The sequence below is a fragment of the Erpetoichthys calabaricus genome, chromosome 4 (assembly GCF_900747795.2).
Source record: "Erpetoichthys calabaricus chromosome 4, fErpCal1.3, whole genome shotgun sequence".
Classification (NCBI taxonomy): Eukaryota; Metazoa; Chordata; class Cladistia; order Polypteriformes; family Polypteridae; genus Erpetoichthys; species Erpetoichthys calabaricus.
The window spans coordinates 181791664-181863752 of NC_041397.2; the positions used below are offsets into that span (position 1 = coordinate 181791664).

The 72089-nt window shown below is 37.4% G+C and overlaps 1 protein-coding gene across 1 annotated transcript; it reads left to right on the forward strand.

Moving 5' to 3' along the window:
• The first annotated feature begins 11861 nt into the window (after positions 1 to 11861).
• On the forward strand, positions 11862 to 59413 carry tubgcp5 (tubulin, gamma complex associated protein 5). Its single transcript, XM_051927050.1, is given in 26 exon segments — positions 11862 to 12352; positions 12649 to 12702; positions 12820 to 12928; positions 16264 to 16360; positions 18686 to 18765; positions 18985 to 19120; positions 19835 to 19952; positions 21295 to 21384; positions 21614 to 21707; positions 22436 to 22682; positions 23890 to 24092; positions 26230 to 26345; positions 32065 to 32339; positions 34339 to 34537; positions 40995 to 41183; positions 44106 to 44288; positions 47773 to 47857; positions 50144 to 50264; positions 53603 to 53754; positions 55292 to 55417; positions 57894 to 57930; positions 57933 to 57955; positions 57958 to 57988; positions 58401 to 58477; positions 58479 to 58497; positions 58898 to 59413. Coding segments are annotated over 26 exon segments (3042 nt in total). The 5' UTR covers positions 11862 to 12218; the 3' UTR covers positions 58945 to 59413.
• The last annotated feature ends 12676 nt before the right edge of the window (positions 59414 to 72089 follow it).

Below are 72089 nucleotides of genomic sequence, written 5' to 3' on the forward strand. Positions count from 1 at the left end.
TATTATTTGACTGCTAAATAAGCAAAAAAGAAATATTGATTTAAGACAAATTAAGACAAAAGACGCTTATTAGCAGCAAAAGAAGTCACTAAGAATAAACAGAATGAAAACCAGCAGCCACTGTAGCCTTCCACGATCGGAATTGGACATCCCAGACACAGAGAATCACAGAAAAATGGAATAAATTTGCATTTATTTTGTAGAGAGTAGGACTTTAAGTATCTTTAAAACGCAACTTGATTTTATTCTTTAGAAATTAGGTGAACAAGATTGGTGAGCTTTGCTGGGCTAAATGGGCTGCTCTTGTCAAAATTGTTCTAATGTTTATATGGCATTAGTTGTGAACTTTTCCTTATGTTTCAACTCAGGATCACAACACTATTTATTATGTCAACTTAGAAGGCTCAAATGGTTTTGTAATTAGTTGATACTGTTTCTTTTATGACAACTCCCCTTTCACTGCCTTCTTGTGCTCTGTTGATTTGTTTTTGAACTTCTTTTCATTACTTGTATATGATTTTTAGAAAATATGTCGAAACAAAAAAGTTCTTGAGTTTAACAAATCCTGACATTTTATTACTGATTCATTTGACAGTTTTAAAACTGTTGTACATTTTAATGTACAGTACATTCTTTAAACCTGCTACAACATTGACATAAAGCCAATGTGATGTTGGAAAAATGCAGCAAACCATCACAGGCCAAAAACACACTGTGGGTGGAATTAGGATTTCTGATTTAATATAGCTTTCAAAATGAATAGCAATGACAGCTATGTGTGCAATTTTGTCTTACTGTTGTAGCAGTTGAGGTATTTATCCACCTCTTGAACCCTCAGGTACCACTCCAAACACCAGGTAAAACTCCAAGACTTCTTTATTTTTAAATAATTACGTGCACAAAGCACACTCCACTCCACACTATTCATATACTCAATAAACACTATCACAAATACCAATCCTCCTCTCCCAGACACTTCGCCACCCTACCTCCCAGCTCAGCTCAATGTCTGGGCTTTCCCAGAGTCCTTTATACTCCCTGACCCGGAGGTGTTCCTGCCCAACAGTCCACAAGTCCTTATTCCTTCCGGGTCAGGGTAAACAGTCCTTATCTTCACCCCAGAAGCACGTCGTTTCTTCCTGTCCCGGGATTATGACGCACTTCCGGGTTATAGGGCATATATGAGTCCACGGGCCTCCCGACAGCAACTCCCAGTGGTCCCCAGGGTATCCAGCAGGGCTGTGTATAAAAACTACATAGTCCATGAGGCCCTGCTGGAATTCGGGGCCCGTCCATGCTGTCGGGAGAGCTCCTCCTGGCAGCCTGGGGGTGAGGGCCGGAATATGAAGCCGGCCATCCTTCACACTGTATATAGATTTTTGTTTTGCCTGAGGGGTTTCAGTTCATATTGCACAATTAAACAAAAATGAAGTGCATGTTTACTTGCTTCAAAGTAAAACAAAAGATTTTACAGTAACTGAACCTCAGCATTATCAGTGTTTTTATCGCTTCCTCAAAATTGAAATACAAGAATAAATGGTGAACAGATTCTCATTTTCAGTATTGTCTTTTCTCAAAAGTACTGTTGAAATAATTAGCATGTTTTGTTTATGATAGTTGCACTGATGAATACAGTTTTGTCTTTTGACAAACTAAGCTTGAACCCTCTCAACCCCCCATAAAAACTGTGCAAGTTTGTTTTCTTCTCCTCTTATTGTTGTTATGATCTGCCTGTTCCGAAAATTCTAAAAAAGATGATGGCCTCAAAAAATCAAAGCAAGATGTGCAATCCCAAACAGGCCCAAACCAAAATAGGAGGCTTCACAACTCTGAAGCAGCCTAGCCCCAAACTGAAAAGGCAGGCTGTACAATGACGGAAAGAAGCCATACTGATGATTGTTTTAATAAATGCTCAAACTCATTTTACTGAACTAAAGATGCAATGCAAACTTTAGCAAATTTAAAAATACTGATTAACACTGATAGCTTTTACACTATGATTTTTATGTCTCAGCCAGGGTTCCTTCTCTGACTGAGGTTCAAATTCATGTACATTTTTTATTCTTTTCCATCCATCCATTATCCAACCCGCTATATCCTAACTACAGGGTCACGGGGGTCTGCTGGAGCCAATCCCAGCCAAACACAGGGCGCAAGGCAGGAAACAAGCCCTGGGCAGGGCACCAGCCCACCGCAGGGCGCACACACACACACACCAAGCACACACTAGGGACAATTTAGGATTGCCAATGCACCTAACCTGCATGTCTTTGGACTGTGGGAGGAAACCGGAGTACACAGTGGAAACCCACGCAGACACGGGGAGAACATGAAACTCGAAGCAGGGAGGTCCCAGGAAGCTACCACTGCGCCATTGTGCCGCCCTATTCTTTTGTATGTGTTAATTTTTTTTGCTTGTGTTTATGTTTTAATGCCTCAGTGTATGGTGTGTTTTGTGGGTGGTGCCCAAGGAGTGGGGCCACCTGCCAATCACCATCAGGAACCGCCCTCTACCCTGTTGAGTCTCCCAATGGTGGTTTATTGTAAATGTGCTCTGGGAGTCTGTGCTTTTTGTGAGTTATAGGGATTTTGACTTTTATGCTTTCTCTTTGATTATGTTTCTAGATTAATGTATTGGGACTTTGTTTTCTTTGGATTACATTGTGTGGTAACTCCATTTTGCTTTTGTGCTCTTCGGAATTTCTGTGTAATTGGAATACTAATTTGTGAAGAATAAATCTTTTGTTTCATAATGATTCTACAAGGCCCTTTTTTGTGTATAGCCAGGGATTTTGATGGTGCCACAGAGTGGACAATATTGGAAGTGCTTTTGGAACATTTGGGACTTATGTACTTTGAGACTCCTAGATCATGACAGAAAGAAGTTCTCAAACAAGACATATTTGAACTGTTGACTAATTAAATAGCTGCAATCAAGATAAGCTACACTGTTTATTTGATTTAAACATTGAATCTTTATTGATCTAAATTTATATTTTTTACTTAATTTCTTTGAAGCATCCAAGAACAACTTTATTTACTAACATCAGCCTGGGAAAAAAACACAATTTTTCAATGTAAATATGACAGTAGTTTTAAAATTATATTCATTCATGTAGTCATTGTTAAATCCATGTAAAGAAAGGCCTATATGTTTGGGATAGATTCATAGATAGATAGATAGATAGACAGACAGACAGACAGACAGACAGACAGACAGACAGACAGACAGACAGACAGACAGACAGACAGACAGATAGATAGATAGATAGATAGATAGATAGATAGATAGATAGATAGAATGAACAAATGAACTAACAAACAAACAAATGAACAAACTTTATTTGTCTCCTAGGGGAAATATATATATATATAAAACTCTATGGTCTGAAAACACACCATGCATGCTGCACAATAAGAGAAAAGGTCTTCACCATCGCCCATACAAGATTTCTGTATTCCCACTGAAACTGACTGGGACTGGAATGCCAAAGCTTTTAAGCAGCTATGCACCTAGGTTTAAAGAGACACATCATCATCATCATTATCATCATCTATAATCATCTAATTATTGCTACTAATGGCTTTTAGTTTAGTAGCAAAAAACCAGGTGAGCATTAGCACATTTGACAAAAACAAGATGTTAGTCAAAAATCAAAGTCAAAATGTTCAAAAACAGAGTTGTAATTAAAAGTACACAATTAGTATTAATTAGTAAGAATTAGTATTACAGCACAAGGGCATATAAGAATTCAGGTTGCATCAAGCGTCCTTTTAACTTGGCACAAAATAGTTTTCACATCATAGCCTCCGTAAACCCCACCCCAAATTGCTAAACATCCCTATAGACAAGAAGAAAAAAAATGTCAACACCAGTGATAACCAAAGATACTTTTTATAACATTACTGTGTTTTATTAATTTTATTTTGTTGCAGTAGCCAGTCCATATTGTTTGGTTGAGTCAAGGTATAGTGATAAGAGCACCTAGTGTGGGTACTACCATGCCTTCAATAGGAAGCAGCATTGTGAGTGGCCACCTGTTTTGGCAAGTGGCACAGGTGTTGAGTATCGCTCAGGTTTAAACACAACCTTTTGGTCTGCTCAAACCAAGATAATAAGACTCTTTGCATGATGTACTGTAGCTGTTCATGTGCAGATAAAGCCATATAAGTGGGATGTTATAAAGAAGCTGCACCAAAGTCTCATTTTGCTTAAGTCTTGCAGATAAAGCTGAACAGGCGGGGCACTATAAAACAAGTATATGTAGGACTCTTAAAAAACACCCCATACCTACCTATAACTACAGTATGTAATGAAGGAAAATCAAAATAATGACCAGAGGAAATTCCACAATAATATAGGGGCTTATGACCTGTACTGGCCTAAAAGTGGAGCAAATGCTTAAAAAATACTCAAAACTCTCAGAGAATATAAGAAAGGCAGGAGGGAACCCTAGGGTCACAGATAACAAAATTAAGTTAATTAAATAGGTTAAAGATTTATTCTCCAAAAGTTAAAAAAAAAAAAAACACAAAGGAAGTAAAGGCAGAAACTGGAAAAGAAAAAAAGACAAATGAATCCAAGAGGAACAGCCAAAGACAGTACCTTAAACCAAAATCCAGAAGTCAATAAACTGGGGAATCCAAAAAAGAAATGTAAAAATAGAGAACAGAGAACATGAGATAACTATAATGCTGAAACGGCCTTTTTGTGTGCTGCTTCTTCTTAAGCAACACTGAGAGAACTCCTCCAACTACAGCATCAGTCTCATCTCCTTTGATTCAACATAAAGACAACAAACTGCATAACATAATAGATTAATAGGTACATGCATTTATCTTCAAAACCCGCTTCATCCTGAGTAGGGCTGACGGGAAGCTGAAGCTAATCTCAGCAAGCATGGGGTGCAAGGCAGGAACAATCCCTGGACATGGCACCAGTCCATTATAAAAAACAAAATTCAGAAAAATAATATTAATAAAATACACACATAAAAATCGTATTTCACAACAAAAGACAATAAACTAAAAAAATAAAATGACAAGATAAATCCCTGGTGACACCATAACAGTTCTCAACTGTCAATAGCATAATGATAATTTTATGTTGACCAGTTTATGTTTTTTATATTCTGTTGTTCCCACAAGCACTTGGGAGACAACTTAAAGGCTTCTCTTCTTGTAATTCAACCCCGGGTTGAGGGCTGGTGCCCTAATGCTTCTCCTCCTTTCTCTCCTTCAGATGAAATGGCTGGCAATCCGCCCCTTCCGGTCTGGACACTTCTTAGGGGCTCCACGCCATCTTGAGTCAATTGTGATTTGAAATTTATTTGTTCCCAGGGTGAAATTTAGCATGAATAAATTAAATAAACAAACTGACTTTAATTCAGCGTTTAACTGCTTTCATTTTTTTAATTGTAAGTCCTATACTGTTAAAATTGACTTTCACCAGTTCTGGAAGGATGTTTGTATTCAGATAATTTTTATCTGCAGCACAACTTCTCAGCCATACTTGCTCTGCAAATCAAAGAATCATTCATTTGTTTTCACAAGAATCCAGTTTGTTGGTACCTCTCATCCAATGCTGCCAGGGTGCGATTTCTGCACGCCTAACATTAGATTTAAGTAGGGGCAGTAAATAAATTAATGGACTTGTTTTCAGTGAATGTTTTTTCAGGTTTTTATGTGTGATGCAAACATAAGTTATTTATTTTTTTTATTTAACTTTTGGTCTCGTCCCTTTGGAGCAGTAGGGGAGGCTGAGGAATGTAGCTAGTGGCTATAAATACTATAACATGAGTTAGTACGATGGTTAGTATGCTTGCATTTCAATGACGAAATCTTTGCTTGATTCCTTCCTGTTATATGAAACATTTTCTTTAATCAAGCATATTGTTCACTGTTTTTGCCATGGCTCCAGGTTACCCGGGATGGGGCAATTACGTTTCTGGAGTTATTTATTTCAATTTGGGTGTGCAAAAAAAATCTCTCATCATTTCACCACTAATGCAACTTGCCCTGTAAAACTGTTTGCCATACATGAATCTGTATTAGTCAGAGCAAGTGGTCATAAAGCCAGGAAAGAGGGCTGCAGTTTCCAGCTTAGCAAATGCTATAAAATACTACATTATGATCCACTGACAGAGAAACAGCACCACATCTAGTGTGATGCTTAGCACTCTTGCCATTCAACCAAGAAATCCAGGTTTGATTCCCATCCATTACATTTAATCTTTTATCCAACCAATTTTTCCTTCACTATTTTTGTCATGACTCTTGGTCTGAGCAATGCCAGGTAAATCTCTAAATCAGAAACAGCCTGGTATCAGACTTTTAGTGAAATTCTGGTTTAATTTTTCTCTGCTTTACAGATTTAAAATCCTTGTGCAGCATGTATTTTGCTCTACCACATTAATTTGGGCAAAACTCAGGTTTAATTTGTAAGCATGCATTTAAAATATTCTGTGTGTTTTCTAAGATGTTTTTCAAAGAAGTATTAATTATAAAGTATACTTGCAAATCTATTTTTACAAAAGTAGCTTAATAACTAAATTAGGCTCAACCTTCATTTGTTCATTGTAGTTAAGCTGCTTTTTAGAAGGCACTTGAGGAAAAAATAAAATAAAACATCAATTAATCCACTTTTCCAATTTAGAGTTGTAACTTTCTCAGCAGCAACAAACCTGGATATGGAGGCAGTCCATTACAGGAAGCATCCACACTAGTTCACATATAAAATGACCAGTTACCTTACATTATACATAGATGGAATTTGAAAGGAAACTCCCATATATGATCAACAACAACACACAAACACCATAAAGTCAGTGAGCAGGCCAAAAATCAAACCCATGATAATGTATATAAGAAGGAGCAGATATAACCACCAAAACACATAGTCACCATATTGCAGACTAATTCACACTGGCACCTATGCGCTGATTTGGGGTTTGCGATATAAAGTAGGCTCTGTAGGCTACAGATGAATGCCTTACCAGCAAGCTTACTTGTTCAAACTCCACTTCTTACTTACTGTAAGAAATCAGCAAGTTATTTAATTAGGTTGTGCTTAAAACAAATAAAAAGTATATAAATAACTGTATAATGTCACTGCATTTCAAGTTGTGAAGTATCTCTGGATACTGAAAAAAATGGTGCGTTTCTGTCACTCGCGTATGTGGATTTCACTATCACCAAGCAACAAAACTTTTAATTCTCGCGGATACACCTCTTCATTGGGAAGAAACACTACTTTTCCCTGATGGCAACACGAATTAGACGATCTACAAGTCTCCGACTTAAAGTTTAAATCCGAACAATATATTCAATCTCTTTTTGCTGTTCCATTATTTCACCGAGTAATAATTTCTGCTTGTTTGCGCTAATGCGATCTTTACTATCCATTTTTTGAGACTTTCGAATTTTCGTACTTCCATTATCTCTAACCTGCTCTGCATGTCTACTGCGCCAACGTTTTTGAACTCTTTACGACATTCTACTTTTGTCATCTACTCTTTATCTTTTATTTCCGGCCCCGGGTGTGGTTAAATCTCTTGGCACAAAGACTCCTCTGAGAAAATCATGTCTTGTCTCCTTCCAAGATTTTTTTTTACAATAGAGAATAAGGCTGGTACTAATAATTTCATGTACAGTAATCCCTCCTCGATCACGGGGGTTGCGTTCCAGAACCCCCCGCGAAAGGTGAAAATCCACGAAGTAGAAACCATATGTTTATATGGCTATTTTTATATTGTCATGCTTGGGTCACAGATTTGCACAGAAACACAGGAAGTTGTAGAGAGACAGGAACTTTATTCAAACACTGCAAACAAACATTTGTCTCTTTTTCAAAAGTTTAAATTGTGTTCCATGACAAGACAGAGATGACAGTTCCGTCTCACAATTAAAAGAATGCAAACATATCTTCCTCTTCAAAGGAGTGCGCGTCAGAGAGAGAGAGAGAGAGAGAGAGAGAACAAAGCAAGCAGTCAAAAATCAATAGGGCTGTTTGGCTTTTACGTATGCGAAGCACCGCGGCACAAAGCAGTTTAAGGCAGCAGCTCACACCCCCTCCGTCAGGAGAAGAGAACGAGAGAGAGATAAAAACAAACATTCAAAAATCAATACGTGCCCTTCGAGCTTTTAAGTATGTGAAGCACCGTGCAGCATGTCGCTTCATGAAGCAGCTGCACAGAAGGGAGCAACGTGAAAGCATTTTTAGACGAGCGTCCGTATCGTCTAGGTGTGCGAACAGCCCCCCTGCTTACACCCCCTCAGAGAATGTCAGAGCGAGAAAGCAAACAATCAAAAATCAATATGTGCTGTTTGATCTTTTAAGTATGCGAAGCACAGTGCAGGAAGCATATCGCTTGACAAATCAGCCATATGCAAGCCCAGCAAGAAAGAGAGCAATGTGAAGGTAATCTTTCAGCGTTTATTGAGGCGCGGCCATATCCTCTAGGGGTGCGAACAGCCCCCGTGCTTACAATATATTTGAGGAGTTTTATTTAATACGTAATACGCGCTCTGGTTGGGTAGCTTCTCAGCCATCTGCCAATAGCGTCCCTTGTATGAAATCAACTGGGCAAACCAACTGAGGAAGCATGTACCAGAAATTAAAAGACCCATTGTCCGCAGAAATCCGTGAACCAGCAAAAAATCTGCGATATATATTTAAATATGCTTACATATAAAATCTGCGATAGAGTGAAGCCGCGAAAGGCGAAGTGAGATATAGCGAGGGATTACTGTATAGCCAACAGAGGGCACTAAAGAGCCAGTACAGGCCATCAATACTACAGAGCTCTTGGTAGTGTGTAAGGAGTTACCCAAGACTCAAGGGGGCAGAGTGGAATGCTTTTACAGTATGTATTCTGAAAGGTAAAGAGGTCAATGTGGAGGACAATCTGTCTGGGCATCCTTTGTCCCTATCTAGAAATGCATATACTGTAGATGGCACACAGCATGGATGGGCATCCCAACAAGGAATCAGGTAGATATCTTACCCAGATGGGAGGCCCGAGTGGACAGAAAGTCATCCTGGCTGACAGAGAGAAGGATGTCGCGCCTGGACAATTGATGGATGGATATCCCAACCAGAACAGAAAATGATTCCTTACCTAGGCAGGAAGCTCCACAGAAATGGACAAGCCTCCTGACCAGGAATGTGTGTGGCACCTTTCCTGGCTGGGATAAAAGAGGAGGACAGGGAAGGACTGTCTCTGGGGGGTATTTATTCCCCGAGTCACTAAATGGCAGCGGCCCTTGATAGCTGTGCCCATTCAAGAACCAGCAAAGAATGCCGTGAATTGTAGCCCAGCAGCACAGCCCTTCTGGGGTCTATGAGTTCTGCAAAAGGGTGCTACAGGGACATGTACTCCCTATTAAGTGGAACTTCCATGTGACCTGGAAGTACTTCCAACGGGCAACAGCCCTGGCACCGGAGGTACTCCCATGTCCTCAATAAAAGGGACTGCACTGCCTTATACAGGTGTTTCGAAGCTGGGAGCAGGACGGGCAACACTCGACTGGAGGAGAGCAGTGCGGTGGACAGAGGTAATTGAAAGAGAGATAACTTGTGGTTTGGTACTTTTTTTGGAGATATCTGTGCAATAAATACCCATTTGTTTGAACCTGGGACTGTTTGGGTGTATTCATGTTGGTGTTTGGGGCTCTCTGGCACCCCCTTTTCCTATACACACACTATATTTTGTGTATATAGAGTGGATTCAGTACTTATTCAGACCCCTTCATATTTTTCTATGTTGCTGCCTTATGCTAAATTTATTTAAATCAATTTTTCCCCATATCAAGCAACACTAAATATCACAGATTGATAAAGAAAAACAGGATTTATTAAAAATACAAAACTGATATATCACAATGATACAAGAATTCAGATCCTTAGCCTCGGTACTTTGTTGATGCACCTTTTCCCGTGAATATGGCCTGGAATCTTCTTGGGTATTCTGTGACAAGCTTCATGCACCTGGATTTGGGGATTTTCTACCATTCTTCTCTGCAAAACCTCTCAAGCTCTGTCATACAGGATGGACACCATCACTGCACAACTATTTTCAGGTCTCTCCAGTTATATTTGATTAGGTTTAAGTCCAGGCTGTGGCTGGGCCAGATAAGGATATTGCCAGAGTCACTAAGCCACTCCTGCATTGTCACAGCTTTGTGCTTAGGGCCACTGTCCTGTTGGAAGGTGAACCTTCAGCCCAGTCCGAGGTCCAGAGCACTCTGGAGCAGGTTTTTATTAAGGATATCTCTGTACTTTGCTCCATTCATGCTTTTCTTCACTCTTGTCTAGTCTCCCAGTCCCTGATGCTGAGAAACAACCCCAAAGCACGATGTTCCCACCATCATGTTTCACCATTGGAATGATATTACACAGGTTATGAGCAGTGCCCGGTTTTTTCCAGACATGACCCTATTCTTGGTTTCATGAGACCTGAGAATCTTCTTTCTCGCACTTATGAGTATTCTTTCTTTCTTTCTGTAAGCTCTGTATGCAATTCCTTCGACCTTAAGGTTTGGGTTTTGCTCCAATGCACATTGTCTACTGTGGGACCTTCTATGGATAGGTGTGTGTCTTTCCTAATTACGTCCAATAAATTGAATTGACAACAGGTGGACACCAAAAAAGGTGTAGAAGCATCTCTTTGAAGATCAATAGAATGGGATGCACCAGAGCTTAATTACAAGTGCCATAGCAAATGGTCTGAATGCTTGTGTCAATGTGATTGTTCAGTTTTTTATTTTTAACACATTTACAAAAAAATCTAATATACTGTTTTTTTTTGTTTTTGCTTTGCCATTCAGGGGTATTGAATGTTGCTTTGTGTGGGGTTAAAACTATTTTTCCACAAATCTGCAACATAACAAAAGGTTAAGTGAAAAAAATGAAGGAGTCTGACTACTTCCGGAATCCAGTATATTCTATAGAAACACATTCTGCCTATGTTGTTTTTACTGTGTGTTTTGTTGCACTTGCACTACTGTCTCAGTTCTGAGGAGACATGCAAATCAAGGGTTGTCTCATACTATGTACATTGCTTGAGAACAGCAAGGATTGGCAGCCTTTGGCGGGACCCAGTAACACTCTAGAAAGCCAATTTAGAATAGCCAGTCAACCAAACACGTGTTTTTGGAGTGTTACGAAAACCGAAAATCTTTGAGAAAAACTCACCCATACACGGGGCGAATGTACAAACGTCACTGGACCGCATTTTAACCCAGATTCCTGCTTCGTTCTATCTCTTGTACTCTAATTCTGCAATAGACAACCGTACGCATTTTCACGAAAACCCGTAACCACAGGCCACTTGTCATAGTTGAAACTTTAGCGTAATGCACTAGAATTATTATTTAAAAAATAATCTTTTATATACTTATCCGAACGACAGTGTTTTCGATAAATTCCTGTCAGCGTCGCTTAGAGACTCTGTGACAAATGTAAAAGTTTAAAAGTTAACTATGAACTTTCAGATTAATAAGGATAATTAGAAATACTTGCTTTTAGGAGAATTAAATCTGATACACTTCATTTTTTAGTCCTCTCATTTTCTAATCTTTTAATGATCGTACTTTTAAATTACCTTCAAATTGTCTTCAGAAAGTGTCTGGGGGCATGCACTAATACAAAGCATCCACCAGACGACAAGCCACCTCAGGCCTTACTAAGAAATTCAGGGTAAACAGTTGGTCGGCCACTTTCTACAGGGCTCTTCGTTATATATTCAAGACGACTTATCAGTTAATGCTCTGATAGGCTATTTTAAAAAGGGGCGGGCACGTAGACGACAATCGAGCCATGGCAGTATGGTTTTCGCAAAGAGGTTTATGTTACTTGGTAAGAAATTGATCGGCCAGTGGAATGTTCATTTGTTTTGGACTGTTGTCAGTGTTGAAGGCGGTAGCTGCTGATCTTCCGTTGTGAATGAAAGGATATACAGTATAAGAAAACTGCCATGGGAGTGAATGAAGGCAGAATAAGTGAAAAGTTTGCACGGAAAGCAAACCTACACAACTCGCTTGTGCAGTTTTCCACGCATGTGTATTTCTCAAGAATAGTGTAAATATATGAAAGCAGTCTAGCATGCACTTTCAAACAAACATAAAAAGTAATAGTGCAGGTGGCAAATGAGAGTGACACTGACTGAGCGATCCTGATCCTTTTCACTTAGAAAAAAAAATAAGTTGGTGCTGTTATCATGTCACATTGGAATACATTTGAGAGAGATCTGGAGAAGGATGTGAAGAAACTGATAAAGTCTGTCAGCGGCCTCCAGGATGAGAACGATGTTAACTTTCAGCTGGCGCTTAAGTTTACTTGGTCCAATTTCAGGTATTATCCACAATAATTAAATAGCTTGCTCATTTAAAAAATACTGTGCTTTGGAAGCAGGACATATCCTCAGAATCTTGAATGAATGAATGAAGCAAGCAAAAGCACAATTTTGAGATTAATGTTGACGGCACCTAGTAAAACATTTGTTTTTCCTGCAGTTTGGGGATGGCTGTTAATATTTATTATTCAGGTCCTAGTACAAATGTATAATATTATATTTCATTTTAATTAATTATAACACAGTGCACTAAAACAACATAGTTGGCTTACTTTCTCCTTTTCCGTCTCAACAGGTTTCATAGGTTTCTTGATGTCAATAGTCACAAAGTCCAAAATACAGTTGATGGGTAATTTTATGATTTTTAAACACCCTCCCTCGTTATTATGTTTTAAAGTTATTTACTTATTTTGTTTTAAATTTATTTAAAGTATCTTAAACATTTCTCCCTCACCTTGTTTTTTAGCATTCATGAAAAACTTGTGGTTCACTCCGATATGGTTAAAGCAGAAACATGGAAGAGGATAACAACTGAGTTCCTTAACTCACCTCTTCTTAGTGATGGAAAGACAAAGGTAATTTTGTTTACATGTGTTTGTATAACAGAATATTTATTTTTCCAAGTCATGGCTGGCTTCTCTTTCTACATATATTTCTGCTTTTGTTTTGTTGTTGAAGTGAAAATGTCTTTCACACCATGGATGGATAGATGTATTGTGTTCTTGCTGTATTCATTGATGACTCTGATGCTGTAATCATGAGAAAGATGGGGTAGAGCCAGAGGAGCAGGACCTAATATGGTTGTATAGAGAAATGAAATTAAAATGTGTGCTTAAGTACTTATTTGTGAAAGTATTTGAATGTAAGTCCTGACTAAAGTTTTAGTGCTACTACTAAACAAAAACAAATAAAAAAAAAAAACTAAAAAAAAACAAACAAACACTGATCTAAATAATTACCCCACAGTTTGAACAAGTGATAAAATGTACTAGTAATTTTTAGGAATTTATAAACTTGAAATTAAATTAAGGAAATGCCAATTCCCTTGTTATAGCAAATGTAAACTAATTTAGATATTTAAGTTATTTTTCTTCATAGTTATTAAACAATAATCAATATTTACTAGTTGTCAGAATATGTTTTGTATTTCATAAAAGTTCCTTCAACTTCTTGTTTTGTGCAATGTTTTTTTAAAGCCAGGCATTGTGGAGCATTGTAGAATGGAAGTGTATGGCATCCCAGTTATCCACTCTAAACCAAAATTTACTGCCATATTAGACTAATGAGCACAGGGCAGAAAGATTTGTAAGGGCAGCCATATTGCATAACCACTTCAGCTGAGAACCTGGATATAAATCATTTGATAATGTAAAGCTAGCGTGCTGAATTCTTATTCACAATTAGAATTAGCAGTACACATTACTCCATTAATTAAGACTGATAATTTAAAGACACATGCTGTAGATTGATTTATCCAAATCATTGGGCAGTTCTGTATTTATTTCTTTATTTACTCATTTATTCCCAATCTCTCCTGTCCTCCTAGATTCAAAATGAGCCATAATGTATATAGTTAAGCATTAGAAAGACATCTGTTGGCAGTTTTGATTTTATAGATTTGTCTGTTAGGTTACCAAGCTTCAAACAGAATATGAGCCAATATGGTGAACACTGAAACTGAACCATACATGAACATTGCAAAAGGACTGTGATACCAAAGATTCAAGCAAGTCCACAAATGAATGATTCAGATAAAAAAAATGTACAGCCTTTTAATATGGAAGTAGTTTTATGACTGTAGTGATTTATTTACTAAAATGAAAATACTATACAAATGCAATTTATTTTTGTATAGCCCAAAATCACACAGAGTGCCAAAATGGGCTTTAACAGGCCCTGCCTTTTGACAGCCCCCCAGCCTTGACTCTCTAAGAAGACAAGGAAAACCTCACAAAAAAAAACCCTTGTAGGCAAAAAATTGGAAGAAACTTTGGGAAAGGCAGTTCAAAGGGAGACCCCTTTCCAGGTAGGTTGGGCGTGCAGTGGGTGTCAAAAAAGGGGGTAAATACAATACAATACACAGAACAGAACACGAGTATTCCTCAATACAATATAATAGTGCAATAGAAATATTACAAGTACAGAGCAGAATTCAACAGTAGATGATATCACATAATACGATTCAGATTTGTTCAGAGTCCTGGAGACCTCGGCCATCAAGCTGCCTCCCCCTTTTGGCCATTACACTGCTGAGTCAGTGCTGGGCCAGCCAAAACGATGAAAGGAGCCTTCTCCTCCATCAGAGATGTCTTTACCTTAGGCAGGCAAAACGACTTTTCAGTAGGGCAGTGGCACCAAGTGCCACATTTGAGTACCGAGACCAAATCAATTACTGTTGTACGTTTAAGGATTTTGAACCAGTATTATCCATTTAAACCTAGTAATGCATTGCACTCATACTGTTAACATATTTTTGGTTTTTCATTTTATGTTAAATCTAACTTTTTAATGACAAATGTAGTTGGTGCTAAGCAGTCTGTACAGCAGCTGCTATGATAACATGCCTTAGTTCTGGTTATGGTGAAAGTGGCCTTACAGCTACTTTTATCTAACAAAGAACCACATCATGGATCAGGCTTCCATGCCCATCATGGTGTCGAACATCACTGAGTTAAGGACTTGTTGCATACATAGAGAGTGGGACCTGCCACAGTCTAAATTGGTGAAGACATGTTTTTTTCTGATACCTGAGAGTTGAGTCCAAGTGTCAATGTAAGCAGTTGACTACATAAAATATGATTTGCTCTACTTGCCAAATCTGCATTCCATACTGAGGCAGGTGGGCTGATTAAATATAATGTTATTATAACTTTGTGTACTGTTTCTCCACATAAACTGTGTCAGCTACACATTACGATGTGGTTAGTTAAGGTATCTTAGTGTCTGGCTTACAAATAAGTGAAGCACTAAATGGTGTGTATTGTCAGACATGGTAGACTGCTGTTGTTATGTTATGTACAATAGTTTGTGCACTTTTTTACAATATCTTTATTTAATGTTTTCTGCTTTTGGGACAAGCATGGAGAAATTCCTTTGCTGTGATATACGAGGGGGGACCCAAAAATAACCGCAAATATTTTTAAAACGTGTTTAATTTAATTTTCTGTACAAACTACAATTAGTCTCCTTCAAAGTACTCTCCATTGCCGGAAATACATTTATCTAACCGTTTGTTCCATTGTTCGAAACATTTTTTAAATTCGTCTGAAGTAATGCCCATTAATGCTCTGGTCGTTTCTTATTTTACCTCTTCGACGTCAGCAAAACGCCTTCCTTTCAAGTCTTTTGTCATCCGAGGGAACAAAAAGAAATCACATGGAGCTAAATCCGGTGAGTAGGGTGGGTGGTTCAGGGTTGTCATACCGTTTCTTGCCAAAAATTGGCGAATGCTGAGAGCAGTGTGAGATGGAGCGTTGTCATGATGAAAGAACCAATCACCCGACTCCCACAAATCAGGGCATTTCCTTCTCACACTGTTGTGCAACCTACTTTTACAAAAAAATTCATTGAACACAAGCACAACCTTCCAGACTGATGTCACTTGGAAGACTGACTTGTGAGGAGTATAACTAGATCGCCCTAGCGGCCCAACCACGTACTACAAGTACCAACCTAACAACAACAAAATTCCAGTTATTTTTGGGTCCCCCCCTCGTATGACTGATAAAACCATCTAACTAAAAATCCATCTTGGTATCATTATTAAAAAAAACCTTGTAATGATTGATATGGAACACTTTTAATTTAAATAACATCTACAAAAGAAAATCAAAATTTATTATTTGATCAGGTATATTGTTATATGTTTACATACATTTAATGCTTGTATGTGTTTGTTTTACTCCCTTAGACAGAACTCCATTACAGCATTCTTTCGTTATTACTCTTCCTTTCGGATTCCCCTTCCAATTCAAGTTATACTGAAAGACCAAGACTGAAGGAGCCAGGTAAGGGAAGATGAAATAACTTTCTTTAGGTGTTTCATAACCACATTTTGAGCATAAATATTATATATTTAAATAAATAAAACAACACACATCATCCTAAAAATATCTGGCAATTGTGGGATTAAAATATCAAGTAGTAATTGAGAAGCAAAACATATAAACATAATTTACAAAAACTTTTTATTTATCTTTATACATACTGTCAAAAATGTAAAACTGATTTTGTAATTCATTATTGTTTCTATCTTTTGACAGATTAAATAGAACAAATTTGAATTTATAAAGAGAAACAGGCCTTAATACTTTAAAACTCTACTTTGAGTTGGTTATAGCTATGTTGTGGGGAGCTTGTGTCCAGTAGCTTAGATTCCTCAAGTAGAAAGGGAGGGGTCCCTGAAATAGCGAAGCTGCTCTTGTGGGCCAATTTTCCCATGTGTTTGCAGAGGGAATGTTGTAACTGCCATTGTTATATTTATTCACATCTTTTTATGGTGCCAACATCAACTTGTGTTATGTTCCTTTTTTGTAAATTTGCAAAGTATATCAAAATAACTAAATCCTAAACAGTATCCAGTTTTTGTGGATTTGACTTTTCTTTCTTTATGAATGTTGTTTTCCATTTTGACACATTAAACTGGGATCTCTAATGTGCATTGGAGTAGCAGCACAAAGTGTTTGAAATATTTAAGAATGAGTTGCTTCAAATCGTAGGTCATCATGGTCCTCCTCTAGAAGAGAGTGCCATGTTCTCTTCAGGTGAAGGTGAGTAGCTGCTCCAAATGGAGGAGTTTAGGAATCTTAGGATCATGTTCATATGTGAAATTAGAAGGCATTGTAATCTTGACTGTTAGATTGATGTGACAGCAGTAGCAGTTGTACTAGTGTTATATCAGACAGAATGAATATCTGGTTCCTTGGACAAAAATATTGATTTTCTAGAAAGTCTACTTAACCAGCTTATCCTTTGTTACTGAATTTTGGGTGTTGAATGAAAAAGTCAGATTGTAGATACAAGCAGCAGAAATGAAGCTGCTCAGTAATGTGGTTCTCTCCCTTCATAATAGGATGAGTAGGCTGACTATCCCAAAGAGCACCATAGTAGAGCCATGTGTCCTGATTAAGAAAACTATTGAGTATGCCCCATTGGCATCTTCCACAGGAGGTGTGTTTACTGAGTACTAGCAACTAGAATTTAGTTTGTACTACTAAGCATCTGATACCTACTTCAAACCTCACTTAAATATGCCCCTTTCTAAATGGTTATCCATTAATTTGAGGTTATGTTTCCTACTTCCACCCACACATAGCAGCACCACCATCTGACATGACTAGCTAAAAATCGGTGAGGGTTTTGTTTGCAGTGTGGGGTTATGAGAATTCAATCATTCTACACAGCTTATCTTAATTAAGCAGGGAAATCCCACTTCTTCAAGAGAAATAAAAGGATAGCATTATCAACAGTTCTGTCCAGTTGTTTTATGAGATCAGACCTTTGATAGTGTGTTGGTGTGTCCTGTCAGGTAACTGTGAATAGTAACTGTTTTGACTTCTGGTATGTGGCAGTTAGCCTGACAGGTGATTCTGGCTAAATGTAGACATTAGAAATGATAGCAAGATGGATTGATAGCCAATGAAAACACCTTAAAGGTCCCAATAAGGAAACTCAAACCTCACATTCATTTTCGAAATATAATGTAAAACATCCATGCTCAAATGACTTGTCTTATAATTCTGCTTTGAAATGAAAACATGAGGCAAATATGATAAATTAATATTTTATGCAGGTGCACATGAACTTTTAGAGTTAGAGATAGGGCAGGGTTAGAAAAAATATAGAGAATAATATTTCTTTTGAGGGAGAGCTGAGTGACTGATAATTAAATACAGCTATATCATTGACAAACAGAAAGAAAGTATTTAGACAAGGGGTAAAGATGAGTAAGACTAAATACTGTGACAGGGTATAGCTAGTATAAAGAGTGAGAGATAGGCAGGACAAAGGCAAAGTGATTGTTTTCCAGGTGTCCTTGTGACTCAGGTAATGGTTAGCATCATAGAAAAAGCAGTTTGGCTTTTTTGGATGGAGTCAATGGGATCATCACAATATGTTCTTTAATATATTAGCTGCAGTTCAGTTTCATAGAGAAATTTATTCAAATGTTTGTTATGTCATCTTTATCTGTAGATACAGTTTAAGTGAAGATCAAATCAATGTTAAAAAAGGCTGTACATATTCTCTTTCTTAGTCGCATTTGTTTAATCTTTTCTTTCAGAATTATATATTGGTATGCCTGATTTTTTTTTTTTTTTCATTAATTATTGTAGATAGTGAAAATTACTTTGACTGGGGCAAGTACCTCCTAGAAGGTGAAGAGATTATATTGGGCCCATATCCAGACACTCCTGTAAGTTATATTAGTTATATGACATAGTCTAATGGAATAGAAAATCTGAGCAATAGTTGCAATTGATTGAGAACATCATGATACCTTACTACCTAATACACTTTTTTTTTTTTCAAAGTAAAGTATTTTGAAGAGCCATGTCTCTTTACTAATGTTCAGCAGACAAGCTGCTAAACAGTATGAATTACATTTCCCTGTAAAGTGCTGTATCATTTACAGGTATGGTCAGAAGATGATGATGAAGTGGAGGAAGATAGTGAGCCTTTAAGTCGAGAGGATTCTGGAATCCAAGTAGATAGAACACCACTTGATGATCATGATCAGGCAAAAAGAGCTGTTCAGGTTTCCTGGAAAGGTCAGATTTTTTTTTCTATCTTATTTATCAATGTTATTTTTTGTGTTAGTGTTGTATCAGTAAACAATGATCAAATTTCTGATTTTTTTTTTTTACCTCATTTAAAAAAAATAATTCTTAACTTCACAATTCAAAATAGTACATATTTTCATTCTCAAATCAACTTAATCCAGTTTAGGGTTGTGTGGATTACAGTCTATACTGGTAGCACTGAACCTAAAGCAGGAACACTCCCATTGATGCCAACTTAGTGTTGCCAGTTATCTGAATATGTATTTCTTTGGAGATGGGGGAGAAAAACCAGAGTGTCACAATGAAAACCCACTCAGAAAAATGGGAGAATGTGCAACTTTAGGCAACAAATAAGCCTAGCCTTATTGACCTGTCTTTGAATAATCATGTAAACAAGCTTTTCATATCTATTTGTCAATTTGATGTAATCAAATGTGCTGTGCTCACTTGCTGATGCTTGCATGGAGGAGTCGCTGGGGGCTGTTAAATTTCTGAAGTATATTTGCAACGTAATTGTTGATGTACTTTTATTGAAAAAGAACCCAGTTTGTGGTAACACAGGACTTATAATGTTTTTTCAGTTGTTTAATTTGAAATCTGTCTGTGTGTGTGAATGTATACAGATACTGATCTGTATACAGATACAGCACGATATGAATTCTTTTAGCAGTGTTAAATTTTGGATTTTGTTTTCATCATAAGTTGGTGAACCAGATGCTCGCACATGGCTGGAACAGCATGTGGTTACTCAGTATTGGACTGCTAAATCATCTCGATTCAGTCATAGTTTACATCTGCACTCTAATCTTATCAATGTGTGGTGAGTAAATCTATTTTTCTATATATATACACATAAACATATTTGGGTGAATATAAATTGCTATATTTTTGCCTGAATAAGGCCACTGTTCCTGGCCAGTCATGATTAAAAGCTTGCTTTCTAGATTTTTTTAAGTGTGGCAGGAGCCCAATTTCTATTTATGACACATTTTATAACATTATAAATACAGAATATAATTAATATTGTTATAAACTGCTTTTCATTACAAGAATAAAAGACTTTATAATAGGTTTGGAAAAACTTTACTTGAAAAGCAGTATTTGCATGCTTTTGTTGCATTTTGACTGATATATTGGCTAGTACACCTGACTTATTGATTCAGTTTCCTCGGTTTGGATCCCTCATCTGGTCTCTTTTGTGTCTTTTTGGTGGTTTTCCTGGTACACAGATTTTCCTCTGACTTGCCCAGTGATATGAAATATAAACAAATAAAACATACACAATAAAAAATACCATCTAACATTTGATGAAGAAATGCTTAAAACCTTTCCTGTTACGGAGCCTGTTTAATCCAACATGCTTGAAATTACTTTTGTTAATTTTAGCTTATTGTACATTATATTCTTTTGTACATGCTAACTTTCTAAGTATCTTAAAATTGAATTCTAATGATAGAGTAATTGTTTTTCTTTTGTTTTAAATTTTGTATACATTTACTTTTAAGTTGCATGTGCTATCAGATGCCGTTTTACAAAATACAATTTGTTTCTCCCTGTAGTGCTAATATTGATGTATGTAATTATCTAATCAGTTCCAGTGTTAGCACTTCCATATGAAGAATATAAGTGCAGTAAATTATGTACATATTTTTAGCTAAGCGCTTTAAGCACATATATATGCAGTTTATGAAAACGTTAAATGTTTCATACAATATCTATAAAAAGTATTTTGTTAGTTTTCACATTTTGTTTATTATTATACAACATTGAATCACAGTGGATTTCATTTAGCTTTTGTGACAATGATCAATAGAAAAAGTCTCTTTAATGCTAAAGGGACAATGTGTTTACTTTTATATTCTTTGTAGAGAGCTAATTCATCAAACACTTGCCAGAAATGACTGTGTGTGTGATAGTGCTCTGTAATTGAATTACAGACCATTCATTGGTTTTCTGTGTTGTTTTCAGCTTTTTCTGGATTACCTACAGCCCCAGCACTGAAATGGACAAATGGAATTAATACCTTAGGGCAAAGAACTTGTTATGTTTTATGTGATAATCAACTTTTAGATTTGCTTATATCTGATTTATTGCATGAATTACTCTTCGTTTGTGTATAATTCCATACTATTATAGTATAGCCTGTTTTCTGTCATCTTTAGGGAGCAGCATTTATATAACATCGATCCCTTGTACACTCCTGAGGAGAAAGTCTTTGTCAGTGAAACTCAAGTGATACGTGAGACCTTGTGGTAAGTACAGAAATTTATGGAATGATGTAATTGAGAGATACTTTAAAAAGCTAAGCAGTGAAGTCCTTAACCTGCTTTGCTTTTTTTTTTTTTGTTTTTTTTCAAACTAGCCTCATAATACTTTCTGGTAATTTAGAATTTAGTTGGGGGGAAAAGTTGTTATTTAATATGTTTTTTGACATATGTCTTTAGTACATTTCTACAGTATTGCCTGATTTTTATCTTACAGGCTTCTATCAGGAGTGAAAAAACTCTTCATTTTCCAAGTGCATGATGGGAAGATAACTGTTAGAAATGATGTTGTGGTTACTCATCTGACAAATGTAAGCTAAGAGAATTATATTAATTTAGATTTTTTTTTTTCCTCACTAAAAAAAATATTTGTATTCGTTATCAAGCTGGCACAGCAGGAAAATGAATACAATCTTCTCAAGGTTCTTTGGCTAGCAGTGTATGTCTGTTTTTTCCTTGACCATGGGTTTGCCTATGCCAGGTCTTTTTATTGTTAATTTTGCAAGCTTTTACTTGTTGTGGATTACTTAGAAAAATGTTTTGTGATATTAGTTATGAAAGATTCTATAGTTTGGCAAAACATTAGTCAGAGTGTTTGTAATGAAGTGCCACTCATCCAAGTGAAACATTGTTAAAAGAAAATGTGTGAATTGTGTGCAGAGCTGTGAGAAGACCAAGATATATTTGCTTTAAAAGTGCTTTTCAGGCACATAGCATTAATGAATCTGGAGAAATCTCATGGATTTAATCAAATGTATTTTTTTAGGTCATGTGAGGTTTTCCCAGTAGAGTATTAAGCATGTGCCTCATCTGGTATACGGGATAAGGAATTCCCCTGACAATTTTTCTAAACTGTAAACAAAAAGCACAAGTAGATTCTTTTGAGAAATATTCATCTTGTGTCTTCCTTTTGAGTGGTTTTGTGTCATTTTTCTTATGCTGCCATTGTTTATTGCATGTAGAGTAAAATGTAGGTGAATTAATTCTCAGGCATTGCATGTTTGTTTTTTTTTTTTGTTTTTTTTTTTACATTTTGTAGAACTGCTTACGATCAGTCTTGGAGCACATAGCTGCATATGGACAAGCAGTTCTTAGGCTCCAGACCTTCATTGATGATGTTACTGGATACAGTATAGAGTGTTCTCTGCCTGTAGTCCACAATGGAGCAAAGAAAGCCTCTGAACCTCCTTTCAGAACCTATCAGGCTTTCGTATGGGCACTGTACAAGTATTTCAGCAGCTTTAAACAGGAACTAACAAACATCGAGAGGTGCATCATTGCCAAAGGTTCTTTATTTTTTTGTCATTTAAATATTTTTGTTGTTAACACAAGTATATAGACATAAGTTAATTCATCCATTTTTATAACTGACCTGGTTTTGGGCAAAGCATTTGCTGTCACTTAATATTATTATTGTTTAAAAGTATATATTTATACCCCAAAATTTTACTGATTATTATTGTTTAACACTGAATCACAACCTACCAAAAGTCATATTTCAGTGGGCACCAGAGTTTTCTAATTATGCTGACATGTTAACAAAGTTTTTTTTAAACTAATAAATTGCTATCCACTTATAGTATATCAATCAGCTGTTCCTACAAAAGGTTGGAAGTCTAGCTTTAGCATTTTTCAGCTCAAAGATATAACAGGCTACAATCATCTTCCAGTGCCAAAATATGCAGTCCGTTACCGAGGACACAACATAGTGACAAACGTTTTATTAATCAGACTTTGCTGCATGAAGAGTCATGGCAGATGGAAAGCCTGTCTTTATGAACACTAGAGCAAATTCAAACTAATCGGCAAGTGAGGTGCAAGAACCGTGTATGGTAGGCAGGTGGCAACTGTAACAATTAGTATTATTCAGGAGTTGCTGGCCATGACTGCAAAGACCTAAATTTTGACAATAATAACTGTATAAAACTATTTTGAATTACATTACATGGAGGCGACTGATTTTTTTTTTTTAACAGTTGAAAGTGGATGCCATTGATTGACTGTCTGATTAGTTTCAAGACAATCTGTGATTTACATATAGTATGATAACATGTCAAGACTGAATATTCTAAATCTCTGCAGTATTTTTGTGATATTTGTTGTTTTCTTTAAGCAATTGTCCTAATTTTTAAATTTGACTATTTTCATAAATTGAATTTGCTTTTGTAACATGTAAAAGCCCTGCTCCCCCAATTTCAATAATAAATATGCTAAATCTCTGCATTGTGCCTATTTTTTGTGATATTTTTTGTTGCCTTTTCAGTAGTTTTTCATGATCTTTTAATTAGGTTATTTTCAAACATTTATTTCACTGTTTTTTGGATTAAACATTACAAATTTCAGATCTTTTGCCTAGGCTGCTTTATATTTTTTGTGTTATGGTAGCATACATTTTTAAAAATAATCTGCCCATTTATAGCTAATCACTATTCAAATTCTGCTTTACTTTTTAAATACTTGATTAACAATGTAAACATTTTATTTGCTTGACAGATGAAACTATCACACTGTCAGCAGTGTTGGAGAGGTTGACTCCACATCTAGCCCAGCTGAAAGTACTTCATAAAGTGTTCTGCACTGGAGTGGCAGAGGTTCCGCCTGACACACCAAATGTTGTCCGTGCTTCCCATTTACTTAATACTCTCTACAAAGCTATTATTGAATATGACAGCATAGGAGAGGCATCTGAGCAGGCGGTGAGTATATAGAACAAAAAGTTTGACCACTCTCCATTACAAATTCATTATTTGAAGATAGCTTTTATATCAAGATTGATTCATGCTACAAATGAAGGAAACTATAGACAAAGTCACATTTCTGATGACCTACGCCAGTTTTATGTGACACAGGCTGAAGTTGACAGATCCTCGAGAAAAAATACCTATACTAAGATATGTTTGTTTAGTGGTATTAGTAACTGAATATTCCGTGCAAAGGAAAAGTATCAATTACTTGATACCAAGAAGAGTTAAAAAATGAAGAAGGGTCAGTAATGGGGAGTAAACACTTCCAGAGTCTTTCAACTAATAAATGTAGTTACAATATAGACAACCTAATCATCAGCTCTAACATAAGTGTGCTAGTTAAAAGAATAAAGAAGGATCAGCAACAGTTAGCAAAAGCTGACAGACTCCTACTACTAATAAATGTAGTTGTAAGACAAACAGCTTATTCAGCAGCTTTAACATAAAAGTGCTAGTTAAAGTAGTGAGACTTTGGCCCTAGATTTAAATGCTAAGAATAATGAAACATCCCTTAAACTGACAAAAAAAAAATGATCAACAGTTCTGGGGTCTTGAAGTTAAAGGCTTCACCCCTTTTATATATCTTTTTAATTTTTAACAGATCAACAGCTTGTGATTATGTGAAATGGAATGTTCACATTAATATATTTTGTTAAGTAAAGTGAGTTAAATTTATTTAAATGTTTATTTGTTAGGAGGAAGATTTCAAAATTAACACAAAACTTAACTGAAAGGCAGTTTGGTGACTTGAGAGCATGAGTTATATAGTTGTATTTTCCTATTCTAGTAATAACCCCATGTGGCATTATTTTACATTGGTAGCAGGCTACTATTTGAACACCTTTTGATTAAAGCATTCATTGGTCTATTCTGTCTAAAATAAATGTATGCAGGAATTTTAAGGACCCTGCTTTGTTGAAAACACCATCACTTCCTTGTATTTCTTAGATATAATAAGTAGGTCTTAGATAATGTACTATTGTGAATGTTTAAGGATTATTTAAATGCCAAGGATAACATTTGAGCTGCTTACTGATTCATTAGAGATAATATTCTAAAAATTGGCATTATATTCTTACTTTGTATAAAATTTCAAGCTCAAGTTTGTAATTTCTACAAAGTACAGTGACATTCTTTCCTGAATGTCTGACCAACATGCAAAATATTCATGTTCAGAAAGTATTAATAGTCAAACATACATCCTCACTTGAAACATCTGAATTTTTATTTACCTTTCCCAAAAGCAATTTGGTTAGAAAATTTTATCAGGATATATTTCATTTATAAAGGATTATAAACAATCCACCCACAGTCCCTTCCTAGATCAACTGATTGTTTTATTCCCATTGGTATTTAAAGACAGTCACTTATTACTTAACTATTTTTTAACTGATTGACCTAATTAATTAAAGAAACAGTAAGACAAGTTTCCTTGGGTCTAATCAATAGATGCCTTTTGAGCGTTAACGCTGTACAAATAGAAATTAAACTTATGTTTTCACACTTTCTCTCCCACATCTTTCCCATGCCTTGGATGTCGAAGTGGATTGAAAGTTAGATTACCTGAAATTTGCACATAGACTTCCAGTGAGTTCTAAACTAAAGTGTGCATGAGTTTGCTGTGCAATAGTGTGGTGTACTGTCTGAGGTAAGAGTCCTGCCATGTAACCAGTGCTGTCAGGATGGCTACTGGATTTTTGTGTCCTTGAAATAAATAATTGAGCTAGAAAATGAATGTATGGATTCTTGGACATACATATGGGCCTGTCAAGAAATTAAGGAGGTTTATATTAAAGAGATTTTTAATCAAAATGTTTTCATCTTAACCCTCAAAATTTCTAGAATTTTTAGAATTTCAAATTGAAGAAACCTTTGTGCCACTGAAAAAACTTTGGCCTGGGATACAATCTTAAATTTATACACACTTTTCAACATTCTATTTATTTATGTTATTCTTTTATGAGTTTTCATGCAAAATGTAATAGCATAATGCTGTCCAATATTCATGCGGTCTGTTTTTGGTGGGATTGACAAACATTGTTACTTCCTGATTACTCAGAATAGATTTCTTTTTTTTTTTTTTTTTCAGGTGGCCCTCCTTTTTTTGCTGTGGGTTGAAACAGTGAGGCCATACCTGGAAATTGTGGATGAGTGGATTGTTCATGGAAATTTATTTGATCCTGCAAAAGAATTCATCATACAAAGGTACACACATTCACAATGTGTGTGTAATAAAATACATACATACCTTTTCCATACAGTATAAAATATACTTAGACAAGTTGACTTTCACATTTAATAAATATACACTGATGAGCCAAAATATTATGACCACTCTCATATGACACAAAGGACACTGACTACCTTGTAAGTACTGTGTATGTCAAGGTAAGGGATATATTAGGCAGTAAGCTGACCTTAGGTGCTCGTAGTCAACATGTTGAATGCTGAAGATATAGGCAGGTGTCCTCAGAGATTTTTGATACGGGCCAAATAATTATGGTCAGATGACCAGGTCAGAACATTTCTAAAATGCAAATGCTTGTGTAGTGTTCATGGTCAGATATGGATACTGCTGAACAAGGTGTTGTGTAAACAAGACTCATCAGTACAAGTGGTTAATGAAGACTATCCTGTCTGGTATTGACCAACAGATGGTTACAGAAATAATGTATCATGACACATGGTGCTTTGAACCCTGCTGGTATTTGGACTGTGCAGCTGCAAGTCAGTAATGTTACCCATGCTAACCCCTTTCCACTGTCAGAAGCAGGTACAGTGGGCTTGCAGGCATCAGAATTGGACCTTGGATCAATGAAGAATGTTGTCTGGTCCGATGAATTCTGTTTTTTGTTGCAATGTGTGGATGGCTGGGTATGTGGTAGTAGTGGTAGTGGTAGTAGAAGTTGTTTATTTATATAGCGTGTGTGTCATTTACCTGGGGAGGAGCTGGCATCAAGATACTGTGAGAAGACAGACAGACTGGTGGAGGGAGTGTGATGCTTTGGGTCGGGATAGGCTGAAAAACTGCGGGTCCAGGCATTTATGTGGACATTAACTTGACCTGTGCCACCTTACCTAAAGACTAGCTATACCACGTTATGGTAGTGGCATTCCTTGATGGAACTGGCATCTTCCTGCAGGATAATTTGCCCAGCTAAACTGCACAAATTGTTTGGAAATGATGTGAGGAATATGATGAAAAGTTTATGGTGTTTTCCCTGGCCTGTGAATTCCTCAGATCTCAGTCCAATTGAGCATTTGTGGAATGTGTTGGAAGAATAACTCAGATTCATAGCAGCGTCACTTCACCTCCTACAGTAGTTAGAGGATCTGCTGCTGGTACAGTAATCCCTCTTCGATCGCAGGGGTTGCATTCCAGAACCCCCCGCGAAAGGTGAAAATCTGCGAAGTAGAAACCATATGTTTATGTGGTTATTTTTACATTGTCATGCTTGGGTCACAGATTTGCACAGAAACACAGGAGGTTGTAGAGAGACAGGAACTTTATTCAAACACTGCAAACAAACATTTGTCTCTTTTTCAAAAGTTTAAACTGTGCTCCATGACAAGACAGAGATGACAGTTCCGTCTCACAATTAAAAGAATGCAAACATATCTTCCTCTTGAAAGGAGTGCACGTCAGGAGCAGAGAATGTCAGAGAGAGAGAGAGAAAAAAACAAACAATCAAAAATCAATAGGGCTGTTTGGCTTTTAAGTATGCGAAGCACCACCGGACAAAGCAGCTGCAAGGATGTACAATGTAAAGGTAGTCTTTCAGCATTTTTTAGAGGAGTGTCCGTATCCTCTAGGCCAGTGTGCGAACAGCCCCTCTGCTCACACCCCCTCCGTCAGGAGCAGAGAATGTCAGAGAGAGAGAGAGACAGAGAAAAACAAACAATCAAAAATCAATACGTGCCCTTCGAGCTTTTAAGTATGCAAAGCACCGTGCGGGAAGCATGTCGCTTGACAAAGTAGCTGCACAGAAGGGAGAAACGTGAAGTTAATCTTTCAGCAATTTTAGACGAGCGTCCATATCGTCTAGGGGTGCGAACAGCCCCCCTGCTCACACCCCCTCCGTCAGGTGCAGAGAATATCAGAGCAAGAGAGAGAGAAAAGCAAACAATCAAAAATCAATACGTGCTGTTTGATCTTTTAAGTATGTGAAGCACAGTGCGGGAAGCATATCGCTTGACAAAGCAGCCATATGTAAGCCCAGCAAGGAAAAGAGCAATGTGAACGTAATCTTTCAGCGTTTTTTGAGGAGCGGCCGTATCCTCTAGGGGTGCGAACAGCCCCCATGCTCACAATATATTTGACAATTTTTATTTAATACGTAATACGCGCTCTGATTGGGTAGCTTCTCAGCCATCTGCCAATAGCGTCCCTTGTATCAAATCAACTGGGCAAACCAACTGAGGAAGCATGTACCAGAAATTAAAAGACCCATTGTCCGCAGAAATCCGCAAACCAGCCAAAAAATCCGTGATATATATTTAGATATGCTTACATATAAAATCTGCGATAGAGTGAAGCCGCGAAAGTCGAAGCGCGATATAGTGAGGGATTACTGTATCCTGTTTCCATGTCTTATACAGTCTGTCTCAGTAGATCAAATATGTTTTGGCACCATACAGATGAATGACAACATGTAAGGCAGGTGGTCATAATGTTTTGGCTCATCAGTGTATTATCATGTATGAAATATGAGGGAGAAGGTAAAATGTTGGGGACCACCTGGTACTTTGTTTAATATTGGCAAAATAAACTGAAAGTCCCAACAAATAATTGGAATGATCGCAGATGTCCTTGTCCTCATCCTTCAGGCTTCTTTCTCTTTTTGGACCCGTAGATCCCCATGCTCTTTAGAATTCGGTCTGGGATTGAATGTCAATCCAGCAGTATTGGGTGCCCACATGGTGGAACAGTTTGGACCGCCAGAGCCAAGCTAGAGGTGATGTGAGGAGGTTTCGTCATCTGGGCTGTGGGTAAAAGGAAAGAGTCTGTTAGTTATCCCAAGGTACCAAGTCATGACTCCTTACCTGGATGCTCCCTACTCACTCATGTGCAACAGTAAAAGATATATTTGAAAGCAGAATGCAACAACAATATGTGTTATATTTTATTTAAAACTCTTAGATTTTTACTTTTACTTAATTCTTTATACACTTCATTCCACATTCTTGTGTTTGCCCTAGGTTAGTCTTGGAAATAGACTGAAATGCTGACTCACAAATTCTTTTGCCCTCATAATATTTAAAGTTTAGATACATATAGCCTAATAAAGCTAGTTTTATTATAAATAGCACATTAGGTAACTTCAGAAATAAACTGAATTTTGTGTATTACCGGGCAGAGACCACACCTATGATGTTATAATTAGCTGTGGGATGTTAGTATATATAAAAGCTGCAATGGGAGTGGGCAGGAGGAGGAGTATAGGGACCTAATCAAGGACTTTGTTAAATGGTGCGACTCAAACCACCTACACCTGAACACCCACAAAACCAAGGAGCTGGTGGTGGATTTTAGGAGACCCAGACCCCTCATGGACCCCGTGATCATCAGAGGTGACTGTGTGCAGATGGTGCAGACCTATAAATACCTGGGAGTGCAGCTGGATGATAAATTAGACTGGACTGCCAATACTGATGCTCTGTGTAAGAAAGGACAGAGCCGGTTATACTTCCTTAGAAGGCTGGCGTCCTTCAACATCTGCAATAAGATGCTGCAGGTGTTCTATCAGACGGTTGTGGCAAGCGCCCTCTTCTACGCAGTGGTGTGCTGGGGAGGCAGCATTAAGAAGGACGCCTCACGCCTGGACAAACTGGTGAGGAAGGCAGGTTCTATTGTTGGCATGGAGCTAGACAGCTTGACATCTGTGGCAGAACGACGGACGCTCAGCAGGCTCCTATCAATTATGGAGAATCCACTGTATCCACTAAACGGTGTCATCTCCAGACAGAGGAGCAGCTTCAGCGACAGACTGCTGTCACTGTCCTGCTCCACTGACGGACTGAGAAGATCGTTCCTCCCCCAAACTATGCGACTCTTCAAACGTTAACATTATACAAAGTTATTGTCTGTTTTTACCTGCATTGTTACGAATCTTTAATTTAATATTGTTTTTTGTATCGGTATGCTGCTGCTGGAGTATGTGAATTTCCCCTTGGGATTAATAAAGTGTCTGTCTGTCTGGATGCGTTTTTCACACCGCAAATTAGTGTTACAGTTTAAATGTATGCAGTAACATATAACAGAGTATAGTCAATTTCATTTGGTAGATTACAGAAGAACAGAATATTGTTATTTTCATAGTGTTAAATGAAATAAATTACATGACAAATTACATTTGGTAAAAAGTTTACTGAGAGAGAGATCAAACCGCATATGTTATTGAAACAATTTTATGTTCTCAAGTAGACCTCTGGTACAAGTGCTGGTAAAGAGGTCTGTCTCTTTTAAAGCATTTGTAGGATAGACACAAGGTTTGCTCTTTGTACACTTTTGTAACTGATCATATAACAGTTATAATTACTTCATTATCAGTTATAAAATTATTGTCTGAAAATGAAGTTGTTAAAATATGAATATTTTGTCTTATTGGAAGAAAACAAAATCATACACTGAGTAGAAGCAGTGCATTTTATTGGCTTTAGATGGCATGCCATAAATGTCATCAATGTTACACTGATTCTTAAACCAATATTCTGTTCATATTTTAATTGAGCAGTCGGAGGTTCATGTTTATTTTACCAATTACATACATTTTTCCTGTCTTGATTAGCCAAAGTTCATCCATGTTTGAAAATTTACTTTGTTTATTGCATGATATTTTCACCTTGATTAGAACATTAGAAAAGTTAACATGAACCTTTTGTCATTTACTTTATTTGAGAACTGAGTAGTGTTCAACATGTTTTACATGTGTATGAAAATGAAATTATTTATTGTAACAATAACTTATTAATAGTCTATGTGTACCTTCTGGCAACTTAAATTTATTTGGCAAAAAAGTTTGAATGTACCAGTGTATATACTCCAGCAATACTTTAAAAACATTTTAATCTCAGTTATTCTCCGCTCTACTATTGACATAAGAATAATTTCAAATGGATTCACCCAGAGCTAAATTTAGATGATGCACTAATATGGTATGTTATGTACCATAACTGATCATTTTTGATCTTGCTCAGGAGAATGCTTGAAGTTTTAGAATTTGTTTTCACACTTAGAAAAAAATTAGATTTTATTTGGGTTGAATCTAATTAAGGGTTATTCTTATTAGATTTAATAGACTGGCAGTTTTCCTACAGGTTTATGATCTCAGCTTGCTTCAGTCAAATAAGATGTGAATAATATAGTGCAATATATTGCAGAACTGATTAATATATCATTACTCACAAATTACGATAATATCATTTTGTGGTGTCCCTGGTAAATCCCACATCTGCTGTTGTTCATATTTGTTATGTTTTATGTGTAAATGTGTACCTTATCCTGATATTGTCTTGTACTAGTTAAGATTACACATGTATGGTCGTGAGAGTGCCAGTCCTGACATCATAAAATCTTTGGGTTGCATAGAGGCAAACTGGTATGGCATTGCCAAAAGTTAAAGTTATCCCAGGAAAATCATTCCACACTCTTCAGTTTTTTTGTGAAATCACTTGCTAGTTTAGATTTTAAAGCTGTGTTCTTGCCATACTGTATATATGTCACAGTAATGCTCTAATTTTGGAAAATAATTTTTTTTTGCCATGGATACAGGTTTCATATTGTCATACTGAATTTTTGTTTCAAGAAATTAGTACTAGATAATATTGTACTTTATTGGATTACATTGTAGGTTCATCAGATGCGAAATTTCTTTCTTTAATTGTTGTAGCCTCTGCAAAATCCTTTTGTATGTTTCCCTTTCAGGAACAAGGATGTGCCTGTAAATCATAGGGATTTCTGGTATGCTACATACACCTTATACAGTGTTTCGGAGACAGTTGAAAATGATGAAAAATTAAGTGACACAGCAAGTGGCAGCTCTGCAAGTGACCAGGCTGCTTCTGCAGCTAGCAAACAACATACTATGGTCTCTTTCCTTAAACCAGTGTTAAAGCAGATTATAATGGCTGGCAAGTCTATGCAGCTGCTAAAAAACCTGGAAAATAAAGAAAGCACTCAAGAGCAGCTTTCTCTTCGAGGTAAGAATATATAGATGTTTAGCTTTTAAATATTGTTGAATTTTTGGTGGTGATTAAAAAAGAAGGTCTGAAAAAACAATCTAGTTTAAAATACTGTTAGTGTTTCATATTAATAAAACTGACATGAACAGTAATCCTTTCAAGGGCTGTGATCTGGACACGTGATGATATGCAGGATAAGAAGCTTCAGGAATGGTTTGGACAAATTTATAAATAATAAATTACGTGCCGATAGTTAATTTGAAATACATAATATTTATACTAAGTTATCAGTGGCATAATTGTTAGCAATGCTACTTCACAGTTTCATAATCCTGAGATACTAGGGTGTTGTACCGTGTTAGCCATTATGAATGTAGAGAAAAGCCAAGCAAAATGACACCTTTTATTGGCTAACTAGAAAGATTACAATATGCAAGCTTTCGAGGCAACTCAGGCCCCTTCTTCAGGCAAGATGTATCTTGCCTGAAGAAGGGGCCTGAGTTGCCTCGAAAGCTTGCATATTGTAATCTTTCTAGTTAGCCAATAAAAGGTGTCATTTTGCTTGGCTTTTCTCTATAATCCTGAGATGAAATCCTGGCCAGGACACTGTCTTCGTGGAGTATGCATTTTCTCATGATTCTTCATTTTTTTTTCCTCCACATCTCAAGGATATGCAGTGCTGTGAATAGTATTTGAGCCCTTCCTGACTTCATCTGTTATTGCTAGTTGTTCACATTACATGTTTTAGGTCATCAAAATAATCTTGTATTGGCCACAGGACATATTTTGTTTTCCTCTTAACTGATGCTTCGTATTGGTTGAATAAAGTTATCCAATCCCAGCTGGCACTGTGTGAAAAGTAACTGCTTGTGTATCACTTCCATTACACCCCTTTAACTGCAGTGGATGCAAGCAAATACTTCCAGTAATTCAATATTAGTCTTTCACATCTCATTGAAGGAATTTTAGCCCACTTTTCCTTGCAGAAGTGCTTTAATTGAGAAATATTTTTGAGCTTGAACTGCTCATTTCATAACTCAGTTGGATTTAGTTCTGGACTTTATCAAGGTCAGTCTAAAACTTTAATATTGCTTATTTTCACTGATTCTGATGTGGACTTGCTTTTGTGTTTTGGATTATTGTCATGTTACATTACCTAACTTTGGTACGGCCTCAGCTTCCAGACTCATTACCTGGTATTCTGCTTAAGAATTTTCTGATACGAAACAAAATGCATGCTTCCTTTAATTATGGCAAATTGTTTATTTCATGAGGCATCAATACATCCCCACTCTATTACACTACCATCACCATGTTTCACTTTTGTTACGGTATTCTTACTGTGGAATGTGTTTGTTTTACCCTGTACATAATGTCATCCAAAAAATTGTATTTTGTTTAGCTATAGAGCATTTTTTCATCCAGGTACTTCCAGACAAATGAGAGGTGAGCATTTATGATCTTTTTTGGTTAGAGGTGGTTACTGACATGCTACTCTCCAGTGCCCACTGTCAGTTTCTGTCAAAATAATGTAGGATTAGGTTGCGTGCATAGACGTACATTTTTAAAAAAAAAAAAGGGAGTGCATTTTACATGTGAGGAATAAAAAAGTTTCACAAAAAAAAAAAATTCCCCTTTTTTGGGCACGTGTTGGTGTAAAACACAGCACATTAATAAAGGCATTCTGGAAAATAAATTAATTTTTGCACTCCGTTGAAAAATTAAGACCAAACTAGACTAGGCATCATGACGTAGGGTGCTATCAGCTACAGTGCTTTTTCATGTCTAGTGTGTGTGAAGGGAATGGGGACAGCATCGGTCCTGATCTCGTTCTGTATGAATTGGGAGATGCGTTTTTCCAGCCAATAATGTATATTTAGCCAAACACAAAATTTACTATCTACAGTATGATATGCTAGATGTTACTAAGCATCAGTTTCTGCCAGTCCTGGTACTTGGCATAGTTAATCTCTTTGTTTTGATATGCCATAGTTTCATTACGTTTTTCTTTCTGTAGATGCTGAAAGGAAGAGTCTGTACACACTGTTCCTGGAATCTGTACAGTCAAGGCTACGGTTTGGAGAGGAGTCACCTACTGATATTGTAACAGAGCAACAAGCAACAAAGCGTAGCTTAATCAAAATGCAGTCCATTGTAGCTCGTCACTTGGAGTTGGATGATGTCAATGATCCATTGCTTGCTATAAATTTTGCTAGGTAAGAAACATTTTTAATGGGATGAAACTTTGCAACATTATTTGGGCTTTATGCAACCGTTACTGACAACACTAGACAACAAAGATTTTGTTACCTGAACTCTCTTGGTTGTACCTTATAGATTTTGGCGTGCTGTTCAGAAAAATCACCTTTAAATATCCCTATCACATACTGTTTTATTGTAATCACCCAGTTTTGTGATTTCCTAAAGAATCCCATTACATTAAAAAGACCTGACCACTCTGTAACTCTGGTACTACGGCACAAAAGTGTGGCACATAAACTTCTTGTCGACCTAACAAAGATATTTTGCCACCTCTTAATATATTACTTGGACTGATAAAAATGTTTGTGAAAGTGATGAACAAAGAATGTGAAGGACTTCAATATTTAAGACAGATGTTTCCATAAATAACTGATACCAAGATTAACAAAGACATTTTGTTTGTCCACAAATAAGACAAAACATCAAAGACAAGCGTTCAAAGATGTGCTAGTGGGGCCTGGAGGAAATTGCATGGAAGGCATGCAAGGAAGATGTTGAGAATTTTCTTTGCAACTACTGAGCCACAAATTTCATCTAGCTGATTGACAATGTGCTTCAAGCATAACAAAACATGAAGTAAAACATGTTGCTAAGGATTATTTTTCTGCATTCTCACTTGGATTATGTCCTTGCTAATCTTGGTGTGGTCAGTAACCAACATGGTGAAAGATTTTGTCAGGACATTGCCAACATTGGAAAAGCAATATCAGGACAAGTGGAGTTCACCAGAGCTGCCTGGCTCTTATTGGAACCTGACACAAGAAGCATCACTTACTTCTACTTTATACAAATGAAAACTGACAAAATAGTTTTAGCTTAATTGAACTAATTCAGTGTGTTAATATCATTAAGCGATTAAACATGCTAATTTCAATATAAGTTAATTTCATGTTTCTTCATATTCTTACAAGATAGTCAATGAAATGATACTTGTGTTCAGCTTGAAGCTGCCTATCATGTACACCAAACATTTTTAGAAGCAAAACTTTTGAAAAAAACAGTTGTCCAGTGACATTAGTTCTGCTGACTTCAAACTATGTAAAATGATTTTGCCAATCAGCCAAAAAACAGAAATTTTTAGCGCATGAACAAGCCGTTGTTTTTGAGCCACCTTCTCTTTAAAACTAGGAGAGTGATTGGAGATGAACTGTTGTGAATAATTAGAAAGAATGAAATTAAATTAAAAGAAAGAAAGAAGGAAGTTTATATTGAATGCCAAATATGCAGTATCACAAAACAAGATAACTTGATATAAAAGTGGCTGCAACAAAGTAAGATATTAAATACTGCTTTTTCCACATTATAGCTTAAAAGTTCAGACATGGGAATATACTAAAATGTATTAGCTAAGTACCTTAGTAGCAAGGCCTTGAAGAATATTTACTGTAAGTGAGCAGGAAGGAAGTAGGATTGAGTTTATTTAAAATAAGCTTATCAGTGTATTTTAGGCAGTTTAATTTTATTGAGCCACTTCTGCCTGTCTGTGCGTTTTGTTTCTTAATTTATTTCCATTGCAAAGATTAGTATTTGTTAATGTGTGAGCAGAGATAGCTGTTTGCATTTTAAAAATAAGAGTGCATTTATGTATGTTTACAAAAAACTTGACAATCATGGAAACTTTCAGACTTTCTTTAAATCAAAACTCAAATTAAATTGAAAAACCCTACATATCTAATTGATAAGGAAATATCAACTGCAAAACTGGAACAAAAAGTGTTATAAACATTTAGCTGAATTACTGAATTCAAGTGTTTATTGGGCAGAAGAACAGTACAAAATTGACAAAATTTCATTTTCTAGTAGGTATCAAAATATTTTAAAATGCAGAGCAAAACTACAAAAATGCAAAACATGTCAAAGAACTAAATACTTTGGTAAAATTCATACTGGAGGGTATAATTAGAAACAAGCTCCGAGATAGTGGCTAGTCATGAGCAAAGCATGGCATAAATTGCTTTTATGAATATCAAATGTCTATAGTACCATCTAGTGGACTTTATGAATAGAGTGCTACTTAAGATGCTTTACTCTGGAATTCTAGCTTGCTGAATTTCCTGTCTGTCTTCATTCACATCCTACAATATAATCCTGAGCCTATGGATAGCAATCAAAACAATTGGATCACAAGAACAGAAGTCTGAAATTAGCCTCCTAGGCAGGACTGATGAGATAATTCTCTGTGTCTGGGTGAGGAGCTTTTAGAACAACTACTGGTTCTTTAGATTAAGGGGAAGATGAGATGTTTTGGACATATATTAAGGATATTTGCAGGTTGGGGCTATTTAATTAGCAGTCTCTGGACCAGATTTGGCCCACAGGTAGATTTTACTGGCCCTTTGATTGGTTCTTGCCAACTTATTAAAAAAAATAGAATTTTCATTTTTGTAGGCACTTATCAGACATATAAAATATGTCAGTTATTCTTACTTGTCTCACCCTATCAGTTTTAACTAGTTTCTTTTCAGTGACAATTTTCTCAAGTTTAGAGCAGAAAGTTACATGTTTGTACCAGTTAGAGTAAAAATGTGTATTTACTGTGGAATGAAAGCTTATCGGTGATGAAGGAATTTTAACTTTCAAATGTATTTCAATACAACTTACTCTAACTTCAACAACAGCTTGCCACCGGGCTCTCATGCTTACTGTTGGAAACTTCAGCAGCTGTTTTTGGAGATATTAACTCATTCAATGAAACATGCCCCGTTTGTTTTAAAGCATACACCATGTTCAGCTTGATGAGTACATGCAAGTGGCTGGGGTAGACAGATTGCAAATGAAAATGGGGGTGTGCTGGACTACAAGCTTTGCAAACCTAGAAGTCCAGGGATGTCTTCTGGTAGCCTAGCTTTATATATGGGGTGGAGGATGACCTGCAACTTTTTACACCATATATTTGTAAAGTTTTACTTGCATAGTACCCTTCAATCACAATATAAAAACAATCAGTATCTTGGAAGGGAATATTTTAGCAAATAGATGATTTTTAAAGGATTATGTCATTTTCTAAAGTATACAAATATATGTGATCAAAAACGAACTGAAATACTGCATTAATATTTTATTCCAAAATGTTATTTTCAGACCTAATCTAAACCCCCCACCAATTAGTTTCACTGTCAGAAACTTCATCAGTTTGACCTTCGGGGTTATTCTGAGGTGCCATTTGTCCTTTACATTGTAATACATCTTTAGTTAAACACAACCAGTGATCTAGTGAGGCAGCCATATCACATGCCCTTCAAAATGGCTAAGTTTGTTTGGGCCTGACCAGTACTTGGATGAGAGTCCAACCAGGAAAGCTTGGGTTTCTACTGAAAGAGGTGTTGGTGAGGACAGCTGGGGGTGCTTACCCTGTGGTCTGAATGTTTATCCCAGTGCTCCAGTGCAGTGATGGGGACACAGTGCTGTCTTCAGAGGTCCTGACTCTCTGTGGTCATAAAATATCCCTGGGCATCCTCCATAAAGAGTAGGGTGTATTCTGATGTCCTGGCTAAATTGCACATTATGGCCTCCTATATTCATGCCCCTAATCATCCCCTGTCTCTAATTACCTGTCTCTCTCACCCCTTCACCACCTAATAGCTAATGTGTGATGAGTGTACAGATGCAAAATGGCTGCTGTCGGTCCATCCAGGTGGTTGCTGCACATTAGTGGTGGTTGCAGTGGCTCCCCACTCACTATGTAAAGTGCTTTGATTATTGAGAAAAACACTATATAAATGTAAAGAATTATTATTATTATTATTATCATCTGTGTATACGAGGGTCCTCGTGTTAGTAGTGAAGGTGAAGTATGCTCTGAAAAAACATGCTCACACTCTGTACTGTTTGGGCTAATTTTAATGAGGACTTTCACTACCTCCAATATACCTGTTTGGAGCCCAGAGTATGTATCAGTTATTGGTGAACATCTTATTTTTTGTGAGACTCCCCTCTGTGACTGCATAGGGCAAGATCTGCTTGTAATGTCCCGGATTTCGAGAGGTTAATGTCCATTTCCTAAGGTCGAACATTTCAAAATATGTGACAGAAGCATTGTTGGAACTTTCAAGCCATTACATGTCATCAACAAGCTGCTGAATAGTTTAGGTCATTTTCTCTGTGGTAGTAAGCCCTGTCAGTTGAACAGTTATACCTGCTGCATCTGTGTACATTGTTGTTTCCAAGTTGTTCTTTTCATGAAATGACTCAGCACTGCATCAGTGTTTGTTAGATATTGCAGGCTGACTAGTAAACAGTCTGATGTTATTGTGCTTTCTCACCATTTCAATCCTAAAATTAGTTTTGCCAAAGAACAAAGGACCACTTTTATTTGTGGTTTCTGGATGATCTCTGCATACAGTATGATTCATTTTCTGAATAGGCTGTGATGCCATTTCCTCCCTTCAGTTATCACTACTTTGCATAACATCCTCTGTATTTAATCTGCTAAAAAAGTTCTTCTAGTATTTGAAATGTTATTTTCTGTTTATTTTTGTCATAATGCTGCTTGTCCCTTTTTTAAATATCCATAACGTGTGTTATTGCCTTATGTATATCTCTGTAAATGACAACCACATACTGTTCACTTTTGGCATTCTTGCCATTACTGCCCCATTTGCTTTACAGCTAAAGCTATTGTTTCTCTTGCTGGCTTTGTAGATTTGCTGCATGATTTCACTATGTTGCTCACTAGTGCGTGTGTGGGTGGGTATGTGTGTGTGTGTGTGTGTGTGTGTGTGTGTGTGTGTGTGCACGTGCGTATGTACAGACCCATTAACCAAAAGCGAAGATCAGGTACAAATTGTCATGAGTGGGTGACATGCATGTCTTCCTTGCACTTTGATGACCTATTGTTGTCTCATATTCATCCCATTGTTCATCATTCTGGCACCAACGTAACCAGCCTTTCTTCAACATTCACCATATATTGGACACAGTGCTACACCCAGCCTCACAACATAGTTAGAAAAAATTCTGTGCGCATTGTGTGCCAAAAACCCAGCTCATATTGCTGCGTCTCACATTATTTTTGCTGTGCTACCATCGCAACCAGTGCAGACAAAGTATAAACCAGACTTTAGACATGGTTAAGATCATACGTGAAGAGCTGGGTTTTTTTGTTTTAATCAAATTATTTTTAATCTGGAAAGTATTGCATGGACTAAAGACCTCAAACATCTGGTAGTCTGCCAGGCTTTGCAAGTATGTAGTTTGGTTGGCTTGAATTAAAAACTGGTAGTCCCGTGTGTCTGGACTACAGATTTTGTCCACTCCTGAAGTCAGCATTCTTGTATATGAATACCGTTAAGACAAGCATTTATCACCAGTCAGCACCTGCATCACTGCCTGCGCATTGTGCTTGCAATGTATGTGTCTGGTTTAGCTACTATTGCTAGATTAACAAAATGTCATTTTTCTGTTAGTGACAAATGCAGCATATGTAAATAAGGTGTGTTCTATTAGGTAAAAGAGTGAAATGTGTGTGAGGATATATAATGCCATCTGAAAATGAAAATGACTTGTGACTTGACAGCGTGCTGTATATTCATAAATATTGATATATCACCATCCATTTGTGTGTTTTATACAGTAATATGCACTCTGATGTGCAGTTTACAAATGTGGTATAAAAGACAGTGAGTTGTTTGCATGATTCCAGTTTGTGAAATTAATGTGAGAAAATGATAAACACTGACAATTTTTAAGTACAATATACATTTTGAATCCATTTTGAATCACTCTGCAATTTAGTGTAAAGATTTTAATTGCAATTACAAAAGAAACTAAAATACTGAAAGGCGTTAAGTTTACTTTTTTTTTTTGGTTTCTGGAAAAAATTCAATGGCCCCTTGACTGGTATTTTCATAATTTGGCTCCTACTTGGAACTAACTTAATAGCCCTACATTAAGCGCTTTCCACAGGAATTTTATCAAGCACAAATGGTATGAGATGACCGAATGACAAAAACAGTTCACATTTAATGATTAAAAGTGTGAAAGTCCAACTTTGTGTTGTTTTTTTTTTTTTAACCATGACTCCCAAGTACAGAGGTTGATGGTGAGAGAGAGTGAGCATTTAATTGGCTGTTTATACAAAAAATACCTTTATTGGGGTGTATAAAGGATGGTTTAGTAGGGAACTAAAGGTTTTCTCTAACTTTTGTTGTAATGTTACCCTGTTCACAAACTCTTTTTTGATAAATTACCCTGTAACTTGGACGAATTGAATTCCCTTTCATAACTGTTGTTCAATCCATCTGTGGTGGTTGTTGGGGAAAAAAAAGCTGTAGTCTTCAGCTAAAATTTTGTCTTTTTTATTTTAACACCTATTTGTTCTTATTTGCACAAAACTATAAAATGCAAAATAGTACATAATGCACATAAATGAATGAGAGCTTAATGATGTCTGTTTTTGATTCCTTTGTCTAGATTATATTTGGAGCAAAATGATTTCCATGAAAAGTTTACTGGAGAAGATATTGTCTTTGACCGTTCTTCAGAATCTGTTACATGCCAAACATTTGAGCTTACCTTGAGGTCATGTTTATACCCTCATATTGAGAAGAGATACTTTGAATGTTGTGGCAATCTCATGCAAACACTAAAAAAAGACTACAGGTACACTATTCAGCATATTTAAAAAGAAATGTGATGAAAGCAACATGTATCATTGGCTTGTTGATGTGCTTTTTCATGTAGGAGTTCTTATAAGCAAAATATGTGACCTTCATGGTCAAGGATAACCCTTAAAAGTGTGTGTCAGCTACAGACTGACATCAATTGCTACTGTATTTGAAACACAAATTCAGATTAGAGAAATGGCTGTGTTTTAGAATCTGTGGTGGGTGGGATGGAGTGAAGTTTAGTGTTAGATATGTACAATCATCTGCGGTGGGTTGGCACCCTGCCCGGGATTGGTTCCAGCCTTGTGCCCTGTGTTGGCTGGGATTGGCTCCAGCAGACCCCCGTGACCCTGTGTTTGGATTCAGTGGGTTGGAAAATGGATGGATGTACAATCATGTAGATATGGATCAGAATGCATTGTACTGAAGCTCAAAGAGTAAAATTCTTCTTAAAACATTCAGCCAAATTCACACAAAACTACCAAACTATTAGTACTATTAAGTAATAGCTAATTTAAAATTTAGTTTTTTCTGCCTTGGAAGATTTCCATAGAAAATCAGAACACACAGAATTTTCAACAGGATTAATTACAAAATTAAGTTACTGGTTCCACAGCATAAAATAACCCTGCTTGAACCTTACCAAACAGGATTTTTGTTTTTCTAAATCATTTGGGTGGTATGGCTCGCACATTTGTCCACCATAAACACTCATAATACCTGAAACTAATTTATCTTTCTCTCATCCTTTAGCTAACATCCAATCTTTGTTTTAGTTATCCTGTCACATACTAACCATTTGTAGCCCATGCTAGTGTTACTTCAACATCAGTGGCCATTGTAGTATATTTGTGACCAATTTTGAAGGTATTCTGCTCCACTGCCTAGCCTGTACTGTTTTGGTTAAAGGGCTTTGCCTGCTGTATATTCTATTTCCTCTTTCCAGCTTCATGTGAAGAGAATAACCCTTGCCAGGGCCTTAGCTGGATCAGATACCAATAATAATAATAAATTCGGGTTTAATTACTATTCTCGTCCTCCTTGATCTGAGTGCAGCCTTTGATACTATTTGTCACACTACTCTTCTCAATAGATTATCTTCGATTGGCATTACCCACCCTCCACTAGATTGGTTCAGATCCTACCTCTCAGGCCGCACTCAGTTTGTTCAGCTTAAAACTTTCACATCTCAACCCACCACTGTTACTTCAAGTGTGCCTCAGGGCTCTGTCCGGAGGCCCCTCCATTTCATTATTTACCACCTTCCCCTTGGACACATCTTTAGTAAATATAACATTAGCTTCCACTGTTATGCTGATGTCACCCAGCTCTATTTCACTAGCAAACCTACTACTTCCTTTCCACCCTCCTCACTTATTGATTGCATAGCAGAAATCAAATCCTGGTTTTCTTCAAATTTTCTTAAATTAAATAGTGACAAAACAGGTTCTCCTCATTGGTACAACATCAACATTATCCAAAACTGATGATAATTTTTCATTTGTTATTGATAATTCTTTCTCCTTCCCCACAGGTTAAGAGTCTGGGTGTCATCCTTGACAGTACTTTATCCTTTCAGTCCCACATCGATAACCTCTCCCGGTCTGCATATTTCCACTTGTGTAACATTAATCGTATTCGCCCCTCCCTCACTGCCCACACCACTGTTATCCTTGTTCATAGCCTTGTCACTTCTCGTCTGGATTATTGCAATTCCCTTTTCTTTGGTCTTTCTCGCAAATCTCTTTATAAGCTTCAACTAGTCCAGAATTCAGCTGCCCGCATCATTACTAGAACCCCCTTTATTCACCATATCACTCCCGTTTTGCGGCAGCTTCATTGGCTTCCACTTAAGTTCCGGATTCAATTCAAAATTATTCTGTTAACTTTTAAGGCTATCCACAACCTTGCCCCTCCATATCTGTCTGACCTCCTCCATGTTGCCATTCCCTTCCGTATCCTTAGATCCTCTTCCTCCATTCACTTGACTGTCCCCTTCGTCCGTCTTACCACTATGGGGAGCAGAGCATTCAGTTGCTTTGCTCCCCAGCTCTGGAACTCACTACCATCTGAGCTTAGAAATATTGAATCATTTTCACTTTTCAAATCTAAACTTAAAACTCATTTGTTTAAGACTGCTTTTTCTCTTTGATTACAATTGCTCTGTCTGATTTTAATTTTTGTATTTTAGTTTTGTTTATAATCTTTGTTTGTTTTATCTATTGTCCGGTGTCCTTGAGTGTTTAGAAAGGCGCCTACAAATAAATAAAATGTATTATTATTATTACATTTTATTTATACAGCACTTTTCTTTGCATGGCAATGGCTTTTCATATGCACTCTGAACCCGTTTCAGTTCTAAGACCAGCAGACTGATGATGTTCTGCATTTTATAATTTATTTTGTTGTATGTGGTCTAAACAAAATTGCCAAATCACTTTTTCTATGAATTTAGCACTCTGCTATTATCCACTCATGCCTGCAATCTACACTGAATAGATGTAATGTGAGATTGGTCACATAAGGTTTTTAATCATGTACCAAATTTTAAAATTCTAATTATTTAACTTTAGGTATTTTTATTTATATTTTTGTGTCAGTTAACTATATTAAATTTTGTACATGATGCTTGCAGAATCTCTGCATCTCTTACTAACTTAACAAAAATGATCATGAAGAAAGAGATTATTGTTGCCATACCTGAACTTCAGCACTGTGACAGTAACCTGAAAAGAATCCTTAATTTTATATTTGAAATAATCTCATTGTCACTGTTAACCATATCCACAGCTGACTCACTGTGTGACCTTGAGCAATTTACTTAACCTGGCAGTACCCCTGTTCTGGAACTCATAAATGGCTGTACTTATAATGATGATTCTTTCTAGAATACACAAAATACTGTGTTTGTTTACAGACTGACAGAATACTTACAAGCAATGAGAAATTATTTCCTATTGGAAGCTGGAGATACCATGTATGACTTCTATACTGCAATCTTTGACAAGGTGTTTGAAAAGGAAAGTTGGCAGCAACTGTCCTTCCTTAGTGTTCAGCTACAAGAAGCGGTTGGTCAGCGATACCCTGAGGACAGTACAAGGTAAACATTTTTTCTCTCTCAAATTGTTGTTTGTAGGTGTGTTATTTTTTAATAAAGGGTTTATGTCTTGGTCAGATTTTTTGAGACTTCTGTAAATAGTATGATAGTTTTCTATCCAGTTAAAATTTTGGAGTTAGTTTTTATTAAAAGTATGTAATGAATTATATCAGGTCTTAAATGATGACATTTAACTCATTGTTTTGCACAATGAGTATTTTGCCAAAGGGAATTCCAGAAGATTACTTGTGCATGTAAACGCAGATTATTAAGGAATCAGATTTTTGCCTTAATTGGGTCATGGGTACTGCTCAGGTTGATAGTCCAAGGACCCAATGGTGGACACCACAGGTGAGAGATGCCATTAGGCTGAAAAAGGAAGCCTTCCATGTATGGTTAACATGGGAGACTCCTGAAGCAACAGAGGGATACTGACAGGCCAAAAAGGCTACGGCCTTGGCGGTCAGAGAAGCAAAAATCTGGGTATGGGAGGAGTTTGGAGAGACCATTGAAAGGAAATATTTATTAGGCTCAAAGGTTCTGGCAAACCATCAGGTGATAAGGGAGGGGAAGGTAGGGCTTCACCCAGGCTGTTCTCTGCAATGGTGGAGAAGTGCTGATTCAGTCTGAGGATGTACTGTAGTCTGACATTGGAAGGAACACTTTGAGAAGCTCCTGAACCTGATGGACACACCCTTTGTGGATGAGTTAGAGCCAGAAACTGAAGGGTGATCAATACCCATTTCCCTGAAGGAGGTCCTTGAGGTAGTAAGCAACTCCATAGTGACATGGTCCCCGGGATGGATGAGATCCACCCAGAAATGCATGGAGGCTGTGGGCATTACCGAGCTGTCACACCATTTCAGTGATACATGGTCAATGGCAGCTTTGCCCCTGGAGAGGCAGACCAGATGGTGGTTCCCTTTTTAAAAAGGAGGACTAGAGGGTGTGCTCCAATTATCGGGAGAATCACACTCTTTGGCCTTCCTGATAAAGCTTATGTCAGGGGACTGGAAAGGAGACTCCACCCAGCAATGTGGATTTCAGAACAGTGGACCAGCTCTTTACTCTTTCATGGGAGTACGCCCAATCGGTCTATGTATGTTTTGTAGAGAAGGCGTATGATTTTGTTCCTCGAGGGATTCTGTGGCGGGTTCCTGGGTCCTTAATGAGGCTAATTAGTCCCTGTATAATCACGGTGAGAGCTGTGTCTGTATGCTCGGATAACATCAGCACTGTTCCCAGTGGGTGTGGGACTCTGTCAGGGCAGTGCTTTATCTCTATCCTGGTTGTGAATTTCATGGACAGGATATCAAGGCAAAGCTGTGGAGGGGGTCCAGTTCAGTTGACTTAGGATTGCGTCACTGCTTTTTGCAGACAACATGGTCGTACTGGCTTCATTGGGCTATGAATTCCAGTACGCATTGGGCACGGTATATGACTGAGTGTGAAGTGGGAGGGATGAGGATTAGCACTTCCAAATCTGAGACCATGGTCCTCAGTAGGAAAAACGTGGACTGTCCTCTCCGAGTGGAATGAGGGGAAAAAGGATGGTGAAGTCAACAGACAGATAGGAGAGCTGAACGCAGTTATGTGCTCATTGTACCAATCCTTAGTGGTGAGAAAGAAGCTGAGCCATCGATCTTGGTCCCTGCCCTCCTTTATTGTCATGAGCTTTGGGTAATGACCATAAGAATGAGATTGCCAGTACAAGCAGCTGAAATTAGCTTTCTCCGACGGGTGGCTGGGCTCTCCCTTAGAAAAAGGGTGAGCAGCACAGACATCCGAGAGAGGCTCAGAGTAGAGACACTGACCCCCCTACATCGAGAGGAGCCAACTGAGGTGGTTTGGGTATCTGATACTGGTGCCTCTATGTAGAAATTTTATGGGCATGACCAGCTGGGTGGAGACCCCAGGGACAATCCAGGGCTTGCTGGGAGGATTATATCTCCATATGGCCCAGGAATGCCTCATCCCACAGTATGAGATGGCAAGTGTGGCTGGGGAAAGAAACATGTGGGCCTCACTGCTAAGACTTTTGTCCCTTGATTCATCTTAGATAACCAGTGGGAAACGAATGAAGTATTTAGTGGGGCTTTAGGTTTGCCTTTCTTCTTCAAAATGCTTCCAGATGTTATGGCTAGAATATTTTCAGATACTGTATCACTTAGCTCTTTTTCCTGTCGAAAATGGAAACTATAGTTGACTGTCCTAACTACATATTATAGAGATATGGCAAAAAGCTGTCAACTGGTCTTAACTACACAGGTTCTTTTTGAGCAGTTCCTTCAAGATGATCAAGTTGACACAGAGGCTTGGGAGAAACAAAATCACATCTCCAGGAATTGGAGAGTCTAGACGTCCCCCTATCATTTTTCAAACACTCATGGGAGTATCCGGGTAATCTGTTTTGTTTTGTCAATTCTGGTGAATTTATAGACAAAACACTGTGATATTACTGAAAAGCCTTGAAACAGTTCCTTTAAATAAAAAAAAAAAAAAGCAATCAGCAAAGCAGTGTCATTAAAGTGTCAATGTAACCTATTACAACCATGCATGCTTAAAGAGTGAATAAAAAACATGACCGTGAAAGAATTCTGAAGTAAATATGGGTAAAACTCACTTCTCTTTGTGGTGTGACACCTTAATCTGAAATGTTCCTTCGTGTTCAGTGTTCATACATGTGTAAGACACTTCTGGAATGTCATGTCAGGGCATGTTATTGCAGAAAAGATTTTACTTTTACAGCCCATCATACAATGCATTAGTCACAGTGAACATGCCACCTGCAGTAACACTTGGAAATGTCGTTTTTTTGGGGTTGCCTGCTATCTAAGGGATCCTTTAGAAATTGCCCTTAACCTAACATTCATGTTTTGAGAATATGAATATGAATATGATGACCAATATAAGGAATGTGCAAACTCTACAAAGACAACAACTGGGAGTAAGATTTTAACTCGGGACACTTGATTTATAGGTTAACTACACTAATCATAAAGGCTCACTGCTGGGAAGTAAAGGCCACAGTTACAATCAGGAGATATGAATGGTTGGTTGGGGGGGGGTGGGGGCAATGCCTGAAAAATGGTATGCTTTGTGTTAGTTTTGTGGTGAGTAATGGGGGAGCCACTCAGTTAGGTAGAAAGGAGTTTAAGAACTGTAAAAATACAAACCGTGAATAAACAGTGCTTTGTGCTCTCCCTGTATTTGATTGTTCTGGCTTCATTTTGGGTTTAAACAGAAAACACAAGGGCCCTCTCTCCTTTTACGTTACAAAATTCAATCAACAAAATTTGAAGGAGTCAAACCAAACACACTTTCCAATATGAAGATTATGTAAATTGCATAAAAACTGTAATTCTTTATCCAGTCAGGTGATACTTTTTAATTGTAAATACAAGATTGGGATTGTTTCACATTGGTATTTAAATATATATTAATAATGTGATATTTAATTTCTAATCTTATTAATTTTTTCTTACAGGTTGTCAGTATTTTTAGAAAATGTCGACCCATCTAAGAAAAAACAGCCTATTAATAACTTGGATGGTTTGACCCTTAGTTATAAGGTATTATTTCTAATTGTTGCTTATAGTTTTATTTGCACTTGTTCTTTCTGCTTACATTTAACAATGATATTAAGTAGCCAAGATCACAGTAGTCTCTAGGTAGTGACATGTTCCATTATAAACAAAAGTTTGCTTCTGAATTAGAAAAATTGTCATATACAAAGCTAATATCTAAATGGGCTTCTCGGATCCTGTGGTAAGATCCCTTGGTTTACAGGGCATTACACCAACACCGGCTCAAATGTAAAGATGTATCACCAATTTGACAGTAAATAACTTAATAAAAATCTTAAAATGTGTATATGACACTGTGCATCACTAGAAATATTTTAGAAAGTCATAAAGTGACATTAAGCATACATTTTTGAATCCACTCATCTTGCAGTTAGACATACTTTAGAGATTATATTGCACGACTGTAAATTAAGGACTGGAGGAAGTTGATAGGGATAAAAAGGCCTGGCCAGGTCATCTAGGCATTTTCCTACTGTGATCTTCACTGGGAATAATGGAAGGAAATGATGATGTTGATGAGAGTACTGCAATTTAACTGCTAATAGAACATGTCTATTATATAACATATTTGTAAAATCAAGTAGCAGCTATATGGATATTTTGAAGGAGAGGATGGAATATCTCTAGGATAAATTTGTTTGGTAATTGGATACTATACCTACTGTTAATATGTAGTATAGTGGTGCAGTGGTTAGCTCTGCTGCCTCTCACATCCAGCATCTTTGGTTCAAATCCCATACCCTAGTCGGGGTGAAGTTTATGTGTTCTCCTTGTGTCTTTGTGGGTTTTTCTTTGGGTAATCCAGTTTTCTACCCACATCTCTCATGATATCTATGTTAGTATGATATAATTGGAGATTCTAAAAGATTTTGTTTGACTCCTAGCAAAGGAAAAAAAGAAACCCTTTACAGTTCTGTAATCTTAAACAACATGTCTCTCTATTATAAAAAATCTTCCTGGTCTTCTCGGAAGACACCTTAAAGACCCGAAAAAAAAACCCATGAAAGAGATTGGCCATGGAGTGTCTTGCGGGGACCTTAAACATGAGACTTGGTGCCAAGAGATTGCAATTTGACGTCCCGCGAGACAAGGCAGTGAAACAACATTTAAAACCAGTTCACTGACATCTAACCAAGCAGTTGTTGGAATGCTAAAGGCAGACAGACATCATGTGCTCACAGCTCTTAAAACAACAAGCAAAACACGCAGCTTGCCAGCATGGTTCTCCTTAGTGTGCATTCAGCACCCTAAACCCCCCCCCCCCCCCCCCATTCACAATGCGAGCGGCAGAGACGCAAAGTGGCAAAAGGACAGCTGCTGTACAGGCTTTGAAATGATTGACACAAAGCGCAACAAACAGAAAACGCAGCTCGCCAGCAGCAACAAGCCAGCAGATGATCAGACTGAACTGAATTTGACACCCCCAATTTAGACACATTTATCATTACAGGGCTTTCCTCATATTCATTCACCTTCATTGACAGCTTAAGGTCCAGTGTTTTGTGATTCCACAGAAACAAACCTGGACAATCAGATACCAGACTTCAGCCCATACGTCTGTGATGTTGAGATGGTGCACAAGAATTGCATGACATTGTCCATGAGAAAAGTCCATCTGCTGTAATATCGGTTTCAGCTGCTGATATTTAAAGCTGGTTTCACAGTGCCTAAAATTACATTTGCAATTTGTTTACATATGTATTATTATTTGCAAGGTTGTGTGCATTAGTCTTAATGCTTGGTTTTTATGTCTATCTCACATTTGCACTCTAGCCCAGGTTATAGATTACTTTTTTAATTACAAGGGATAAAATTGTTTAGTGTGAAACTGTGTAACAGGTGTGAAAAATTGAATGTACCTTACTTTGCAATATGGGCTAAGCTTGGGTATTTACAGTGAGATGCAGTAAAGGTGTACATGGATAGCAAGTGACATGCAAAGCTACATAGCTGTGAATGCGAAATTTATGAGATGCTTCTTTATACTGTGGTTTATCACATAGCTCCCTTTCCAGTTGATGTAAACAAATACTGATTGCACATTAAATCAGGTAGTGAATATCATTTAAAGTTCTGTCATTGTTTTTGAGGAAAGTGTCTCTCATGTTTTCCAGCTTTACACATACCTGCAGCATGCATAGTGGTTTTTTTTCTGCTTATTATAATGGAATGAACCGGTCTTCCAGGGCAGGAGTGCTACTGAGAAAAGTACAGTACATAAAAAAAACATTGATTAATAATGCTGTCTATGACATAAATTTATATTTACAGGTTCCATGGCCTGTTGATATAGTGATTAGTTCAGAATGTCAGAAGATCTATAATCAAGTCTTTCTACTTCTGTTGCAAATAAAATGGGCAAAATATAGTCTTGATACACTTCGTTTCAGTGGTAAGTGATTTAGCATAATTTTGTTTTTTACTGACTTAATTTTATCAGTATTTGAAATATGACAGTATGAAGTCTGTAAGCTGAAATGCAGTATTTTGGATGGATGTGGACATGTTAGTGCTAAAGACAACTTCAAGGATCATATGTAATATGACTCTTCATTACTGAGAGGAGAAACCCTCTGGCAGCCAGAGCAGACGTGATCTTTGCTAAGTTTGATACCCACTATTTCCCATATTGGAGACCACTAAGAGCTAGAAACCTCACATTATATAGTCCAGACACTCTTAACATATTTTTTTGTGCATGTCTGTCATTTTTAGTAAAATGGAGTCTTTTTCCAAGTTATTTCCCTGTTGTTTCAATAAGGAAGGCTCTCATATTAAACCAGCATATTGCACTTATATTGGCGTTGCCACTCTTGCTGCTTCTTGATAGTTTTATAATCACACAATCTCCCTATAAATACAGTGTAACATACTCACTGATGTTAGTTTAATAATATATGTGCTATATGAAAATATGATAGGGGAAAAAATGATGGATTTCCTATGTGAAACCAAACATACCCTGCACATTCTGAATGGAAATATGTAAATAGTGTTGAATCTGCTAAGCTTGTATTTTCCTGCGGTTTTAACTAATGAAGGGAGTTGTATGAATCTAAAAATGATGTTTGGCTAGTGTTGTTCTCTATTTAATTGTACATTCATATGCTATTCCAGACAGATGAGTAAGTACAAATAAAATGCATCTATGTATATTTTTAGTGGTAACAGAGGAAAGGAAATTAATGAGTCAAAGCACTGTGACTTTGGTTTATCAGCTTTAACACTGCTGACTGGAGGATGTGCTTTTCACTTCATTCCCTGAGCTACTTTTCTGTGCTGTCTGATAAAGAGAATTAAAAAGTCTGTACCACTATTTTGTAATTAACACAAAGACTGTTGTTGTTAGTAAAGAACATAGTCCAAAAGTCACAAAACACACTTTAAATTTTATATATTATCAACTGTGACGGTTAAAAAAAAAGATAATTTCAACAGTATAACAGGTTTTACATTTTCAGTAGAGTCCATTTATTTGAATAGTATAAAATATGCACATGCTATTACTTGTCTCAGCCAATCAGAATATTCAGGTTCCATATAATGTTGATTTTACAGTTTGATATAATACAAGACACATTTTGGAGCACTTTAACTGCAGTAAATTTCACTTTAATTGAATGTGATGTGTTGCAGAAGGCTTAAACTGTGCTTACTAAAAGATCATAACCTGTTACTCCCTATTTCACATAAATTCTATCTTGCAAGTTTCACATTTTTGTTTTCTAATATAGAGAGGCTATAAAAACACAATAAAATGTGACATGTCCAAAGGGAGAATATTTTTACAGCTTATGCATGTGCCGATTATTTTACATAGCGGAACCTTTTCAAAGAAAAACTGTATTAGTATGTATGAAGCATCTGAATTCAGATGGACCCATGAGTAGCATATTTTTTTCTGTCTGTTTTGCATCTTTCGTGAAAAATAACTTTAAATAAAATTAACGAGTTACAAACCTCTATCTGTGGCCTGTCAGTTCTACCAGCATTCATAAAAAAAACCTGCTGGAATTGCACCACTGCAATGCCTTATCTAAGTACCAGTTATATAGATTATTTTTCTTTTAATCCAAATTGTCATAAATACTTTTTAATCATTTTTCAGTACTACCACTTCTTTCGGCTGCTCCCATTAGGGGTTGCCACAGCGGATCATTTTGTTCCATATCGTCCTGTCTTCTGCATCTTGGTCTGTTACACCCACCATCTGCATGTCCTCTCTCACCACATCCATAAACCTCCTCAGGCCTTCCTCTTTTCCTCTTCCCTGGCAGCTCTATCCTTAGCATACTTCTCCCAATATACTCCGCATCTCTCCTCTGCACATGTCCAAATCAACACAATCTCCCCTCTCTGACTTTGTCTCCCAACCTTCCAACCTGAGCTGACCCTCTAATGTACTCATTTCTAATCCTGTCCATCCTCATCACACCCAATACAAATCTTAGCATCTTTAACTCTGCCACCTCCAGCGCTGTCTCCTGCTTTCTGGTGTGATATTGGCGCTTGGTTGGTGCCGACCCGACACAGACTGACAATGGAGGCATGGGTAAAATAAATAAAAGAACTTTTAATTTCTTCTTCACCTGTGGTGCACATTTTCCCCGTGAGCCCCACAGGCACAACACAGTCCCAACATACAAAGAAATATCACCCCAAATCACACTCTTCTTTCCACTCCTCCCAGGGCAGCTTCATCCTCCTCCTCCCAACTCTGGCACCCTGAGTACTGGCTGCAGGCTCCTCTTACTTCTAGGTCTGGCTGCGCTGCTGCCCAGACGGACTCATTAAGCCGTGCAGCTCTATCCAGCGCCCCCGGCGGAGGCCACAGAGCCCAACCAAGATGAACTCCGGTGTTCCACGAAAGTGGCCCCGACACAACCCAGGGGGGCTGCCAACAAAGGATTTGAGGGACGTAGCATGGCTGCTCCCCTGGATCTAGTGACAAAGGGGTGTCCCGGCCGGGCATGGGTCCCGGCTGTCCACCACACTGGTCAGTGCCACCATCTCCAGCCCATATAACATAGCTTGTCTCACCACCGTCCTGTAGACCTTCCCTATATCTCTAGCTGATACAAATTACTCCTGACACTCTTCTCCACCCATTCCACCCTGCCTGCATTCTTTTTTTTTCATCTCTCTTCCACAATCTGTTACTCTGTACTGTTGAACCCAAGTATTTAAACTCCTCCACCTTCGCCAACTCTACTCCTTGCATCCTGACCATTCTACTGACCTCCCTCTCATTTACACACATGTATTCTGTCTTGTTCCTATTGACCTTCATTCCTCTCCTCTCTAGTGCATATCTCCACCTCTCCAGGGTCTCCTCAACCTGCTCCTTACGCTCGCTACAATTGGGTAAATTAGTTAGACAGTGGATGGATAGGCTTGTTTATCACAGAGAAGAAGTGTCATATACTCCTTTTAGTTATTAATATTCCCTTCTTCACCATAGTCATTTATAGTTTATTTGATGTATAGAATTTCACCTATGACCTAGCTTTACTGTTTCCTACCATGTTGTAAAGGCTGACTAAAACATATAGGCATCAGGAAGGTTATTCCAAAGTAATAGAGGTTAAACTGTAAAATATGTTTATTAATACACAGTTTGGCATTGAGCATTATTTTTTAAACTTTATTTAGCTCTATTTTTAGATGTATAATACCATGGCATCCTAAGATAGGCATAAGTTCCTTTTTTTTTTTTCTTTTTCTTTTTAGAACTGTCAGCTGCAGTCAGAAGGAATGAGGGAGGATTGTTTGATCAGGAATCTGCCAAAGAACCCATAAAACAACAAATACATCGAATGTTCTTGTTGAGAGTGAAGCTGATGCATTTTGTTAACAGTCTGCATAATTACATAATGACGCGGGTGAGTCCTTACTTGCTGATCTTTTCCACATATAACGTCATGCAGTAAGTTTTTTTTTTTTTTTTTTAATCCACATGGAATGTATGTGCTCAGTATATGTAGCCTAGCATAGTCAAAGAAGTGTATTCTTGTTCTGTAATCTCTTGTTAAAGGAATAAGACACATACCCCCCACTCTCACTCATAGCAGGCTAATTTAGTGTTAGCAGTAAATATGGCAGCATGTCTTAGAACTGTAAATGGGAAGCTGGCGTCCTGAAGAGGATGTGAGTATCTGTGTATGTGTGTGTCTCTTGTTTGGTTATTAACCTGCACTCATTGTGGTCAGGATAAGTTACAATTTCCTGTGATCCTGCATGTTAAAGTGCCTATAATGCAAGTGTATCTTTGGATAGGCCTACAAAGAACTGCTGATATTTAAAAGAAATGATATACAATATAAGCAGTTCCTTTTATCCACTAGATGGCAGCAATATGTAAATATAGTATGTCTGTAATTTTGCTAGGGGGGAAAAGGTTTTTGCTAATAAAAATCAACAAATTGTTGAATTTAAATTAAACCATGCTTCATACCTGCCTGAAACTGCTTATAGCAATACTGTCAATGATAAATTGATATGTAGTTTTTTTTTTAACCACTAATGCTTAGTGTTGTGAGAAAAAAATGTCATGTTCTTAATGCTATATATTTTAATGATATTAATAAGTTTAAAAAAAAAATTCCATAGACTGAAGTTGCTAAATGTGTCATGTGCATATATTTTGCACAGTGTACATTGCATTTTTTCACACTGTTAATCTAACTATAGTTATCAGTACCACGTGAAAAAGTAGAATCATTTGCTTGTGGTTTTTAGTTTTTACTGTTATTTATCTGCTACATAAGAGGGTAAAACAAAAAGTTAATGTGTGCTCTACTTCTTTACACTGAACACAGTTACAAACTATTTAGTATTCATATTACCAGTGCTTAGTGCTCTGTGTATGACCCATGTTTTTAAATATTACAAGATTAATAAAACCGCCATCACCAATTGCAAGACCTCCATTATATTTTGTAGCACAAGAACCATTTTGAAATATTTAGAAAGAACAAATCCTATTTTGTTTGCACAGCTTCCTGTGTTAATGTGTCTAATATCATGCATGCATTTACTCATGGCAATACTTTTTTTAAAAAGGAAGTTTTTAAAACAGTTAACACTAATGTTTGGAGTTGTGATGAAAAACAATCTGTCCTTTTTCGGATACTAAGTAGTTCTAGTATAAAAAGAATAGTTAAAATAAAGTGGATACTAATTTTTTAATGGGTTACCTTAAAAGTAAAATGACCTGTTACAATGTAATGTAGTTTGTAACCCTTTAACTATCCATTCAAATATGTCCAGAATGCAACTTTTTTTACATCTAGAGCAAATTCTGTATGTATTGTATTTCAGGCTTACAAAATGACTGCAAGCACTTAATTATAATTACCTATCCTCTTATTTGTAAACCTAAACTGATATCCTAAGCTGCTGAATTTTCATTTATTTTAGATTTTACACAGCACAGGCCTGGAATTTCAACATCAAGTGGAGGAAGCAAAAGATCTAGATCAGCTTATTAAAATTCATTACAGATACCTTTCTACCATTCATGACCGTTGCCTTCTTAGAGAAAAGGTAGGTAAACAAATTATTAGGTGTGGCAGTTAGTGTACATTATATTTAGTGTTTTTCCATTCACAACAGATTGGGACTAGTGAGTTTTTAGCAATCAGTTTTCTGCAATTTGATTACAATTAATTTGAAGTTAAGGTTTACATATTCTAGTGACCAGTTCTTCAACAAGAACAACCACTCTTATAGCACATCCTTTTTTGAGGTCAATGCTATACTGATGATTTTGTCTCTTATGGTCACAGGGAGGCTTACAAATGAACTTGCAGATGCTAAAAGAGATTGCAGTTTAATTCACTGCATGAAATTAATCACCATTAAGTTTTAAATGAGGCTAAGCCGTTGAAACAGGGAGTGCCGAAAAAGAAAAAACAAAATCACACCACGTTTAATGACATCATGACCAATTGACAATAAACTTTGACATGTTCTTTTTGATTTGTGAAAAAAGAGAACTAAGTTTTACTTTCCATGTTCATTAATTTTAGCTTTGCAATCAGTGATGTGTATAGAACATTCCCATATTTGTTTTTTGCAAAGCAGAGGGCAGTGTCAGGGGTGAAAGGAGAGATGAGAAAGTGAGTCTTACTTTTTTGGCCCACCATCTTTTTTTATGGGGCTGTGAGATTGGTGGGATATATACAACAGCTTCTGATCATGCAAAGCTGTATCAGTCATCCCAACTGATGCCAACATAAACACATTTTATATTGCACCTTTCTATAGTCAGTGCCCGCCTAAGGTACTTTACTAGTACAGATCCTTGGTGCATGTTTATGTGACTTGCTCAGGATCACACAGTGAGTCAGAGATGTTAGTTACCTAATGGATTAGTTCCAGTTCCTTATAGACTACTACACACAGCCAATTCATCACATTACACAGCCTGTTTCCCTGTTATTGGCATCAATGCCAGTGTGAAGCATATCTTAATATGTGTGAAGTGTATCTTCATAACGTGTCACAGTAGAAGCAAGAAACCTCAGGCTTAATGAGAAATGCAAGACAAGCTTGGCCTTTGTGAAAATTCTGCCTATATTTTGTATCATATACACTGTCACTGTATTCCTGACAATAAATTGATGGAGGACATCTACTGGTTGATTTGTCAACAAAGAACAAGTTAAATGCAAATGCACAGCTCATGTGTATCAGAGTTCAGGTGTCTTCAGCAAATCTGCTCATGAATCAAACTTGGGTCCACACAATGTTACAAATATAGCAGGAAAACAGACATATCAGACTCTAAAAGCTTATTGAGTGCATTGCATTTGCTTAACTGCCTACAGATCGCCCCATTTTAAGTCATGAGCACTTGTTCTAGATTTTTCACTTAAATGTTTCACTTCTCATACACCTTTCAAAGTCTTGTTTCCTAAACAGAAGAGGAAATGTTAGTATTACAAATATATTTCTCCGGTCCTGTTCAGCCTATATACATCGGACTTCCTATACAACTTGGAGTCCTGCCACGTGCAAAAGTTCGCTGATGACACTGCTATTGTGGGCTGCATCAGGAGTGGGCAAGAGGGAGGAGTATAGGAACCTCATCAAGGACTTTGTTAAATGGTGCGAAATCAAACCAACTACACCTGAACACCAGCAAAACCAAGGAGTTGGTGGTGGATTTTAGGAGGCCCAGGCCCCTCATGGACCCAGTCATCGTCAGAGGTGACCGTGTGCAGAGGGTGCAGACCTACAAATACCTGAGAGTGCAGCTGGATGATAAATTCAACTGGACTGCCAATACTGATTCTCTGTGCAAGAGAGGACAGAGCCGGCTATACTTCCTTAGAAGACTGGCGTCCTTCAACATCTGCAATAAGATGCTGCAGATATTCTATCAGACGGTTGTGGTGAGTGCCCTCTTCTACGCGGTGGTGTGCTGGGGAGGCAGCATTAAGAAGGAGGACACCTCACGCCTGGACAAACTGGTGAGGAAAGCAGGCTCTATTATAGGCATGGAGCTGGACAGTTTGACATCTGTGGTGGAGTGACGGGCTCTGAGCAGGCTCCTGTCAATCATGGAGAATCCACTGCATCCACTAAACAGTGTCATCTCCAGACAGAGGAGCAGCTTCAGTGACAGACTGCTGTCACTTTCCTGCTCCACTGACAGGACTAAGGAGATCATTCCTCCCTCAAACTATACGACTCTTCAATTCCACCCCGTTGGGTGAATGTTAACATTATTCAAAGTTATTGTCTGTTTTTACCTGCATTTTTTATTACTGTTTAATATTGTTTTTTGTATCCGAATGCTGCTGTTGGAGTATGTGAATTCCCCTTGGGATTAATAATGTTTATCTATCTATCTATCTATCTATCTATCTATCTATCTATCTATCTATCTATCTATCTATCTATCTATCTATCTATCTATCTATCTATCTATCTATCTATCTATCTATCTATCTATCTATCTATCTATCTATCTATCTATCTATCTATCATTAACCTACCACTGAACATTTTACAGGTCAGCTTTGTGAAAGATGCTATAATGAAGGTTTTGAACTGGTACTGATGTTCTCCAGTAGATATGGCAAGCTGGTTTTGGAGCATGGAATGTAAGCTTTAAAATTTAAAGTATTAACTGTTTCATCAATCTCTTTTAATATTTATTATGTTTTTACAGTAGTACTTATATAAGTTTATAGGAAGTGTCCAGTTTGCATGTTAGAAATTTCAGTGTGATTGACATAATGAATCCATCATGATTTTTTTATTATCAGCAAACAAACTGTGAGATATTGGAAAAGATGTAATTATAAGAAACAATTATTATTTAATTTTGAGGTTAAAGGAATTCTGTGCTTAGATGTTTCTGCTTGGATAACCTTTAGATTCCTGTATACCTAAAAATGGAAAAGGTAGGAGTATGGAAAATAGACAAATGAATGTTTGAATTGTATACTGTGTTTCTTTATATACACATATACAGACACACACTACACGGTACTATATTTTTTTGTTTTTAGGATAGAATCAATCGACAAAATGGAATCGGATTTCAAAAACTGTCATATGTTCCTGGTGACGATACTTAATAAGGCGGTGTGCAAGAGGCTCATTCCCACATTGTGAGTAAAATTTGAATTGTACTGAAAGTACTTTTGATATTTCTTACTAACTTCTTATACAATCATGTCTAAATGGATTGTTTAACAATTAAACCAGTAATTATATTTTTATCATTTATAAAAGAACATAACTGAAGTTAGTTATGCATTCGGGATCACAAACACATGTCACTTTCCTTTGTTGTTGTTAATTTTTTATTCCATCTTAGTTTAATTGAAAAAGAGTAGTATTAAACTAACAAAAAGGAATAATGAGAAATCAGAGTTGCAGCATTTTGGTATACTGATTAACAAAGAATAAAATATAACCGTTTCAATGGAAAGTTACTGTCGAATTGTGTTGCTCCAGTGTGAAGGGAAATTGATGGTAGATCTAATGTTGTTGTTTTTGTTTTAACAGTGGAGTCCCTGGCCCTGTCGTTAATGGCTGGATTTGAGCAGTGTTGAACAGTTAGCACAGGATATTTTTTCAGATAAAATATGTGCTACATTACTGAATTATAATTAACTTTATTGCCCAAAAATCATATCAAGATGTCTTTTTGTTTGAAACCAGTTGTGAAGAGTTCACTGAAATTTCACTGTTTAAATATCTAGCTCATGGAAGCCCTTTATCACTGCTAAGCCTCATGCATGTGCTCCCAATGATCTATTTCCAGCTGGCATAGACAACACAGTTTGGAAATAAATAAAAATGGCAGTACCTATCCTTCGATTTAACAGTTATGCTAAAGGCAATAATTATACAGGGTACAGATTTGAAATGATTTCAAAATGTTAATGTAAATACAGAAGCTTCCTTTAAGGATGCCTATTTTTTGTTATAAACAATGTCTGTCTTGTTTGTTGTATTTATGCAGAATGTCATCATAATGGAATAAACTTTGATACTGTTAAAAGCAGTAGCTTAATGCATTTTCAATGACTTTATATAAATTCGGTGAGATTTGTTTTCAAGATATTCGATGAAGGTATTGCTGTTTTAAAAAACTGACTAAGATCAAATTAATGCTTAGAAAAGTTGTATGGTTTTATAAGTGAATAGAGCTCTGGGTTGTGTTGATTGAGAGAAGTGTAACTTGAACATAATCAAAATAAATGTATATGTAGTCACCCATGCTATTAAAATAAATACTGTCATGGAACCCTGGGGTGTGAGCGAGCTCCAAACCCCAACACGAACACACAGAGTCTTGGGTTCAAATAATGGATGGTCTGTTCTCCACAAAAACCTCCACAAAGTTGCAAAAGCAACTCTCTCTCTCTATCTCCCTACAATACCTCTCTTCTCTTCTCCTCACTGCACTGCACTCCTCCAGTTGAGTGTTGCTCTACGTCCTCCCAGCTCCAACTTGCCTGGATAAAGGAGTGTGGTCCCTTTTATTAAAGACGCAGGAGTACTTTTCGGCTGCCAGGGGCCACTGCCCAATAAGAGAGTACTTCTGGGTCATATGGAAGTCCCATAAATTGGGGAGCGCATTTCCCAACAGTGACCACTTGCAGCACCCATGGTACCCAGCAGGGCTCTGTTGCTGAACTACATCTCCCAGCATTCCCTGCTGGTTCCCAAATGGGTGCCGATACAGAGGGCTACTGCCATCTCATGTCCTGGGAGAATAACATCTCCTGTAACAGCTTTTACAATTGATGGGCTGTCTGTCCATCCCTTCTGGCAATCTCTTCTGGGTCTGGCTCCTTCCTTTTTCCTGTTTGGGATGCCCATCTGCTTGCTCGGAGCCTCCCGTCTGGGTAAGGAACCATCTAATTTTTATGGTTGAGACGCTTGTCCAACCCTTGTGGCATTTACAATACATAAAAACAGCATTAATAATTGCACGGTTTCCCCACTTCAGTATCTCCAATTAAAATGCACAAAGTTTGCTGTGATACTAGTTTCAAGGTGATTAGTCACATAGAACTGAGGCTTTGATTGTCTTGAAAATCAAGGCTATTTTTTAAAGCTTCTGCTGTTTTAAATTAAGAACAATATGTATGCAGAGTTCTGCCAAAGATAGTTAATGTCTTATCATTCTACCATAATAGGATGAAACATAAAATGCAGAGTTGTAATCAGTACTCTTGTCATATATAGACGTCTACATGTGGAAGTGTGTGTGTCTGTCTGTCCGGCCCGGAAGTGGGAGGCTCGGCATGAAGCTGAAAGAGCTGGCAAGGTTGGCCCCAAGTTAATGAGTCGAAAGAAGAATGAAGTATGAGGCTACAGTATGAAGCTGAAAGAAAGTAACTCTGTCGCCAAAGTGAAAGCGCCGAACAAATGAGAGACAAACTCATTTAGCCACTGATAGACAAGGGGGGTGAGCACGTCTGCAAAACGAAACCGCCAACTCTGCATTTCATTTTTCTGACGATTTCAGTAATTTTTAGGAGGCCGGCTTTTTACAGCACAGGCCTACACAGCTAGTTCACAATAATTTATATATGAATTGAAATAAAAAAACACATTGTTATATAACCTCACAATTCTGCTAACAGAAGCAAGTTAGTGACTTACTCTTTCTAGGTCTCTGTAATAAAAGAGAGATAATTAGTTCACAAGTAAAGTAAATGTCTCATTGTCTTGTCTGATTAGGGTGAGACATTGAGTCAAATCTATGATATCCAACCAATAAAATGAAATTCTAATTCTTTTGTCATGGTCTTTTCACTTTCTATGTGGAGAATGGAGACATTCTTTCTGTCTCTGCTGTTTTTTCCCATCCTAAAGGCATGCAGTGTGGGCTAATAGGACACTTCGAATTGGCAGTGTGTATGCGTGAGAGTGCCCTGTCCAGGTTTAGCTCCAATTTTATTCCTAATCTTGCTAAGATAATACTCTACATGAACACCAACACCCCCAACTCAATAATGGATGAATGGATGGAATTCCACACTGCCCTTGGTCTTCAAGGCTAATCCTGACATTTGAATGACTTACTTTTTTAATATATAACTTGCACTACTTGCTCTGTGGTGTAGCCCTGAGAAGCAGTGCTTGTCAAAATCTGATTAATTTTATAGGGTCAAAATTGTTACATGGACAGAGTACAGTAAAATTCTTACTTGAATGTGCTAATCAATATACAACATGCCACCAATTTTTTCACTTCTGCTTTCATCTTTTTCTTCTTCTAAGTCTTCATTAACATGTTGCTAGTGGAGTACTAATTTCTGTTCACAGCATTATGCTCCACTATTTTATATGATGTTTTTTCTTGTTACATAGCAGATACAAGTCATTTTCATATAAGGAAGCTCTCCTAGAAATTTACCACAAAATGTTAGGATTGTTTCCGGGGATACACTCACTTATTCTGTTTTTCTTCTCGGTACTCAAATGTGGCACTTGGTGCCATGGCCCACCTGCCAAGTTGTTTTGCCTGCCTAAGGAAAAGTCATCCCAGATGGAGGATCGCAGGAATCGTAGGGAGAGAGGGGTCCTTTCATCGGATTGGCTGGCCCAGCACTGTTTTCAGCTGTGGAATGGCCAAAATGGGGGAGGCAGCTTGAAGGATGAGGTTCCAGGACTCTATACAAATACAAATCTTATTATGGGATATATCATCTACTGTTAAATTATGCTCTGTACTTCTAAAATTTATATATTTTTTTATTTTTTTTTATTTCTTACTATATTGAGAAATTGTTCTGTGTACTGTACTGTATTGTATTGACCCCCCTTCTTTTGACACCCACTGCACGCCCAATCTACCTGGAAAGGGGTCTCTCTCTGAACTGCCTTTCCCAAGGTTTCTTCCATTTTTCCCTACTAGGTTTTTTTTGGGGAGTTTTTCCTTGTCTTCTTAGAGAGTCAAGGCTGGGGGGCTGTCAAGAGGGCAGGGCCTGTTAAAGCCCATTGCGGCACTTCCTGTGTGATTTTGGGCTATACAAAAATAAACTGTATTGTATTGTATTGTATATTTGACTCTTATCAGTTTCACAGATCGAAACCTGCTAAAATTGAAGGGAATTTACTGGGTTTTCTCAATATGGGTGGGTTTAGCATAGAAAATGTCATAATAGCCACACTTTGATTCTGATGTAAGAGAACCAACCATGACAGACTAGGGAGATAACTAATATTAGAAAGATTGTTTTATAGATGTTTGTAAGGTTACGTTTTTGAAAACTGGACTCGCTCAAAAATACTGGTGTAATCCATATAAAACAAGGAATACACTTATGGCCACTGGACTGGTACATGCACTACCTGTATCAGTTTATAGTCATTGTTTTATTCCAGCAAATTGAGTGATGCACACAGGTAGCAGCTATTCACTGGAAGATGAGGGTGCACAGTAATTGAGCTTTGTACAACTTCTGATGTCCATTAGCGCATGTTTTTGGATAATGGTAGCTTGATATTTAGCTCTGACATTTTCCATCTTCCCAATGATAGCTTTATGTTTCAAATGTGATCTTATACTTTGAGCAAAATGTTTAACATAAATGTATAAAAACACCAGAGTCTCACTGCTTATTAATTTGTCTCTTTTAAGTGCCCAACCCTTTTCCTGTGATAGGACTTTCATGTATGAACAATATATACCTGAGTCATCCAGGTGTGTTGTGTGATTGAACAAATCCCAATTAATTCATTGGGTGTTTATCCCAGAAATTTCTCAAGTTTTGTGGGGAAGAGGATATTAAAAAGCTTACAGTCTGGTCCATTGATATCGGCGGATAACTAACTTCTAACATCCTACACCTGAACACAAGCAAAAGTGAACTGCTACCCAATTGGTCTTCAACTCCTCTCAAATCACTCGACTCCTATTCACTATTACCAGCCATGGAATCATCTTAACAGCACTCAAGTTTTAAAAATCAAGTTGGACAATATCAGCATAACTAACACCCATGAGCTGACTATAAAACAAAGGATGATTACTGTGTAGAGAATTATGGAGTTATGTCAGAGTTTTAGTAATACAAAACTTGGAGATGATTATAACCTTTCCTCTCCTACTCTTTAGCAGAAATACTCCACAATGCTTAAATGTTATCACTTTCTGCATAACTGCACTTCACTTTTCAATGGTCATGTTGCTTGAAGTGTTGAGATTACAACTGCTTCTGTCAGAGTTCTCAACTGGCTCAAATACAAAGGTTTATTGTATTATATCTAAAACTGCACTAGTAACTTAACCAAATATGTTAATTTCAATATCCTTGTCATTGTTACCTGCATCATTCCAACCTGCCAGATAATGAAGACCAGCATTCATTTAGCTTAGTGGCTCCAGCTCTGTCTCTCTAAACACAGGGTTAGAGATTAGAGATTCTTTATTTGCCCTTTGTACAGATGTACATAGGAAGTCTTACTCAATCTGTCCAGTCACGTACATGAAACAATACAGGTCACACATAATATGATACAGCAAGTGCAAGACAGTACAGGTACACAACAGAACAATTGTACAGTTTACTTATTCTAATCACGACACATTGAAAACATGGACTGCAGAGGGGAAAAACTGTTCTTGAATTGAGAGGGGATGGCTTTGATACTAGCATACTTAAGGCCCGACCTTGCTTTATAAAACAAATTGTGCCCATGGTGGGCAGAGTCACGGATTCATCTTTCTGCAGAGCTTGGTATGTACAGTTGAAGTCAGAAGTTTACATACACTTAAGATGAATTCTTTAAAACTCATTTTATAACCACTCCACTGATTTTATACTAACAAACTATAAATTTTCAATATTGTTTAAAACATCTGCTTTGTGCAGGGCGAAAGTAATTTTTCCAACAATGTAGTTGAGTATTTCACTTTTTATTGACTATATCACAATTCCAGTGGGTCACAAGTTTACATATACTTTGTTAACTGCCTTTAAACAGCTTGGAAAATTCCACAAAATTATATCAAGCCTTTCAGCAATTAGATAATTAGCTTCTGTTAGGTGTTAGGCTCCAGTTAGGCTAATTTGCTATTTGCTTGACATAATGTGAAAATCAAAAGAAAGCCAAATACTCAAACAAAACACTGTGGATCTCCACAAATCTGGTTAATTTTTGAAGACCATCTCCAAACACTTGAAGGTTCCATGTTCATCTGTACAAACAATAATACACAAGCATAAACGCCAGGGACCACACAGCATTCTGTCTCCTAGTGATACTTTGGCACGAAAAGCGCAAATCAATCCCAGAACAACAGCAAAAGACCTTGTGAAGATGCTGGAAGAAACAGGTAGATAAGTATTTATATCCACAGTAAAACAAGTCCTATATTGACATAACCTGAAAGGCTGCAAAGCATGGAAGAAACCACTGCTCCAAAGCTGCCATAAAAAAAGACAGACTGCAGTTTGCGACGGCATATGAGGACAATGATCTCACATTCTGGGGAAATGTCCTCTAGTCTGATGAATCCAAGGTTAAACTGTGTGGCCATATTGACTGTTATGTTTAGAGGAAAAAGGGTGAGGCTTGCAAGCCTAAGAACACCATCCCCACTGTCAAGCATGAGGGCGGAAGCATCATGTAGTGGGGGCACTTTGCTGCAGGAGGGACTTCATAAAATAGATGCTGTCATGAGGAAGGAAAATTACGTAGATATACTGCAGCAGTATCTCGAGCTCAGCAAAAAAATTGAAGCTCAGTTGCAAATGGGTCTTCCAAATGGACAATGACCCCAAGCTTACTTCCAAAGTTGTGACAAAATGGCTTAAGGACAAAAAGGTCAAGGTATTGGAGTGGCCATCACAAAGCCCAGATCTCAATGTGATTTAAAATTTGTGGGCAGAACTGAAAAAGCGTTTGCCAGAAAGAAGGCCTACGAACCTGTCCCAGTTATACCAGTTCTGCCTGGAGGAATGGGCCAAAATTCCATCAACTTACTATATGAAGCTTGTGGAAGACTCCCCAAAATGTTTGGCTCAAGAAAGTCAATTCAACCAAATATTAACAAAGTGTATGTGAACTTGTGACCCACTGGAATTGTGATATGCCCAAGAAAAAATGAAATAATCTGAGGCCTGTGAACATTGTTGGAAAAAATACTTTTGTCCTCCAACTTGCACGGAAAACTTGGGGGTTGGTGGCAGGACTGGCAATCCAGCCACTGTAAAAAAATTCACACTGTTCTTTTCCATTCAAACTAGTGTGGTGCTGAGGTGTCACCTGTTGCATGACTGAGCTCAGGTCTAATTTTGGATCCTGAGGTGGTTCATCGTGTAGTGGGTGTGGCAATGCACTGTATCAGTGCACATTAACCCCACCTCCCCCTCCTCTCCTCTATGCACAAAGTAGATGTCTTAAATGATATGCCAAATGTATAGTTTGTTAGTATAACATATGTGGACGGTTATAAAGTAAGTTTTAAAGAATTAACCCTAAGTGTACGTAAACTGTATGGACTCTATTGTGTAAAGAGTATAGACAGTGATGTACTCTGCCAGCTTCACTGGCCTTTATAGTGACCTCTTTTCCTGAGCTGTTCCCATACCAGACTGTGATCCCTCCTGTCCAGTACATTATCAACAGTGCTGCAGTAAAAGTTCACCAGTAATTGTTTCCGCATACCACACTTCCTCAAGCATCTGAGTTAAGATGCTGCTGTGCTTTTTTAATAATGGCAGTGGTGTTTTGTGACCAGTTTAGTTTTCTCTGAGATGTGGAGACAAGAAATCTGAAACCATCCACTCTCTCCTCCACTGCCCCATCAAGGTAGACCAGTGAGGGTTTCACCTGTCCCTTCATGAAGTCCACAATCATTTCTTTGGATTTGTTTACGTTCAAGGTGACGTTGTTGATGTGACACCACTCAGTTGGACTGTTAATCTGACGGTATACAGTCTCATCATTGTTTCATAATGACAAAAGCTGTACTCACTTTTCACTTATGACTGAACTGCCAGATTTGACACTAATCATATAATTAAATTTGTTGACGACACCATGGTCATTGGTCTCATTATGAACAACAATGAAGCCCCATCTGTGGAAACATTCCACTTGAAATACTTCTGAGGTCTTTACATTCCAAATAGTCTAAAGATCCACATGTTTGTTTGGTTGGCTGTTTTTTCTTTTTTTTTGCCATCCCTCCATTTCCAACTTTCGACAGTCTTTCCGGCTGATTACATGAACCGCCACACTATACTCTAGTGACCTAGGGCCTCATGTATAAACAGTGCGTATGCAACATTTTTTCCATGTTTCCATGCTCACATCGCAATGTATAAAAACTAAACTTGGCGTAAAGCTGCGCATATTTTCATGCTAGCTCAATCCCTTGTGTACGCAAGTTCTCCACTCGGTTTTGCAAACTGGTGGCACCCAGTGTCAAAGCAGTGCTACTGTTCCTGTCTGGTTTCTCTTTAGTTTTTAGATTCATATCCCTGATGCAGCTTTATCAAATGCACTGAAATTAACCATATATCATTTATTAATTTAAGGCATCTCATTGTAATCAACCCGTAACCATATAATGGTGCACCAAATGGCCAAACTATTACAAAGATGGCCAAACTGTACCATCACTGCTTTAGTGTTGTTATTCCCTGTGCACCACTGAGTATTTAACCCACTGTATCCGAGTGTGGAATCACAGCTGTACAGCAGCTGATCGGATTATCGGGATACAGCATCTTGCACACGCTGTCTCAGCCATGCGCCCAATCTATTTGAACTGTACCCATACGGCAAATGCTTCAGAGCCTTTCCTGTAGGGACCTCTCGTTTCAGAAACAGTTTCATCCCAAGTGCTCTAAACGCACTCAGTCAGTCCATCAATTGTTCCTGGTAGAACTATTTTAACTTATAAGTACAAATGCATCACTGTAAACTTGCACTACAGTATAATTATTACAGTATAATATTGCACAACCTAAGTCACTTTATAAAGCGCGTATTTACATATGATGATGACTGGCTTGTAAGTCGATTTAGATTTCCAAGTGCTTCTTCTTGGAGCTCTTAATATCATTTTTAAGATGAAATGCAGTAAAGCATGTTTATTACATTATAGAGATAAGTTTTAAACTTCATTAAAATAATGTATATTGTTAATAATTAAACATGTGAGGACACGGTGGCGCAGCGCTAGTGACGAGCTGGCACCCGGGATTGTTCCTACCTCGTGCTGTATGCTTTCTGGGATTGGCGTGACCCTAGATGAATAGATGGATGGAATAATTAAAGATGTGCTATGAAGGTATTTCAATGTTTCATAAAAGTTTTGAAGAATCGGCGTTCTAAGCTTACAGATGGCTTGGTATCTATTACAGAGCTAATCATGTGGCGATTGGTTGCTTGGAGAAAGAAAAGGAAGGACAGAAATGGGAGGTTAGTACGTTTGAGAGAGACAGTACTGCTGCAGTAAATTATTTCATCGAAGGTCACGCACGGTGCAGCAAGTATCTTGCGGGAGGCAGGAACAATCTCTGGACAGGGCGTCAGCTCATCGCTAATACTGCGCCACTGTGTTCCCATGTTTAATACATTGTACATGCTTTAATTCCTATCATTATGAAAATTATATCAAGTATACATCTCAGTATTTAAATTATTCAGAGAGCTGTAATATCATGAATGTAATGTATTCTGTGTCCTGTCGGTGGAACAGAAAGCCCGTTTAAGAAGCACATAGTGATTCACACACACAGAGCACATTAATGAACACATAGAAAGAAGCATTTAACGTGCTTCTTTAGTTACGATGGGATCTGAGAAACTAGTAAATTAAACGATTTTAAGATTAAGTTTATGACATTCTACTTTGATGACAAAATAAAGTACATGATTAAAGTGGAGATTTCCAGATTAAAGTTGACATTTTTTTCAACTGTGTGTTTTGTTTTGTTTTTTTTCTCTGTACCCTAATACGCCTCCATATGACACTCAGACGGTGGGCTACGACTCGCCTTTTCACTGCAACTTTGATATCTGACCACTTCTTATTTATTTAGGACACTTTGCGACTTTCTGAACTTGAACTTTCGAGTTTCTCTGCCACTCTGTTACTCGATCAACTTCCTTTTGTTGTTTATATCACTGCTTAAACCAACAACTTGATATTCGCTGAAATTCTTCTATTTTCCCCTGTGCTTTTGCCATTGTCTTTTCACAGAACGCTGAGCTTAAGGGGCTATTTATATTGATTTGATTATTCAATGAGGTGTAATTCTGGGAGGGGTTGGGGTGGGGCAGCAGGCGTGTGCACGTGTGTTACTTTTCATGCTGACCGGGATTTATGGAGCGGAAGAACGTGGAAGTTGGTGTTCGCACAGATTTATGCATCTGGATTTTTTTTGTGCGTACGCTGACCAGAATTCAAGCCTGGGTCAATAAACGTGTGAGCCTGAAGAGTTATCTGCTGTTATATGTGACTACAGTGCCCTTCTAAATTTTATGGATTTTTTTAACCGTTTTGTGAGTTGGGATTACATTTAATGACATTTCTCCTGTAGCTTCCTAACCAGAATGAGACCTATGGTCTAATTCCAGTTTTTTTAACCCTATTACAAGCAAAGCTCTTAATAAAGATGACATCTGTATATTTATATTATCAGACATATGTTATGCATTGCACATTCACATACAATCCCATGGAAAAGTTTGGCCATCCCTGGCCAAGTTACAAGTTTTGTTGTGCAAGTGCCATGGGGGAGGGACAGGCATCCTGGCCGAGATGGAGGCTGATTTCTTGCCCGGCTAGGAGGTCCTAATGGAATGACAGCTGGAGTGGAGATTTAACCTGGCCAGAATGTCTGGCAGTCTTTATCCCAACTGGGACAGAAGAACAATGGATGGACTGGGCTAGCATAGGTGCCAGGATCAGTTCATTCCCCCACATAGAGCAAATGGCAGTACTCCTCAGGACTGAACCCAGTTAAGACGCCTCAAGGTGCAATGGGAGTTGGGAGTCTGGAAATGCAGTCCTGTTGGGGTCCTTGTGTGCCGCCAGAGGGCAATGCCGGGGGAGGCCTGCCCCGGCTTCCACAGGACCCAGGAGTGTTTTGTACAACCTTTGCCATGATACTGGAAGCACTCCCAGTTCCAGTTTAAAAGAAATCCGTAGCCTATCCTTGGGAAGTCTGAGTTATGAGGCAGCAGTCAACACTTATCAGGAGGGTGGAAGGAGCAAGAGAATCTTATGGTTATACTTGTGTGTTTTTGGCTGTCCATATTTGGAAAATTGCTGGTTACAAATAAAAACCCTTTATTTGTACCTGGAATTGTGTTGGGTGACATTGTGTGTGTGGTTTGGGGCTCAGTGGTGTCCCCTTGTGGTTACAGCTTAAGTAGAAAACAGCAAACAAACTAAAACCAGTGACATTTTTATACAAATGTTAATGTCCAGTTATGATTTATTTGATGAACTAAAAAAAATAAAGTAAATGTGGATTTGCAAAGTCTTGGGTACCCTTTTGGTTGTGCAGTCTCAGAACTCATTAGGTTGTTGGTCTGGTCTGTTGTGGCCCAGGACACTTTTTACTTTGTTTTACAATAAAAGAAAGTTTTGCAGACAAAGCAAGCTAGTACTTATAAACAATATAAAGAAATAAAACTAAGTACACTGTAACAGAATAAGATGTTAAATGTTTTGGATCTTCCAGGCAAACTTTATTCACCTTAACAGACTAAAAATGGCAGATGCAGTAAATATCAACAAACAGCTCACCTTTGAAGTGAATTTATATATACCTCTGCTCTTAAAGATTGTGCTCTGAAAAATGTCACTGTCTTCTTAATTTTGTGTTATTTTATACTGGAAGTCCAAAGGTTAGGATCAATGGTCTTCTTCCAAGTGTGTTCCACCAAAGCCCTTGCTCAGTGTCCTCTTGAAGTCTCCTCAGGATTTGCTTTTGCATCTGACTACGTGCTTGTTAACTGATAGATATCACAGGCTGTAGCCAGTCAGTGACTATCACACAAGCCTCACCGACATGTTATCAGGCTAACAGAGGTTCCACATATACAGGAGGAACCAACTGTACCAAGAAATCATATGGATGGTTCCATAAACTTTTGGAAAAATGTAAGAAAAAATTAAACATGCTTACTGCAGAGATACAGCATAATTTATGCAAGTTATTAAAATGACCAGTAAATAAACACAAAACAATTATCTGTGCTTTAAATTGCTTTTAAATCCTCTGTCTTTTACAGTTATTTATTATTGTTTTGTAATTGTTTGTTAATTTTTATTATTACTGCTCTATTGCCTTTTGTCCCTTGTTGGAAGTAATTGTATTCTGTTAAAAACTCATTACTAGGTGTGCCCATTACTCACTAATCCTGACAATAGTTTGCACAGTTACATTTCTTAGGATTGCATAAATAAGGCTCAGGTTTTGTTTTTTTGTTCTTACATCATATATTTATATATTTTCCATTTCAGTGGTTACATCATGATCACCACCATTTTGTATTTTTTTTCCCAATCACTGGTCAGCAACAGTTTTGCACTAATAGTATCTATTGTGATTACCTTCTGCTGGAGTATAAAGTAGGAAGGAGGAAAACAGTGAAGAAATTCAAAAGAAAAGCCCAAGATGCACAGAAATAATTGAAAAGAAAGAGAATCAGCCACACAGGATCAGAGAGATGCAATTGAGGGACACTAAAAGTCTACTATGATAGTTTTGAAGGACTGAATGGTTTCTTCTTGTTTGTCAATTTGTTAATGTTCTTATGTTCTCAAAAAGTTCTTTATCTGGGTAAGTGATGCAATGGACTCCAGGCCTGGAAGTGGTGTTCATGAAGAACACCTAGAAGCTGAGTGGCCAAAACAACCAAGGTGTCCTGAGTGTGAAAAAACTGTGTGGAGCCACCATATAGGCCCATCACTCCCATGGTAAAGGGTGGGGTTCAGATGTGGTGTAGAATAAGGATTTTATGAAGAGGATTTGACTAATCGGTTTTAATCAGTCATTCATGTTTAGTTCAAGTTCATGATTATCATCATAATAAAATAAACGTGTAATGAAATTCTTACTTGCACATCTGCTCAGACTCATGACAATAAGATAGGTTAGGTTATACAGACTTTATTACCCCAGAGGGAAATTTCTTTAGATTAGGAAAGTACAAAACAGAAGGCATTGTTTCACAGAAACAAGAAAATAAGCAAAGACAACAGCTAATAACTAGTGTTATCATAAGTAAACATACTCAAAATTAGCATAAAGTAGAATAATTACCTTAAACAGTACACAAAATAATAATTCAGCAGCATCCCTACAAGTAGCAGAATTCAAAATACTGGAGGCTCTAGGAATAAAAGATTTCTTAAATCTGTTGCTATTTACTCTCAGGAACCTAAATCTGCAGCATGATGGCAACATCTGAAATTTAGGTAAAAGAGAATAGCTACTAATCATACTGCAATTTTTTACAGTGTTACTTAAAACAGTTTAGATTCTTAATTCCAACTTTGCCTACCAATATATAAAAGTAAATGTAGCAATAAATTCATTAAAGAACTAATAAAACAGTGTCATTATGGTTTTGACCACTTTAAGTTTCCGAAGAAAGAAAAGCCATGTCTGCTCCTTCCTACAAGTTCATTTTGTGTTAAGATCAAAGTTTAGCCTGTTATCAATACTTCTCTTAGATATTTAGAGCCCTCCACCATGTCCAC